Source organism: Amborella trichopoda, chromosome 2 (assembly GCF_054954075.1).
Source record: "Amborella trichopoda isolate Santa Cruz 75 chromosome 2, AtrichopodaSantaCruz75HAP2 v2.0, whole genome shotgun sequence".
NCBI classification, from domain to species: domain Eukaryota; kingdom Viridiplantae; phylum Streptophyta; class Magnoliopsida; order Amborellales; family Amborellaceae; genus Amborella; species Amborella trichopoda.
This window is the reverse complement of record NC_142337.1, coordinates 6,967,330-7,028,277: the sequence shown is the minus strand read 5'-3', so window position 1 is coordinate 7,028,277 and position 60,948 is coordinate 6,967,330. Positions and strand designations below refer to the sequence as shown.

The 60,948-nt window shown below is 36.0% G+C and overlaps 5 protein-coding genes and 1 non-coding gene across 8 annotated transcripts; 3 read left to right on the top strand and 3 right to left on the bottom strand.

Moving 5' to 3' along the window:
* Positions 1-442: 442 nt before the first annotated feature.
* LOC18443186 (alpha/beta-Hydrolases superfamily protein) lies at positions 443-23,606 on the top strand. 3 transcript variants are annotated; one of them, XM_006853378.4, is made up of 12 exons: positions 443-576; positions 2,147-2,509; positions 3,529-3,620; positions 9,793-9,911; positions 10,709-10,844; positions 11,000-11,051; positions 14,572-14,672; positions 15,309-15,491; positions 18,108-18,265; positions 18,556-18,610; positions 22,292-22,345; positions 22,914-23,606. In XM_006853378.4, the coding sequence occupies exons 2-12, from the start codon at positions 2,272-2,274 to the stop codon at positions 23,328-23,330; spliced, it is 1,605 nt and encodes a 534-aa protein (XP_006853440.1). In that variant the 5' UTR covers positions 443-576; positions 2,147-2,271; the 3' UTR covers positions 23,331-23,606. The 3 variants fall into 3 exon arrangements, with proteins under 3 accessions (XP_006853440.1, XP_088713814.1, XP_020528367.1); XM_020672708.2 differs by having other exon boundaries at positions 569-2,063; XM_088857688.1 differs by lacking the exon at positions 18,108-18,265.
* Positions 23,607-24,498: 892 nt separating this feature from the next.
* Positions 24,499-28,461, bottom strand: MEF7 (Tetratricopeptide repeat (TPR)-like superfamily protein). The gene has a single exon (XM_020672714.2). It carries the CDS (start codon positions 28,350-28,352, stop codon positions 25,302-25,304), a length of 3,051 nt encoding a protein of 1,016 aa, XP_020528373.1. The 5' UTR covers positions 28,353-28,461; the 3' UTR covers positions 24,499-25,301.
* A 14,593-nt stretch (positions 28,462-43,054) lies between these two features.
* On the bottom strand, positions 43,055-43,924 carry LOC18443183 (large ribosomal subunit protein eL27x). The gene has a single exon (XM_006853375.4). The coding sequence runs from the start codon at positions 43,866-43,868 to the stop codon at positions 43,461-43,463; it is 408 nt and encodes a 135-aa protein (XP_006853437.1). The 5' UTR covers positions 43,869-43,924; the 3' UTR covers positions 43,055-43,460.
* Positions 43,925-49,880: 5,956 nt separating this feature from the next.
* LOC18443182 (crocetin glucosyltransferase, chloroplastic) lies at positions 49,881-51,429 on the top strand. Its single transcript, XM_006853374.4, has one exon. It carries the CDS (start codon positions 49,946-49,948, stop codon positions 51,296-51,298), a length of 1,353 nt encoding a protein of 450 aa, XP_006853436.1. The 5' UTR covers positions 49,881-49,945; the 3' UTR covers positions 51,299-51,429.
* Positions 49,882-55,808, bottom strand: LOC18443181 (pentatricopeptide repeat-containing protein At2g03880, mitochondrial). The gene has a single exon (XM_011628333.3). It carries the CDS (start codon positions 55,395-55,397, stop codon positions 52,452-52,454), a length of 2,946 nt encoding a protein of 981 aa, XP_011626635.3. The 5' UTR covers positions 55,398-55,808; the 3' UTR covers positions 49,882-52,451.
* A 1,948-nt stretch (positions 55,809-57,756) lies between these two features.
* TRNAF-GAA (transfer RNA phenylalanine (anticodon GAA)) lies at positions 57,757-57,829 on the top strand. Its single transcript has one exon. It is a non-coding gene; the product is annotated as a tRNA-Phe (tRNA).
* Positions 57,830-60,948: the final 3,119 nt, after the last annotated feature.

Sequence of the window (60,948 nt, the reverse complement as noted above, 5' to 3'; positions counted from 1 at the left end):
ACATTGAGATGTATGAATCTAAAAAAAAAAAAAATTGGAAGCTTAAAAATGCTGCATTTTGCAACACATTATCTCTGGTCATTTTTAAGATTTTCATATATTTATATATCTATTTGATTTGAATTATTTTTATGCCATCCTCCTAACAATATTTTACACGAAAATTACATCTTACAACAAAATTTGGAAGTATGCCTTAGTTTGATTTTTTAAAGATTGCAACCGCAAACCACAATAAGATTTAGAATTTTCACTTGCAGAGAAAATTAAAATAAAAAATTTGAGACACTGGAGTTTACTGAAAATTACAAAAGTTAGATTCAAGACGCCGGACTTGAGCATAAAACCAAATATAAAAGGTTTTTTTTTGGTAATAAATGTGATATTTCCGTAAAAGAGAGGGAATTTAGAACCCGTACGTAATGTAAGCTGGACGCTTCTCAGATCTGTAACGTTATCTTTGTCTTTCTCTATGTCTTTCTCTCTCTCTCTCTCTCTCTCTCTCTTCTCTCTCTTATTCGCCACTGCCTCTACGCTCAATTATCCAAGCTCCTCGTTGATTCTTATCAAGTAAAGGTAGAGTTTTCTTAATTGTTGCCCCTTCGTTCTAGAGAATTTTAAATTTTCTTCACAGTATTTGCATTGCGAATTTGTTATATATCTCTCTCCCAGAAATTTTTGGTTTATTCATGAACTTAGGTTTTGATATTTGTATTTTGGCCTAAGATTTTTATTGGTGAATTTCAAATCAGGTTTTTATGTCGCTGAGATGATTGTTGAAACCTAATCAGAAAAGAGTTAGAATGACTGAGAAATTGATCAAAGCATATCACACTTACTCAATTGCATCCATATTTTTTATTTTGTATGTTTTTATTTATTTTTGGTTATGGCTTCAGTTTCTGAATAGTCCAATTCCTGATTGAATTTTACTGAGTATGCATTTTCTTTTTTTGTCTGTCGCTTATACTAGGGCGACATACCAATTTGAATCACGGTTTCCAAAATATGGATTTCAAGCTCAATTTTGTGGAGATTAGTCTGAATTTGGTTGGTTTGGTTTAAATATAAGACAATGAACTGATTTAACTGTGGACTGCAGTCTAGATGCTTATATCTGAATTTGGGAAACCTATGCTGAAATTGCATGTTTTTTTATCTCAGAAGGAATTTGATTCCATTTCAGTCATAATTTATGTAAAAATATTGAATTCCAGAACTATGAAAAAAAATCCTGAAATTTCATCTCGAACTCTTTTTAGTCATTACTCGCTAGACTGCACTCAACATCATCCTGAGAGCCTCTTCCCAACTATTTGTCCTCGGCTAACTCTTTAGACTGTAGTACACAAAAAATTAACATAATATTTAGCCTGTGATTTTGGTTTCAAGACTTGAATTGTAATATGACTAAAGGCTGTTGACTGTTTCGACACTATGTTAAAAACTCGTCTAGAAGCAAAAAATAAAAATGTTGATCTACTATTTGTAAATTTCATTCCAATTGTGGACCAAGGAACAAAAGGCTCTGCAAAATTTTAGAGTTTTTTTGCTCAACCTTAGCATCCATCATCCACGATGCTAATTTACAATTATTTGGATTAGTCACACTTTCAGCAGCCCAGAACACTCTCATTTGGATGAAAATTCTTCAATTTTTGGTTGCACCTTTGCTGTTGATTTAGTAAGCCGGAAGAATTATGAATTGAGTAATTGGATAGTTGTAAATCATTGAAAGTTATGGAATCTTATTCAAGCGTTGATGTTTGAGTTCCAAATAAAAGATTGTGTGATGTTGCTTTATTTGAATCCAGACTGAGGGTTTTATAGTAGCGGTTGTGATCCAGCAAAAATTGACTTTTCAGAACTAAACATGCTTCTTTGTGATTACAAGTATTTGGCAATTGATTGAATTTTTATTATTTTTCTGTATAATTTACTGGAATCCGAATGTCAATGCATGACCACCTGTGTCTTGAGCCCTTTGAAATTTGAAATTGTCATTTTGCCACTATCGACAGTCACACTTAGGTGGGTTCATGAAGATCTAGACTAATTTAAGTGTATGTGAAGATCTACTAGCATTTGATTACATGCCCCAACCATTTCTTTCTTAGGTATAACACCCTTTTTATTAATCTGGTAGGTCTGTAGTGGGATTCAAACCTGGTCCACAGTGCTGCAATTGTCAAAACCATAAAAAGCCTGGCGTGGAAACCCAGTTCAAGAATCATTTCTTTCTTTTGATCTCAACTATCGCTGCTGTGGAAGATGGCAATGATATTGGAGGAGATACTTGAGTCTATTGAGGTTTGGCTGCACGTTATCAAGAAAAAGCAGCAGTATGTTAATCCAAATCTTGATCCTGTTTTGCTGGTGCCTGGTATTGCGGGTTCTATCTTGACAGCGGTGGATGGAAAAGGGCATGAGGAGAGAGTCTGGGTTCGGCTGCTTGCTGCTGATCGCAAGTTTCGGACAAAGATGTGGTCCCGATTTGATCCTTCTTCTGGTGAGATCGTTTTCTTCTATAAATGAGTATCTGTAGGTGATTCTTTTTAATAGTAAATGTGTTTTTAGAATCTTTAAGATGCTTTTTGGATTGGTTGTAACTCTTGGAGGCATAACTTTGATTTTCATAACCCCTAAGACCTTGAAGTATGAAACATTTCTAACGTGGTAAAATGATGTGGCTTCTAACTAGTCCTCGTTTTCATTCCTTGAATATACTTTTATATGTCTTAGAATGTACATGTATATAAACTTCTAATGTGCCTGTAGTCCATACTGAGTTGAACTAGTGAGTAACTAGTGGGCTTTCTGTACTGTTCATGTTTTATACATTCAGTAAATATTCACAATGTCATTCCATTGCTTGCCAAGTTAAGCACAGCGACTACCTTTCGTGGATGCTTGCATAGCAATGTTATTCAGAATTTTCATGAGGCACTATTGTTTCAATGTATAGAGTAGAAGATAGGGTTAGTTTTTGCTTCCACTAAGTTACACTGCAACGTCTATTGATGATTGTCTCAGCGGGACTTCCTATTGAACTCTTCAAATATGCATCCGTCGATTTTCAGAATATCTATTATTGAGAAATTCCTCCTAGAGGAAGAACCATCCTGCTCCTGAAGCTTGGTCATTCGTAGAAGTATCATGGTTAATGAGGCCACCAATCTCAATATAAGCATTATGCCATTCACCTGTTTACTACATGTTTATTTGTTTACTTATTCATTCATTTAAGTATTTTTATTTTTTTATTTTCTGTAATGAATTGCTTACCTATGGCTGACTCTATAGGGTGGGATGTATGCATAAGTTCAAAGAATACGTGTTTGAATAATTGCAAGCAATGATCTGTAATAGAAGTATTCTTACTATTCTATGAAATATGCATTCACATGCTGTGCTGTAATCTAATGTACATTAAGTCTTACACTTTTTTCAATGGCAGTTTTCTGAGAGAGCCTTGAGTAATTCTTAAGAAATATGGATCTAATATTATCTGGATGACCTGTGGAGCAGGTAAAACTTTGTCACTAGATCCAGAAACTAGAGTTGTTGTGCCTGAGGACAGATTTGGACTATATTCATGCGATGTCCTCGACCCTGACATGGTACTTTTGTTTCTTTATTTGTTGCATGATTCTCTTCAGACTAGTTTGTGAATGTTTTGTATGTATCTGTAATGTTTTGTGTGAATTCTAAAGGAAGTATTAGACTTGATTTCTTGAGTTATTCGGGTGCATTGAGCATATATCTACCTATTAGCTGTTTGTCCTTTGGATTTGAGTTTAAGATATGCAAATTTCCTTTTCTAAGAAGGATTCATTTCGCAGCATGCTAAGTGCTAACATCATTATTAATCACTATGACTTATTTTGTTTGAAGGAAGGTGTGATTGCCATCTATCACTCTTGGGAGAAGTGAATTATTGTAGTTGGACCACATTTGTGAAACTGGTGTTGGCAGAACTGAAGCATACATCAAATACAAAAAAGTGTTTGGTTTGGCTTATTTCACATTAGTCTAGTTAGGCTGCTTAAGGCATGAAATTGAAAACCAGAGGATAGGGATTTTTTTTCTTTTTTGGGAAATAAAAAGGAATAGAAAGAATAGAGAAAATTAGGGGAAAAAAATATAGAAAGAGGATATGCTTGAGATCATTGTCCCAACCATGTGAAGAAAATGATTCATTATTGGAAATGAAACGTAGTTCATCCCATATTGCTAGTGATGGGGCTACAGATGGGTTTGTTGCTGTGATCCATTTCTTTGCTGGAGATGGTGATTGAGATGTTTCGTGTTGGGAACAGCACCTTTTGTAATATTTTCCCAAATTCTTCCAGATTTTTGTTGACCTGGAGATACCTGTGAGCAGTTTGTTTTAGAGAATTAGAGCAAAGTAGTGTGGTATCCACCCTTCCAAAAGCCTTGAAGAAGGGTGAAATTTTTCTTTGTACCACCTTGCTAGATGTGCTGGAGGTAATTCTTGCCCAGTATTGATGAGGATCAGAGAGTGTGGTTTTGGTACTTAGATGAATCTTTTTCTCTGCCTTATCTTGTTTCAAAACTTATGAAATGTGAAGTGATACAAACATGTTTATAAAAGGGTAAATACAACACTTGAAAAAGTGTATGTTTCATCCTCTGTGGTGGCATATTGTTTTAATGTTGGCATATTAATGTTATAACCTGGTTGCCATGCTTTGAACATCTCTACCATATACATTTTCATATGATTTTGGTTTTTTTTTCATTGTTTAGTATTTTAATTATTAAAATTAGATGTACAGACGTTCCTGCCATGTTTCTGAATTTGAGGGCTCCATGTCAAGCACTTAAGAAACTTGTCTGAAAATAGACACCTGTTTTGGTGTCTGGGTGACGTTGCCCAGAGTACAGGCATTTGGATTGCTGGGTTGCTTTGAGATCCTCATTATGGATCATTTACAGCGTTTAGGGTGACAAATCGTTCATATCCATACTTGGCATTGAGAAAGTACAGGAAAAGGAGGGATCTTTTCCTTATTAATCAGCTGGTAGCTGTTGCAATGCCTTCTTATATTGTAGTAGCTTTTAGAGTTGAGTGTGGTGCCTAATTTGCTGTACTGGGTTGAGTTTGACCTTAATCCTAGGAATGGATTGGGTATGGAAGCTCTTTACCTTAGGTATTTTATTGCATAATTGGAACGAGAGAGAATTAATAGGACTTTTGTACTGGAGAAGTCAACATTTGAGGTGTTAAGGGTGAGCACATGTGCGTAGGTGATTTCCTGGCATAGGTTCACCCATACTTAATGCCTTACCTTTTTTTGAGTGGATGAAATCTGTGGTCCTCTCTAGCTATTCTATCCAGTTATTTGATGGCACAGCCCATTATTGGAATGTTTAAACTTGATGTTAATGGGTGCTCATGAGGCACTTCATACCCATCAGATATCGGAACATCATATGGGATTCTATGGGGAGGACACTGCTGTCATTCTCTGCCCTCGGGCCGTTTGTGATGTGACTATATCCAAGGAATTCAATATGCGTTGAGACACAGGATCCTCCTTCAGTGAAAGGGACTCCCTCACTACAATCAGATGTGTCTGGAGAGAGCTTCTTTGTTCGGCATGTGGCTTCCTATTTGATGTAGGTTTGGAGCTTTAGTGATCCACTAGCAGTGTCCTTCTGTTTTTTCCTGCTGGAGACAAATGTCGAAGTTGATAGATTGAGGAAGGAGGAAGGGCTTGATTCCTTTGGTGTTTGTTTTCAGTTTTTGTTTGTAATGAGAAAATGTTCACAAACTTTACATGATATTGGGACTATTCCTGTTACCAAACAATATAAATAGGTCAATTGAAAGGAGAAACGTGGATTCTTTCATTCAAGAATTTGGATGACCAATAGGAAAAGGATAGTGAATTTTTTGACTGTTTTGGAATAAGGTTTGATCTTATTTTATCTACATGGATTTTAGATCTGTAAATGATGTCCAAAAAAAAAGAAGAAGAAAGATTTAGAACCATCATAGTTGGACTGCCGTTATACCAGTGCCATGAGAATACTGCATAATATCAAGTTGCATCCAAGAAAAGAAATACTTATCTTCCTTTTTGTCATTTGTTACGTAACTTATCTTCCTTTTCATCATTTGATCTTTATTGGCTTTAACCTAGTTTCCTAGAATAACAGAAGAAAACTAATCTTGCTTTCTCTAGGACTGAATCCAAATCCCTTGATGTGTCTCCACTACCAGTGAGGTGATATTGATTAGAAATATCTTGGATGATATTTGGATATCAGACGCATTTCAGTATTCTGCGACAAGAAACACACTATTCACATTGCAAAGAACCCAATATTTTATGATATCAAGTTTGTTCCCACGTCAGGGAGAAGGAATACTTTATTGCCATTGGTGTCTGCATATTAAAGATAACAATGCGGACATCTTCACTAAAGACACCAGAATGCTGGACTCAATGCTATGGTTTGCTAGCTTGGAAAATTTTACCACAGTCTTGGTTTTGGACTGAAAAGAGCGGGGCCGGGGGGGGTGTGTGTGTGTGTGTGTGTGGGAGGCTGAGATTGGGTTTGAGTTATTTAGTTATTAAGTCTTTTTAGGGCATTCACATCTTTTGTTGTAGAGATTTTAAGGGTATTTTTCTCATGGCTAATGTTTGGCAAGAAGAAAGTGTTAGGGTTTAATAATGATTAGGTTTCTTGAGAGTTAAGCTAGCTATTGTGAAGAAATGATTTTTGGGTCTTGTGAAAAGATCATTTGTGGTGGACTCCCCCTTTGGACCTTCACCTTTGGGGGTGGGGGGGTTGAGCATTTGTTTTGTTTATATATATATAGGATTGTATACAATGAGGCCATTTACCTTTAGTATAGGGACGTCACAATTACTTACAACCATCCGATTTGAAATCTGATAGCTTGGTATGTCACAAAGTTCGAGAAAATTTATTTTGAACTTTGACCTTGGTCAATGAAATAAATGCAGCCACCCAATTTCACATCCAATGATCAAGATTAATTGTGACCACTTTGTATCGAAGTTAAATGGTCTCGTTATATACTCTCTCTCTCTCTCTCTCTCTATATATATATATATATATATATATTTATATATATGGACCCGGTTTCTATGCGACTAAGCCTGCATATGTAGAAATGTGGGCCTCTTAATAAATCTACTTTTTAGATGGATTTTTGGACTTAATTTTAAGGATATGTAGTCTCTAACATGGAGATCATGAATATGAATAAATAAATACATTTTAAAAACTAGAAATAATAATTCTAGTAAGAAAACATTTGGACCGTTAGTTTCCATTATTTTTAGATGGAACTCCTGCTTGCATCCATCTTTAAGATGGATGCTTTACTCTTTTTGGATTGCATATGTAGTCATGCGGTCCAGCCCGCATGAAATAAATTTCCTATATATATATATATATTAGCCTATGTATATGAGAGAGAGGTCTCACATCAAACAATTGGAGGCCATCTTCTTCTTCTATATATAGAGCAAGTGTGTTTGTCTTTGTGTGTGTGTGTGTGTGTGTGCGTGCGAGAGAGATGCCTCCTATTGAACAATTGGAGGGCATCTTAGTTTTCCTCTTCTTCTTATATGTAGAGAGAGAGCACATGGGCCTTGAACAAGAGAAAGGGCCTTGAGCCCTTAACCATTTTTATAGGCTTGAACTATTTTTTTATTTTTTAAGGGTGTTTATCCTTTTTTTTTGTGGGGTGGCACTAGGAGCATAGGGTTTCGGGGCTAGATTGCCCCCCCAAAACCCTTTTCCCCTTCTCAAAGGGGAAAATTACTTTTTGCCTTCGGCCTCGGGCCTTTTTCTGCCCTCGGCCAAGTTGCACCGAGGCACCGCCTAGGCGCCCATGTCGAGGTGACTGCCTAGTTGGGGTCTTGGCCGCCTAGGAGCAAGCACGCCTAGGATGTTGGCCTAGGGCGCTGCTATAAGTTTTGTGGCCGACTTTTTGAACAATGTGCAGACCCAAAGCGAGGGTCAGCTATCTCACCTTATATAATTTTATTTTGGTTTGTTTTATTTTTCGCCACTCTTCCCCATATCAATTGGTATCAAAGCCTTGAGATTGTAGAGCATAACTCCAGAAAAAAAAAAAAAATCCACTGATCCATTTTTGGAGCCCATGAATCAAATAATTGAGACAAGTCCAAATAGATCTGGAAGAAAGACTGGGCATATTGATGCAACAAGTGGTACAAGAACTATTTAGCATATCAATGCAACATGCAGAGATGAGAATATAAAGAGGTGGAAGATAAAAAATCAAAATCTAATCCAAGCATTGATCAAACACCACAGCATGCTGCTGAAGTTGATGTAGTTCTCTGGCGTGAAATAAAGTTGTGGATGGCACAACAAATTTTGGCATTGTATCGACCTCCCAGGATTGCATGTCTTCATTGGCATACCACAATGTTTTGTATTAAGTTCAACGATCAAAAGTTCGATATTAAAAATGTAAGGATTCCTAGTTGGAACAAAGTGGAGAAGACAAGAAAAAGTTTCTGATTTCTTAAGCTCGAGCATGATGTCTCCCAACCTTTGGAGAATGATGTTGTTAGAATTTGCTTCTTTGGCATATCATAACATTTTTAAATGATGTTATGACATGGCTTCATTGGCATATCATAACATTATAAATTATGTTCAATGATCAAAGTTTACCAAGGAAGGTGAAGATTTCTAGTTAGAACAAAGTGGAGAAGACAAGGAAGGAAAATTTTGAATTCCTTAAGCTCATGTACAAGCTTCTCCCAACCTTGAGAGAATGATGCTGGTTGGATTTTCTTCTTTCTTTATTATGTTTTTTAGGAGGTTGACATTGGGTTGGGTTATTTGGTTTTTAAAATTTTTTCGGGGTGTTTGTTTCTTTTGTTGTTGTAGAGATTTTTGGTGTATTTTGTCATAGCTAATGTTTGGCAAGACGAAAGGTTAGAATTTCATAGTGATTAGGTTTTTTGAGATTCAAGTTAGCTATATAGGGTTTTTTCTTTGATATAGGCAATGTGCTAAAAACGTTTAAATGGAGAAGAAGCATTGACTTTTGGGTCTTGTGAAATGGTCTTTTGAAGTGGACTGCCTCGCAGATCTAGAGTGGGTCAAATCTCTCAAACTTTGATGTGGACTTCCCTACAGATTTAGAATGAGGGTATCCCTTACCCTTATTTTAATTTTTTTTTCTTTCTGCTCCTTCTATTCCTTTTCGTTGTTTCTTTGTTTTTTGTTTTTTTTGGTGTTTTTTTTTTGGAGGGGTGGGTGGGGGTTGGTGAGGTGTGGGTGTGTTGTTGACATGAGAACAAGGAACTTTTCTTTTACTCCTATTCATGTACTTAAACCCTCTTTAGGAAACTTCGGAAAAACGCATCAAAAAGAAAGAGAAAAAAGAAAAGAATAGTACTGTGATTGCTTTTTCTTGTGAAAGCTTTAATTCTGGACATGGTTGTCATGCCTGTATGATATCAATTGCTATGAGGTCTATTCCCTTACAACAATCACATTTTCTTTCGGGAATTCTATTCCTCGTGGAAGTCAATTTCTTTTGAGCACTTCATCCTTCGCTTTTGCAACAATTTAGAAGTTACATACACACTGCATTTGCTAGCTTTTATCAGCATTTTTATGACGTCTCAGAAATAGTGGCAGTCAATTTAGTAGTTCTCTATCCATTATACTTCCATGCATGCCCTTCTGTAGCTTCATCATCAATAATTTATTTGCAATTCCTGTTTTGTTTACTTTCTACAGATAATTGGAAAAGATAGTGTTTGCTATTTCCATGATATGATTGAGGAAATGATTAGTTGGGGTTTCCAAGAGGGCGAAACACTCTTTGGATTTGGCTATGATTTTCGTCAGAGCAACAGGTGCATTACCTCATTACCCTTTCCCTACATCTAATCAACCATGCCCACTTATATAAGTGTTAGGTTCTTGCTTCCTTGTAGTAGCTCTAGAGAAATAATGTTACAAGTAGTTTAGAAGAGAAAAATGCATTGTGTGCAAAGTTCAAAAGAGGTTAAAGTTTTTAATTGAAGTATTGATCTTGTTTTTCATGTGTAAGGGCCTATATTTGGAAGTGGATAACTGGAAAAAAGTATTAGCCTGTTAGGCACTTGTACTAATGAGACATTTTGTAGTAATGGCTGTTTCTTTATCTTATTCTGTTGATGTGATTTTGGCAATAAGATACTTTCTAGCGTGGGAAATGAATTGTCTGCTGCATGTCTAGAGGATAGGTGAAATCGGGGTAGGTGGTGAAGGCTCATTTAGACTCATTCTTCCACCGACTCATGATCACCTGTGCATGTCGACAGTTATTCAATTGATGTCCTTTCATTCCCATAACCACATGCACATTCTTGAGATGTCTGTATCCATCAACTTTAACTACTCATTGCGTTGCAAGATGGTTTATCTTGAACCAGCTTAATGTTGATTCTGCCTGAGCAATGAGTACAGAGGTCCTTGATGTCATGATAACTATGCTACTGACTGTACCTACTAAAAAATGGTCGTAATTTATTTGCAGTTTCATATGTAATTTATTTGCAGTTTCATATTTGAGCAGCTTATATGGATGGCCTAATGTTTTATTTTGTTCATATTATTTCTATTAGGAATTGAAAGCGTGTGTGGTCCTCATTATCTGTTCTTCTTGCAGGCTTCAGGAAACATTTGATCGTTTCACTGCCAAATTGGAATCGATTTACAAATGTTCAGAAGGGAAGAAAGTGACTATTATAAGTCACTCCATGGGGGGTTTGCTAGTCAAATGCTTCATGTGTCTACACAAAGATGTATTTTTTTTAGTTTTCTTCTTTGTGTCTTTTTTCAAATATTGGTTTTCTGTTTCATGCTAGTGGATTTCCTTTGACATTCTTTGCCTGTCTGTTCAAGAGCTACGAAATATTGTATGGAGATTGTCCTTTAAGTTGTGCTCTATTTGTTTCAGGTCTTTGAAAAGTATGTCAAAAACTGGATAGCAATTGCTGCACCATTTCAGGGTAAATAATGGCGAGAAATCATGCTAAATCCATATTTATGCTTCTGTAGACTTGTTTGATCATATAGTTGCTTTGCTTCAGTATATGGAACATTTTGTTGATTTCTAGTTTGTCTTAGCAAATGAACTTTACTGAATGAAGGTAGCTCAATTCATTTAGGGCATGTTTGTATGTACTCATTGTGCTGATAATTCACAGTTTCAATAAAATTAATCTTTGTAATGACTTGTATATTGTTTGGCAATGCTTATTAAATAGTTATCTGAGAATCTTATAGGCAAAAGTTTATCTTTTTGAAAAACTGTTTTTATTTTATTCAAAGCAATTTGCTGAAAATTACGTGTTAAGCCATAAATACCTAAAAATAGCATAAAGTCACCAAAAAAGTTAAATAATTAAATAATATTAGATATAGTATAATATATGTACCCAACGGCTAACAGAATAATATTATCTAGGGTATATTAATTTTCATATGAGATAAGTCTATTCCAGATAAAATTAGTTGTTATCTAAACGGACCCTTGTATTACAGGAGTCAAAATCCTTAAAAAAGTATTATGAGCTATTAGTTCGATGTAGTCAGGTTTTTTAGGTTTGCAAAGTTATGAAATCCCAGTGGAATAATTGGTTACCCAGAAAATTGTAGCCATATATACATTGCCTATTCTAATAGTTAAGACTATTTGCCTTTTAGGCAATGTGTATGGGCAAGTTTTTAAGGAAAATAACAGGTTCTATCCATGCGGTTATGGTTGCTTTTATGTTCCATTCTTTCTTGTTGTCCTCAGCTGCCAAACCCCCTGACATGCCATTTGCCAAAGACCTCCATTGATAACTTGATATCTCTTATCATTACGATGCAAGAAAGAATTCCGGCAATCAGATGCTGTACCCTTTACGAAAGACTTCATCCAAATTAGTCTGTCTGTTGAAAAGTTCATTGGGCATCTGCATGCTCAGATCTAATCTCTTAGATGGCTGTCATATCAGTTGCTCTCTTCTTTGTAATGCTTCCTACTTTTAAATTTCATAAACTCTTTTAAGTAAAAGAAAAAAAAAATCTTTTAAACGATTATTTGGCTTCTTAGATTATGGTCAAAAGCTGCAAATGCATGGCAGTATTTTTAGGCACGTTGTTTTGGTGCATGTTGTAGTTTAAGGATGTCCAAATACAGGGTCCTTTGATTTCATATATTGGCCTATTTGAACTCGTGAAGTGACAGGGCCGGTGTGTTCTTGGTAGTTCTTCACATTGGTTTTTTTTTGAGAATGTTCACTTATATTGCATAAAGAAAGATGTACAAAAATGAGGCACCCCAGTTACAGGGCAACCTATACAAAACCCCAAAGGGTCCAAAAATTGTTTTGCAGCAACTAATGAAGGGTACAAGAGGATAGAGCAAGGGAGAAAAAGGGGCAAAAAAAACCTAAGGCCCCATAATGGGGTGTGATTGGGCTCCCTCCTTGGCCAAAGAGTCGGCCGTAGGGTTGGCTTCCCTATAGACGTGATTCCAAGAGACTCTGAGACCCCTGCAAATGTGAGACTCCTTGGCCAAAGAGTCAGGTTTTTTAGGTTTGCAAAGTTATGAAGTCCCAGTGGAATAATTGGTTACCCAGAAATTTGTAGCCATATATACATTGCCTATTCTAATAGTTAAGACTATTTGCCTTTTAGGCAATGTGTATGGGCAAGTTTTTAAGGAAAATAACAGGTTCTATCCATGCGGTTATGGTTGCTTTTAGCGCCCATTCTTTCTTGTTGTCCTCAGCTGCCAAACCCCCTGACATGCCATTTGCCAAAGACCTCCATTGATAACTTGATATCTCTTATCATTACGATGCAAGAAAGAATTCCGGCAATCAGATGCTGCACCCTTTACGAAAGACTTCATCCAAATTAGTCTGTCTGTCGAAAAGTTCATTGGGCATCTGCATGCTCAGATCTAATCTCTTAGATGGCTGTCATATCAGTTGCTCTCTTCTTTGTAATGCTTCCTACTTTTAAATTTCATAAACTCTTTTAAGTAAAAGAAAAAAAAAATCTTTTAAACGATTATTTGGCTTCTTAGATTATGGTCAAAAGCTGCGAATGCATGGCAGTATTTTTAGGCACGTTGTTTTGGTGCATGTTGTAGTTTAAGGATGTCCAAATACAGGGTCCTTTGATTTCATATATTGGCCTATTTGAACTCATGAATTTACAGGGCCGGTGTGTTCTTGGTAGTTCTTCACACTGGTTTTTTTTTAGAATGTTCACTTATATTGCATAAAGAAAGATGTACAAAAATGAGGCGCCCCGGTTACAGGGCAACCTATACAAAAACCCCAAAGGGTCCAAAAATTGTTTTGCAGCAACTAATGAAGGGTACAAGAGGATAGAGCAAGGGAGAAAAAGGGGCAAAAAAAACCTAAGGCCCCATAATGGGGTGTGATTGGGCTCCCTTCTTGGCCAAAGAGTCAGCCGTAGGGTTGGCTTCCCTATAGACGTGATTCCAAGAGACTCTGAGACCCCTGCAAATGTGAGACATCTTATAAAAAATGTGATCGAGCTGCCACGGTTAGGACGTGAGGTTGGAGGCCCATGTGATGGCGTTCTTGGAGTCCCCTTCCACCACAAGTTCCGGGCTCCAATTGGGCTCAAACTTGCGAATGCCTTCCAAGAGGGCAAGGGCCTCAGCAAGAGTGGAGTCTGCAAAACCAATTGGTTGGGAGGAAGACAGCAGCGTACAACCGTTGTGGGTTCTAAAGAGGCCTCCTATGCCAGAGGGCCTACGTTTGCCAAGGGAGCAACCATTGAAATTCAACTTAGCCGAGCCTGGTTCCGGTGGTCTCCAGACTGAGGCCCGTGAGATTCTAGGGGTAGCCAAAAGCAAGATGGCATTCTAATTGCTGTGTTGGTCGAAAAGAGAGAAGTCTTTAAATAACTTGTGATTTCTTGCCCAAAATAAGATGAGGTTCCTGACTTTGTCGATCAAAGGACACAACAGTGGAACGCTCACCCTCTCCAAATCACCCAAATGGTGGCAGCCACTGAGTCTCTCCATAACCTCCCTGACTTGGGCCAGGGACAGGAAAGGAAGGCCTTGAACAGGTGTGGAATTGAACAGGGAGTGACCCACGACTACTGGAAAAGTTGAAGTAGATCAGTCCTTAAGGCTCTGGCCAGGTCACAGTGGAGAAGAAGGTGTGCGTTGGATTCTTCGGCTTCGATGCACATGACGCATCTATTGGGGAGTTCTTCACACTGGTTATTTGGTTTTGACAACTTGAATTAGTTCTTTATGTTGCAGAAATTGAATCACTTGATCTCGATTGTATTATTAGTATTGTATTTTTTAAACTTTTTTTCTTGTGATATGTGTAATTTGAGAATGCTCTTTGACATCTTTACTTGATCTCGATTGTATTATTAGTATTGTGTTTTTTAAACTTGTTTTCTTGTGATATGCGTAATTTGAGACTGCTCTTTGACCTTTTTAAGCATTTAGATTTGACTATTTCTAATTGTCCTTTGTAGGTGCCCCGGGATATATTACAGATACTCTCTTGAATGGAATATCTTTTGTTGAAGGTTGGGAGCAAAGTCTTTTCATTTCAAAATGGAGTATGCATCAGCTGGTGGGATTCCATACTCATTACTTCTTTATAGAAGTTATATCTGCTTAATGCATCTTGCCAAATTGAGTAATTTAGTGAAATTCTTATTCATAGAAATGCAATACTGAATTTTTCGTTAACCATATGTTGACATTGTGAATACATTAGCTGAAAATGTTTAGTGGCATTGGTAGCCATAGCTCCTTTGATTCTTTCAAGATGATGTATAAATTAGAAGTTAAAATATCACGCTGTTGGTGCTGGCCTGCTGAGGCATGCCACCATGTTGAGCAGCAGTTTTCAAAATTGATTCTTCTAGCCATTTGTAATCGGATGCTAGATTCGTACAAAAAATGACTTCATAATCTTTCACATGATCCCTTTCATGCAATCTAGTTCTATATCAAAAGGTCACTTTAGATTCGAGCTTGGCTTGTGAGTGCTTTGACTGTTCTGTCTGCTAATGCCTTTTCCTTGTTAAGTAAGCTTTACATTGCTAAGATCAATCTACTTCAAGAAAACAATTTTATGACAATGAAATTTGGTGCTTGAATTAAAATTGTACTGCACGTGATTTATTTTATAGAATGATCACATGATGAATGTTGTTCATGGTACTGTATTTGATGCATCTCGTTTAAAATATTATTGTTTCAGCTTATTGAATGCCCTTCAATATATGAGTTGATGGGCTGCCCTGATTTTGATTGGTCAACCCCTCCGCTTTTACAAATATGGAGAGAGAGGTCTGATAGCTCCAGCAATTCAGTGGTCAAGTTGGAATCATATGATCTGCGAGAATCAATTTCCATTATAGAGGAAGCTCTTGCAGACAACAAGGTATATTTTTCCTATGGTTAAGAAGTAAATGGTGGTGTTTAAATAGATCCATAATTTCAGAAGTTTGTGTTTTCAGAGATTGTGGACAATGCAAAATCTTTTCCATTATCTATGTTACACAGTAACTGCTGCATACATTATCATGGTCTTCATGGCCATATGTAAGGCTAGACTTAACCTACAAAAGGTTGCTTCTCCATCTCATAATTTTTATCCACTAGAAAAGAAATACAATCTGCTTCTGAGCAGTTTCACCCTCTCTGTTTTTGGATTTTTATCACACTCTGATACTACAGAATGTGTTTTTGGCATGTTAGAAGGAAAATCTCTCCTGTTACAGTATGATATTATCATATCAACATGCTAAAAGGAAAAAAAAAAAAAAAAAAAAAAACAAAGATACTCATATATATATCAATGATATGATATGGGCACTCTGTCTCAATGAAAATATATGAATTGCTATTTTTTTCATTAGGAAAGGGAACCATTGATCCCTCATAGCACTTTTTCTTAACACTGTGCTTTCCCATGAGAAATGTGGGGTTTTTCTTTTAATTTATGTTTTCTTTCTTTTCGTGTGGTTTTTTCTTTTCTCTTCTTCTTTTTTGCTGTTTTTTTTTGGGGGAGGGGGGGGGGGGGGGGGGGGGGGGGTGTTGGTGTGGGAGTTGGGGGTGGGAGCTACCCCATTTGGCAAAGAAAAACAACCCTTTTTTTTTCCTTGTCACATTGTGGGACGCTAGCATCCCATTTGTTCAGTGTGTGTGCATGTGGATCTGATTTTTGATAGGGAATGCACTCCTGAAGTGCCCATATAATTTTGAACTTAAAATTATTTGTTGAACTTAAACACTGTAGTTTATGTGACTTGTGAAGGTTCACTTGTGATGACAAGTGTATCTTGGTTTTCCTTAAGTGCATTTATTGGGGGGGAAGTATGGGATAGACACAATGTTTAATTGCAGTGTCCTCAGGTAGAGCATGTGCCATTTTATCTTGAAGCAGAAAATGGAGATGAACCATAGCGCTGACATCACATTGTAGCCAACTGGCTAATGAACTGTAATTCAGATGTTTAAGGGGGAAGGGTCATCTCCACTCTTTTGAGAACAGACAGGGACACATTATGTGTATCTTATACATATTTGCTGTCATTAAGCTAAAGGATTGATTTTTTAGCCACAACACCCCCATCCGGTCATGGCGAAATAACTTCCACCTGAAAGTGATTTGTGCATGAATTTGGGGGATTCTGAATCTTGAGGATATTTCGGGATTAACAGTATCAAATCTCTATCAAAACTATAGTTAAACATCATATTTGAATATGAATATTTAAAAAGCATGTTATAAATTATGATAAAATTTACATATGAGGAATTCATATAAACTGTAATATATACAACTCGAAAATTTATTTAATAAATTTATAACTTGGGAAACTACTGTCAGCTCCTAGCTATCGGCACTCACACACGCACATATATGCCTTTTTCCTATAATGAGTACTGATTAACAAGATGGAGATTTGCATGATTCATGAACAAATTCTGCATGGAGAGAGTTCTTTCTGGATGACAAGGTGATGGAATATAGTTAACAACACCTAGAATAACCATCCTATTTTGGGGGTGGGTAGTGGGGGGAGAGCCTCCTTGAAGGAAAAATGACTTTGAGTATTTACATTGTTGTTTGTGATGGTTTAAGGATACCTTCATATTGTTACACACTGGAAATTTTGACACTTTGTTGTTTTGCGGCTTGCACGCTTCATTTGGCATCCATTTTGAAGTAGTTGTGAGCTACGAGGTTAATCAATAAAAGTAATATAATGATCCAAGGTTTTTGGTGGCTAGGGTCACGTAGTTGGCAATTTTTCTTTCTGATTTAAGTGATTTAGGTGTCAAGTTTGTTTGTAGCATGGTGTGAGAATTCTCCTTGTGCAGTTTCGTGCCAAGATTTTTTCTTCATGGAAACCTTTCCTGAGATGTGGCTGTGATGGAAGATGAAGTAGCCAAAATGCTTTGTTTCTCTGGGCTTAAATGACAGACAAGAAAGAAACCAGAATGTAAACTAAACCATGATGGATGGCTGTGCCTCACCTGTGGCATGTCCAGGTTTTGGGGTAGTGTATCTGCAGTGGCTTTTACTCTTCATCTCTGTACAATGAGAAATTATGGCAAAGAATGATAATGACTGTTATAACTATAGTTAATTTGGACTTTAAAGTTCTTCATAACCAAGCACACTGATAGAATATTACAGATTATAACTCTATTTTTGGGTTTTTTGTATATTGGTTGTTTTGGATGTGTTGGTGCGATAAGAAACAATTGAACAAGTTGGTGTACATGACATATCATGGGCTGCGACCACGTAGTACGTCCAATGAAAATCTAACAACACAGAATTCAAATCTTTTTTTTTTTTCAATATCTAAACGCATGTCATGCTATTGTTTTTATACCATATAAATCTTTAAAATGTGTTTTGTAAGTTTCTATTATAAGATTAAGGGATATGCACAAATACTAGTAAAATACTATGGATAATGGATGAATGTAGCAACTTAACTCGGAAGATCATGTCATCTGCTAAGCTTTTATTTGTATTCAGATTCAGTATGATGGTGTAGATCTCCATTTACCTTTTAATCGTGAGATATTTAAATGGGCAAACAAAACTCGGGAGATCATGTCATCTGCTAAGCTTCCTTCAACAGTAAAGTTCTACAACATATACGGGACTTGTAATGATACACCTCTTAGTGTCCGGTAAGGTCCTCCTTTCTTGTTGTTTACTGATGTGCACCATGTAATCACTATGTTTACCCTGGTTCTCAAGGTATATTATGGAGTTATTTGACTTTCTTCGACAGTGCATGATGTAATCTTCCACTATGCAGTGTGTCCATATTACAATTTTTTTTTTTCAATTTTTTGTTTTTTTAATGTGTGTCCACATTACTTAGCCTGTCTTATCATCAATTTGAAGGAAGAAGCTTGTAGATGGATACATATGATCAAAGTTCAAATATTTCTAATACAATTTGTTTTGTTTGCAGCTATGGGAGCATGGAAACGCCGATTTCAGACCTAAAGCAACTTGTACCATGCGAGGTTATCCTTTCCCACATGCTTATCTGGAATTTCATTTCAGTTTCCATTTACTCTCTTCTAATTTTACTTTTCTAGTTCTTATTCATGTATGCATCCAATTTCGAGCAGCAAATGCTGAGAATGACCTCTGTTATTGAGTTTGCTGCTGTTATTTTTTTTTTTATCTTTTTGCGCCTAACATTTTGAATAGGCTCGGGGCATATCATCTATAATTTTATGTTCTGCACGATTTTTCAAATGGCAAAAGAAGACTTGGAACTGGTTTGGGGTTTAGTTGTATGACGATCTTTTGTAATTTGCATAAATTCATTAATGTGAAATAAACCCAGGAAATTGAATCCGGCCATCTTTCGATCTAAGAGCAAGCTAATAACTAGCAATGAAGGGGAATAATAATGGCTGTAAAACAAACCAAAAGGAAGAAGAAACACGATTTTCTTCTTTCAATTAAAACTCCTCTCAGAAAAAAAAAACCAAGTCCAAGTCTGCAGGGCTGTTTCCCTCCCAATATAAGTAGAAATAAAGAAAATTAAAAACCATAAATCTCTCTCTCTATCCCACTATCCCCTGTTGTTTTCTCTCTCTCTAACTTGCCTCCCTCCTATTCATGTAAGTCCCTCACATTTAGGAACCCCCCCATCTATCTCATGCGCAAACCATATCTTCTTCCCTTTGTATGTTATATCCTAACTAATCGAGGAAAGAATCACATCAATCTTACACGAAGGAAACTCCCTATCCTACCCAATACAACTCGTCCCCCATAACAATAACTAAAGCCAACCAAATAAAACAGTCCCATCCAAGTCCTAGAGTTCAAAGAAATAAAAAATTAATTAAAAAGAAAACCTAATTAAGTCATCTCCTTAGCTTAATTTGCATCATGCATGGTATGAAGATCTTGAGACATGCCTTGTGATTTACATGAATCAGCTTGGTATCTAGTTAATCATAACCCATTTAATAAATCCAATCTATAAATGGGTCTATCTGAGGCTATGGTAGGTGGTGAGTGAGAATTCCTTGCAGTAATATGAATCTTGTTGCTTGGAAAGATTTCTTGGGATTATAAAATTGGTCATATTCAGATATCAATCAGGAATTATTACTGCGACATTCATTTTTCCGTATTTGTCCATTCAACCTTTCTTGTTTTGGATCAAAACCAGCACAGTATTTTTTATCTAATGGCATTTCTCATCAAACAAATGTTTTGTAGATCAGATAAAATCCTCTTCTTCTGTTAATCTACCACAGAAACCTTCTGCTGGGTAGAGTTCTCACTCTAGAAACTCACACACTGGTGTTCTGGGCTACTTATTTATTTAAGTTCTTTCACCACTTTTTCCCTACATCCACAAGCCCTTCCTTGGTGTCCCTGAAAGGAAGATCTGAATAATTCCCACCTGTTGTGCAGTCCTGCATGGAAAGATATATATATATATATATATATATATATATATATATATATATATATATATATATATATATATATATATATATGGGGGCAATGATTTCATACAACCGTTGTATAGTAATAAGATGCAACAACCTGAAAACACCATCTTATGGCCATTTGTTTGATCCAAATTTTGAAATATACACTCTTTTCATTCTAATGAACAATCACAAAAAAAGAAAAAATTGAAAACACAACCTAGAAAGTATTTTTTTAGCCCAATTAACATAGGCCGTTCATTTTGGTGAGATGCTTAGATCTAAGCCTTAGAAGGAATTTTTTCATTTCCAATGTTTTTGGATGGCTTTATTATCATTAGATGAACAATGCTAAAAAATAAACAAATGATTTTTGAGTTTATAAAGGCTAAGATCTTGAAATTCACAAAATGAATGGTCTAAATTCATTTTTGGAGGGGACTCATTTTGACCATATCTAGGGTTCAAATTAAACTTTTGTTTTTTGGGGGATTGATTATTGAGATAAAGAGAGTGTGTGTGCAAAATTTGGGGTCATATAAATATCACAAACATGATTTTCTTGAAGTGTCGTTGCATTACACTATGATACAACTGTTGCATTGGATCATTGCTTTATATATATATATATATGAAAAAGTCTTCCCAACGCCTATAGGCGAAAATGAACAGTGATTTTGCCTATCCTCATCACCGTCCAAAATTCATCATACAATCACGATTCTCCAGTAGTGTTTCATTTTTCATTTTTTTTTTACAAATCGAAATGATCTGAAATTTGGAGCGTGTGTACATCTTGGTGAGATACACCTAATAAAAATATAAAAAAAAATAATTTGTGAAACTTGTTTTCACCAAAATACCCCCGAAACTTTTTGGGGGTATTTTGGTAATTATTTTTCATGTAAAATATTTTTTTAATATTTTTCGTTGATTCGCCTATTTTTATGAACAAACACTCTAAATTTCAGGTCATTCTGATTTATAGAAAAAAAATGAAAAATGAAACACTATCGGATAATCGTGACCATGCGATGAACTTTGGACGGTGATGAAGGTAGGCGAAATCACTATTCATTGTCGCTTATAGACGTTTTGTAGTATCTTCATATAGATATATATAATAAATAGACACTCATAACTAATATTAGAAATTGCTTAAAGAAAGAGTAACAATGATGAACCTCCCTTTACACACATACATTCTACATAATTATATGGGAATGGGAAATTTATGTAAATACCGATGAGAGATGAACTATTTAACGAACGTTCTACTAATATGGTTTGATTTAGTTCCAAACTACCTATCAAAATACACATGATGATGGGTTGGAATATTTGCAAATAGGTAAAATGTTGGATATTTCATTGCTTATGGGTGTTTTGATAAATTTTCCCTAATTATAGACCCGTATGTGGCACATCTTTTCAACTTTGATCTGGTTGTTGTATGGGGGAAGAAATTACATATGAGAAAGTGAGATAAAACTTATGTTTATCGTGAAAGATTGACCTGCATGCTATTTAATTTACATTGCTCGTCACACTAGAGTTAATCAGTTTTGATAAGATGGATGGCCAAAGTTGGTAGCACTCACGAATGGGCAATTATTGTACATGGCTGATATGGCATAATAATTGCAGTTTACACTTGACATTGATTATCTATGATACTTCTTACTTCCCTATAAACCTGGAAAATGAACGATCTCGTACTACGAAGTTCATCAGAAGATGCATCTTAATAGAACTAGGAAGATTGTTCCTAGTCAAAGTGATACCAAAAGTTCATGCTTTGTGCAATGAACTTCATCTGGTCCATGGATAGTAAGGTGCAGTGGTTCATTTCATGCACGTGAGTGCTGGTAAAGTAAAGTGGTCTCACCAAATGATGGCATGAGTGGTAGCTGAACATCTGAGTCTTAAGTTGACTTGTTAAGTAGAAGATTCTTTTGCTTTTTGAAGAATTTGAAAAAGAATTTTGAAAATGAGATACATACCTGGGGAACTCCTGAGTCTAAAAGTTGCTCACCAATGAGTTGGCGACTTAACCAAGGTTTGGAAAGGATCACACATGAGATTGAAATTTTCTTCTTTTTTTCAGAGTTACATCAAGGACGTGCAAAGATAAGTCTCAGCATTTTGCTAATTTTACCATAAGTTTATCAACTTTTACTTATTGCTTAAACATCATATTTTCACAACCCACTCACACGTCAATGGATTCATTGCTATTTGCAGCCAGACTATATCTGCGTTGATGGTGATGGAACAGTGCCGGTGGAATCAGCCATGGTATGTTTAGCACGTTGTACTAATGTTCTAAGTAAATAGACCATTGATGGGAACTATACTTAAAGTACTTGGCCGTCATGTAATTGATGAAATTAGTGGACATGATTTCAGACAGGAATGCAGTCTATAAAATATGAAGCTCAATAAGAATCCATTGTACTTAGGATTATCACCATCCGATGATATGGATGGTGGTGGAGAGAGCATCGATGGGATCATATCATGTATTTGTGGCTCCCTCTCTCCTTCCATCACTGTCTATTTCAATGGATGGGGATGACTATGGGCTCTAGGTTTTCTACACTCCCCAGGATTATGGTATACTTTCCTGTTACAATAGTTCGGACATGAGATCACTTTAGTGAATGGTTGAAATGATGCTTTTAAGATAATTTTCATTAGTTTTCCTGTAGTAATAGATAATTTGTGGCTGAGCATATTCATCGGTCAATTTCTGTTACGCTGTTACGGTGGTTGTAGTGAGTTCCACGCTTACTAATTTATCATATAATCTAGTATTTGGGGAGAAACGATAAAATCTGACTTGCTCCTGCACTACCTTATGCAGGCAGATGGGTTGAAGGCAGAGGCCAGGATAGCCGTTCCTGGTGATCACAGAGGACTGGTATGTGACCCTCACGTGTTCCGAATTATCAAGCATTATCTGAAGATAGGGTATCCAGACCCTTATTACAACCCTATAAATGATTATGTGATCTTGCCCACATCTACCGAGTATGCAAAGCTCGACGAAGATGGATTACAAATTACTGCTGTTAAAGAACATTGGGAGTTTATCTCAGGAGATGATGAAAATTCCAAGGATGCAACAAATGAAACAAGTATTCATGCTTCAGTTTCTGTCGGCCATGTTGGAAATGACCACTCAAGAGAAGAGGCGCATGCCACTGTCACTGTGCACCCACAAGATTCACAAGGGAAGAAGCATGTTGAAGTTAGAGCAATAGGCATGTCAGTTTGCTGATTAGTTTTAGCCTTTTCCCATTTGTGTTGCTGTATAATTATTTAGTATCACTTGAACTATCAAAGAAAAAAAAAACTGGATTTGTACATACATTTTTATCATGGATGCATGTAAATAACAAGTTCATAGTGAAATAGCCTCCTTAGATTGGATGACAGAGTCGGCCTTTTTCCTCCGTCGTACTTTAATAGCATATGTGCATCCATTTGTATCAGAATAGTCAGAGAACATTTGTTGTCTAGTTTTTTGATTTCTTGATGATACGATCTTTTGAGATATTAAGCTGTCTATTGCTGCTTTTCAAGACGGTCAAATAAACCTGTCCTGCACTTGGGATTGCCCCTGGATTTCTAAAGATGACAAAGTATACTAACTTCAGGTTATATATAGTCCGCACTCTTCCTAACTTCAGCTTATATATAGTCCGCACTCTTCCTACATGGATTCGTTAGGTGACCAGATGATGTTTGGTATTTAGTGTGCAGCGAATGGTACACTATCAACAAACCAAGAATATTTCATATTTTGGTCCATTTTCTTCATTTCCACTGTTTTTATTTCCCATTAATTTTATTCTCTTATTGCCTAGTTTATATATATATATATATAGAAGATGCTATGGTACACCGATTCGTGTACCGCTCCTACAGTATACGTCCAACAACCCAGATCGAATTTGGGTTAATCTGACGATCGCGAATGTTTGGTAGTGTGTGAAATTTTTTTTTTTTTTTTTTTTTAATATAAATCCAAATCACTTGAAATTTTAGACGTGTGTTTTTCAAAAATAGGGTTATCTACGAAAAATATTAAAAAAATATTTTATATGAAATAAATTGATCAAAATACCTTTGAAATGTTTTGGGGCATTTTGATCAATTTTATATTTTCGAATTATTTTTTTATATTTTTATTAGATGCGTCTTGATGAGAAGAGCACACTTGAAATTTCAAGTTATTTTTATTTGTAGAAAAAACATTAAAATTCAAGCACTCTCGAACAATCGTGACCGTCAAATCGGTCCAGATTCGATCTGGGCCCTTGGACGTTTACAGAAGCGGTCTGCACATGGGCATACAATAACTTTTTCCTATATATATATATATATATATATATATATAATCTCAGTTCAAGTCACTCATATAACATCATTGAAAAAGAACAATAGTTGAATCTGGATTATTTCCTATATTGCAATTTAATTTTTGAGACTAGGGGCTCTGATTTTACATGGTCCAACTACAATATAAGTCTGGGGTTATCCATGTGTCCCAGTAGTCGTTACCTGAAGAAACAGAAAGTTCCTAAACTGAAGATGCCCCCATCTTGCGTTCTTGCAAAATCTTTTTATTTAGATCTTTCATCTCTTGCGTCAATTGCTTCACGAGGATAAGGCAAACAACCATCGCACTACCTCTTTTGGACTTTGGAGGAGGATTCTGAAAGTTTATGATTGTTTATTGCACCCTGGTTCATTGAAAAACTGGAAATATACAATCACAAATGATACTGTTCTCTTGTGAAGCTTCTTGCACTATTACAACGAATGAACTTGAAGCAACCCTTGATCAGTGTCTAATTGCTCGACCTTGCAAGGAAGAACTTTTGTAAATTCACTTGCAGACCGAAGCAAAACTTAGATTTCTTGATTTGAGAACAGTTTCCTTGAGGTACATGCGTTGATGGTAGGCTTAAACACTCCACCCTGAATCTACCCCTCTGATCGGAGTCTTGAACAACAAGAATTAACACCAGTTCAAGAACCGTGGTATAGCAAATATTGGATAGCGATTGGCATGTGATTGGGAGTGGAAGTACCCTCCTATGGCTTCTAGGATCTGTTGATTTGTGTTTTATTGGATTTATATCGATGACGAGTGGTGGATGCTCCGGTGGTGCACAATTTATGTACCACCCCAAATGCTATGTATCTCCAAAGAAGTAATCCTGAGTTACATTTCAATCTTCTATCACCAATAATCCCTACATGAACACTTCCCGTCCTCAAAATGATGGAAGCGATTAGAATCCCTTAAGACAATTTGCCTCCCTACAATCTCTGATATGTATTTAAATGCCTTGTGGCAATCACCACAAACTCGAAGGTTTTTTATGATTCTGATAGTCTTTTCCGAAGAACGAGTAAGAACAAAAGCAATCGCCAACTTCTCACTGTGATAGCTTAGCAGCTCTTCCTTGCTCTCCATTTCAAGATCGTATAGTGCAAATTTGGTCTCGGGTACATAGCCAGCGGCCCTCATCTGTCTAGTAAGCATTTTTAGTTTTGCATAGATTTCATCAATATTGGGATGTGACATGTCACCTGATACGAATACGTGGATGCCATCTTTCATCACTACCCAGCTGCAACCAGGCTCCTTCTTTACTTGGTTTCCCCTCATCATGGCCCTAGTTTTTGCGACATCATCCCATCTCTCTCCTGATGCATACATATTGGATGCTAACACGTAGCTTACTGGGTCTTGGGGTTCCAATTCAATGAGCTTATTTGCAGCTTGGTTTCCTAGTATCGTATCACCATGAACCCTGCAAGCCCCTAGAAATGTCCTCCAAACCAGACTGCTAGGCTCCATGGGCATGCTCTTGATGAAGCCCTCTGCCTTTCTAAGCTCGCCCGCCCGACCAAAGAGATCCACCATGCATGCATAGTGCTCCACTCTAGGAGTTAACCCATATTTCTCTCTCATCAAATTGAAATACTCAAACCCCTGTTCGAGCAACCCACCATGGCTGCAAGCTGATAAGACCCCAACAAATGTGACATGATCAGGGCTTCTTCCAGGCTCTTGCTCAAACTTTTTGAACAGCTCTAATGCTTGTTCACCATGCCCATGTCGAGCATAGCCTGATATCATGGAATTCCATGAGAATTCATTCCGTAAAGACATCAGGTTGAACGCTTTCGAAGCATAGTCAATCCTTCCACACTTGGCATACATATCAAGGACCGAGCTTTCGACAACAACATCAAACCCTAGAGACGCCCTAATACAACTGGCATGAATTTGCATCCCTTGTTCTAATGCTGCAATTAATGCACAAGCACTTAGAGTTGAAGCATAGGTGAAGTGATCCATTCTTATTCCCTTCTGAATCATGGTCTGCAAAACCTCCATGGCCTTATCCACATGGCCGTTTTGCACATAGCCTACAATCATTGAATTCCATGATACCTCATCCCTAATGGACATCTCAGTAAAGAGATGCTCAGAGTCCTCCATTGCTCCGCTCTTTGAATAGGAAGAGAGAAGGGCATTCTCAATGGCATTATCCCCTTCCAAACCACATTTGATTACTAGTGCATGAACCTGGCTTTTGAGTTCGAGATTCGATAAAGATAGAGCAGTGAGAAGGTTTAGAACTGTAATCCTGTTCAAGAGACCACAGCCAGATTGCATCATTGAGCAGAAAAGTTGGAGTGCTTCTTTTGCATGCCCAGCATCTGCATATGCTCCAATCATAGCATTCCATGAAACTTGATCATGCTCAGTCATTGTGGCAAAAACCTTTTGAGAACCCTCTAGGTTTCCTGACCTTGCATACATGGTGAGAAGTGAGTTTGACACTGAAACATCCTCTTCTAAACCTAATTTAATAACATTGCAATGGATCTGTTCTCCTTGCTCAATAGAACCTAAGCTAGCACACGAGCTCAACGTGCTTACTACTGTGATATTTGATGGGTTCGCTCCCATTTTCTGCATCAAATAAATGGTCTTGAGAGCTTGTTCGTGGCACCCATTTTGGTCGAGCCCTGAAATCATGGCATTCCACGAAACCGCATCCTTCTCTTCCATGAGGTCAAAAACCCTCATGGCACGGTCAATCGCACCATGCTTGGCATACATATTTATAAGCCCATTCCAAGTGGAGATATCATAGTCCCAACCCATTCGGATAACATGGCAGTGAACCTCTTTCCCTTGTTTCATCCCTCCATCTATACAAGCACATGCACTAATGAGAATGAGAATTGAGTCAAGGTTCATGCGATTTTCAGCAGCCCTCATGACACAATAAAGCTTGATGGCTTCTCGGCCATGGTCACATTGGACGTAGCCCACCATCAACCCATTCACTGAGACAACATTCCTCTCTTCCATTTCTTCAAAAAGCTTCTTGGCTTCATACAGCATCCCACCCTTAGCATATGTATTAACCATGGCACTCCCCACATATACATTACCCATATAACCCGATTTTAGGACATGGGTCATTATTTGTTTGCTATGAGAAGGACACCCAGCTATTAAACTGGTAAATGTGTATTGGTTTGGTTCCATACCAAACTTCTTCATCTCTGAAAAAAGCTCAATCAAAGAACCATAATCTGAAGATCGTGAATATATTGAGATCATAGTGTTCCAAGAAATCAAATTTCTCAGCAACATCTCATCAAACACTTTACGAGATAGGTCGATCTGATTGCAGCCGGCATACATACCCATAAGAACATTGCATACCACTATGTCATGGAACCACGGCGACCCTGCAATGAGCCCATGAACTTGTCTACCCATTTGAATGTTAAGCGAGTCCTCGCAAGCTCTTAATGTAATACCAAACGTGAATTTGGTGGGTTCGAAGCCTTCTCTTATCATTCTTCGAAAGAGACCTATGGCTTCATAGGATAGGCCATAGCGAACGTGCCCTGTGATTATGGAACTCCATGATACAGAATTCCTGAAGGGCATGTTCTCGAATATTTGTTGAGCCTGTTGGAGTCCACCATTGTTTATATATGTGTTGATGATGGTGTTGCAGAGGAAGATGTCTTGAGAGAAGCCACTCGTGATGGCTTGGAGATGGGAGAGATGGGCATATCTTAGTGTGGTGCATGAGGTGAGGTTGTTGACAAGGGAGCTGTATAAGTGATTGTCATTGTCTTGGGCTGAGGATGAAGGCCTATGAAAAGTGTTTATGGGTTGCAGTTGCAGTTGCACCTTCACCTTCAGCTTCAGCTTGGGTTTGGCTGCGTTGTTAATGAAGCACCGTATCATAACAGGAGGGGTTGGTGGGGGAAGAGAAGAGAAGAGAAGAGAGTAGCCCGATCCAGAACGGATGCTACTAACCCAAACACTTTCTCTTTATATTTTAATCAAAATTTCAGGCCAAGCAAACCAACATCTCAAATATTAATTAAAATAATTTTAAGCTTTTTATTTTTTATTTTTTATTTTTTATTTTTATAATATAGTTTATATATAAATATCTAGTTTATTTATATAAAGTCCAAAACCTTCCCCCAAACCTTCTTAAACACCAAATTGTTTTACTTTTTCTCACCAAATCAAAAGCGAATCTAACAAATAAATATTATTAAAACAAATGAGGCCATCCAAAAAATGATAGAATGGAGTTAGGTGGCATTAATGTCTAACTCTTTAGCGTTCAACTTGAGTGGACTTTGATCTATAAATTAAACTGTCTACTTACTCCAAATCTCTCCTATAAACAAAAGCTTCAAGCAAAGTTCGCAGACAACTAAAATAGCATCTCTTTCTTCAAAGAATGTTTCTCAAGTGATGGAAAGTGGGTTGAGAAAAGCCTCTCACTCTGGTGATTTTTAAGTTGAAGATCTTAACATCCTAAAATTTGGTGTAATAAACAAGGAACCATTAAGGTTTAACCCAAGGGAGCCATGTAACCTTTATTTTTTTCTTTTTAAGTTATCCCTAATTTGAAGAGTTTGAACTTTAAATTTTGAGGGGAAAAAAAGAAAAACGCTTTTAAGTTGTAATAGTATAAAAGTTTCCTTCTATAGCATGTCCAATTAGATAATTAAATTTTCAAAATTTGTGATTTCAAATTTACATTTATTTAAGAAACCTTGTAATAATCCAATATATTAAGCTCCCATAAGATGCCAATACATTCCTGGTGCAAATAGATAAATTACCAAGACAATAGTAAGAGGATAAAAGTTATTATCATGAAGATTTAAAGCAAAAGGAAAATTTATCGAACTAAACCCAATATTTGACCTATTTAACTTCCTACCCATAGTTTTCGATTTAATTTCAAATAGCTTATCCTTATTTTGGCCAAATTTCGAATTGCCCCTCAAGTGACACATCAAAATGGCCTTTGAAATTTATCAAATTGGACCAAGAGTAAAATATTTAATAGTTCAACTTTTAGTTGTATTTAGATAAATTCCCCAAAATTAAAAGATACGATTATGCTCAAAATGAGAGAGGACAACAGTATAGGAGGATGTGGCTTGAGATCAATGAAGTTACTAATAGTACACTATAATCTCGGGGGTTCAAAATACTCTTGGTTTATTCAACACATTTATATTAAGGACACGGTTTCATGATTCCATGTAGAAATGAGTCGCCCCTTAAAAATCTATTTTTGAGATGGATTTTTTGACCTAATTTTTAAGGACAAGTAATTTCATGGAGATCATGAATATAGAAAAATAATTAAAAATTAAAAATTAAAAATTAAAAATAATAATTCTATTAAGAAAATATTTGGACTATTAATTTCAATGGTTTTTAGATGGACCACCCCACCTATTTGTATCCATATTTAAGATTTGTGCTTTATACCACAGGTACCTCAATGTGATCCCCGCCGCATGAAACAATTTTCCTTATCTTATTTTTTCTTAAAAATAAAAGTTTCATAGTCATTGTTTCGATTTTATATTGTAAAAGAACTGTAATCCCCAATATTTTGCTTTAGAGTTTCCCATTTAATTGGATTTCTGTTTTTTATTTATTTCTAAGTTTCCTCTATTGGATAAAAATGAGTGTTTATCTCATTTTCGTTGCCTCAGAAGTTTATATGTCATCATCACCATTTTCGCCTTGTCCCAATTAATTGAGGACCTCATAAATATATATAAAATCGAAAAAAATTCTTTTCATTATTTAAGGACCATCACAACAAATTTAAATCTACTTTCTTTAGAACATCAAGATGTGACCATGAATGTGGAGGGGAGCACATAGAAATCCCAGAAAGGAAAAAACAATTGTCCATCTTCCTTTGGGTTCTCATTTTCCTTTTCTTGTCCCAGATCATTAGATTCTTAGTAACAGTTGCTGGTATACAAGTGAATGCTCTTAATGCAAGAGGACATACACCATCTGATGTCTTTGATGAAGACTCAAGGACTCCATACGATCGAGAAATACTAGAGGTGCTGACAAATGCAGGATGTAAAAGAAGGCAAGAATTACAACAATCAATGACTCCCTCACAAGAAACAATTCGGCTGCTAACCAGTAGGTCATCACCACGAAGGAGATTAGAATCAGTGAGAATAAGAGACTTGGAAGTTCACAAGAGTGTGATCATAGAGTTATCGGTGCTAACTGCGAATATCACATTCCAAGCTGGGCTTAATGCTTATAGCAACCTTGGGCATGATACTAGTTCTTCTGGTTCCAAAAGATTACTGGTTAATTATTATCAGTTGAATCATCTCTTCATAGTTTGCAATACAGTATTCATCCCATGGCTGCTAACGACTGTGAGATGCAAACTTCTTATGAGAGTGATGGAAGGTGTAACTTGGCTTTCTATATCCTTCATTGCCATGTCTGTCTTCATTGGCATTTCCGTCCTTATCAAAACATAGACCGAAAGTCGGTCTCACTCCCAAGGGTTAGGATCAAGGGCTGGTCAAGCTAGCTCTCGCTTCCTCCCCCTACAGGTCTCAAAAGCAAGGGACAAGGGCCTGCTAAAAAGAGACATCCGTTACGTTTTTGTGATACCTGAATGTGATAGTCTTGTCAATAATTTTTCCCTTAATAACTTACTTGAGTTTCGATTATTTACTTTTGGATCAGCCAAGGGGGAAGGAGCTCTTATTCTGGTCTGAATTCCAATTTAGAAAGCTATTGAAAACTATCAATCATGTCTAATTTCCTCATGTAATGTAAGAGTGTCTTTGTGTTCCATATCTCAATCCTTCTCTATTGTGATGTTTTACTGTCAACTGTGTATCATAAATTTAACAGTCAGGAAAATTGTCTGGTGCGGCCAAGCCCGCACGTGTTATTATGCGGACCGGAGATCTATACCATCCACCAAAACCGGGTCCCTTATGTAATAGTCCTCCAAAGAAAAAATACAATCAACGGTTCAGATATTTTCTCCAAAAAAAATACCATTTCTAGTTTTAAAAATTTATTTATTTTTACAGATTAATAGTCTCCATGTTTTAAAATTATATATTCTATAAAAATTAGGATCAAATTCTATTTCAAAAATAAATCATTAAGGGGCAGATTTCCTACTTGTCAGCCCATGGCCTACGTGCTAACCGCGTCTTAATTGTTATGGTACATCGTGCTTCGATCAGTTGTTCTTGTCGCTTGGTCCCCTTGTCAAATAGTCACGACCAGTGTAGGAAAAATTAGGCGGTTTAAATTCGTTTCGTCGCCTTGTCAAATATTCACGACCAGTGTTGGAAAAATTGGGCGGTTCAAATTCTAACCGCTAGGTTAGATCGGAATCGGCCATTGGCCGGTTCAAGTTTCCGCTAGTTTTGGTGAACCGACCATATATTATTTAAAAAAATAAAAATATATATAAATTCTCAAAAAATAAAGTATTCTGTTTGTAAAATTTTACCACTATAGTTTGATTTATTTCATAATATTCATCAAAAGAAACGTGATTATGAGTTGAAATAGTTGTAAATGTATAAGATGCTAAATGGTACATCTTTCATGCGTATTTTAATAAACTTTCGTAGTTTCTTGAGGAAGGATATCTTCAAGATATTAGTCCACATAATTGAAAATACGGCTGCTGTTTCATTATTTTCAATTTTAAGTTTGTTTTATGAAAAAAATTGACGCTCGTTATCCTGGGCATGGAACCATTCTATAACAGCTGTTCTAGGAAGAAAATACTTGTTCTATTTTTTTCCCCTTTTTTATTTTTGTTTTTTTCTCAAGTTCTTGAAAATTGACATTCTTTTTTAATCTCAACTTCCTATTTTGAATTTAAATGAACCACATGGCTGAGTGGAGTCAAAGACCATTCAAAATCAATTTGGCTTTGGCCCAATGGCTTAACACCATGTTTGAGGTCTATTTTCAACCTTTTAATTTCACTCCATATGCAAGTCTTGCCTTCCTTTATTGTTGGACAAAAAGTACAGTTTCATGGCTAATTCTAACCAAAAATCATCATGGAGATCACTCTCACTCTTGATTAAAGAGTAACTTCGTTAAATTTATCTGATATGTATATGATTTTTTTGTTATTTTTCGTTCAAGGAGATCACTCTCTCTTGACCATTAGATTTAAAATTAAGTGCCTAGGGGTGAACATTTACTGGATCGAAGTCCCAAAAAGAGTTTCCCATTTGCACACGTCAAATTTATCAAATATGATGTCCAACAGGTAAAACCACTTATTACCACTCAGCACTAGTACTATAGAATTGCAATATAACATACAACTCGAAAAAAAAAAGATTATGGTTAGGGCAATGGACTCGACCAGATGTAGGACCCAATGGGTAGACCCGACCTTAAGTCAGAGTTGGGTTCAAATTTTGGACATGAAAGGTTGGATCTGGGTCTAAAACCTGGACTCAAGTACTATTTGTTTCCAATACATTTGTTTCTTAAGAATTTTCAGTTATTACCTTGAACAATACAGAATATGGGTGTATGTGGGTATACATAAATGTTGTACAATACTGTAAATTTGTTGCCAATAACATGGGTATATGATGCTAAAAGAAAGACAAAAAAAAAGAAGTTCATAATCATAGGGTGGCAATCGACCCGACCATACCCGATAACCGATAGGTAGACCCAACCTCACATATATAGGTCCAAATTTTACACCCGAAAGGTTCGGGTCTACTCAGGTTCGGGTCTGGGTCCAACCGGACTCGACCTGTTGCCATCCCTAATAATGTTCTCCATATTTTGTCATTTCCCAGTGATTTCTTGACAAGAGAGAATGTGTTTCGGCGGGGGAGTGGGAGATTATTGTAGTCAATAATGAAGGACATAATTGGACGTGTTTCTTTGGGTGCGAATGGTGTGTGGAGTAATGCACTTTCTTGGGAGAAAATGCCAAGAAATTGCGACTGGTGTGTGGAGTAATGGACTTTCTTGGGAGAAAATGCCTCTCAATTTCTTGCCGCTTTATCTTCTTTTTGAAGCTCCAGTCCCTATATGTGTGAGAACTCATCTTCATGTGATAATTTTGCGATAACAAATAGAAGTGGGTTTATGCTTCTACTATGTAACAACTAAACATCATATGTCATGGTGAAGAATAGAAAATAATATTGTGAAGAAAAAAAACTAAAAATTGAAATACTACGGAATAACTGTGACCGTGAGATGAAGTTTGGATGGTGATGAGGGTTGTGAAATCACTTTTCATTTTCGTCTATAGGCGTTCGGAAGAGTTTCGATATATATATATATATATAGGTGCAGTTTGTACATAGCTTAGCTCTAAACAATCAAATTAGAGCATACTTTCAAATAGTATCGAGAAATATGATTTTACGATTGGAAATCTTTGTGATAGCCTTAAAATATATTCTCATATTTATTTATAAAGTTTAAAGCTTTAAAAACAGTATAGATCAACAGATCTATGAAAACTTGAAAATCTTAAAAATTGATGGTCCAAAAATGTGTTACAAAATACACTATTTTCAAAACTTGAAATCTATTTTTTCTCATGTCCATGCATATTGATGTCGAGATGATCGATTTGAAAATATTTGGGCATCAAAACAACCTCTTCTAGTGAAATTTTTGATGTAGGCTCAAGTTTGATTGTTTAGAGCCTCGACTCTATATAAACTTTTTCCTATATATATATAGGAAAATATATGGTGTGCAACTTAGTGTAGATAAGCTAAATGCGCCAACGGTCCAAACACCACGAGGCTAGAGATTCCGTGCCTGGTTGCGGGTTTCGTTTTCGTGCTCTATACGCTTGTGGGGCTAGCCTGGTCTGAGTCTAGGTCATGGTCAAGAGTGTTGTACGAGCAAAGTATGTTGCACTTGGTATCAGACCAGGAATATCTTCAAACATTGGGTTTACGCATAGAATGCCCAGAATCTAGGACGATTTGACGATCATGGATATCCGATATTGTTTGAATTTTATTTTTTTCTATAAATTGGAATAGCCTGAAATTTGGAGCGTATCTTCATAAAAAACAGGTGAATCTACAAAAAATATTAAAAAATTATTTTACAAGAAGAACATTGACCAAAATACCCCTGAAATGTTCTGGGGGTATTTTATTCAATGTTTTTCATGTAAAATATTTTTTAAATATTTTTCGTAAATTCACCTATTTTTTATGAACACACGCTCCAAATTTCAGGTCATTCTAATTTGTAGAAAAAAATTAAAATTCAAACACTACTGGATACTATCGAACATCCGTGATCGTTAAATCGGCCCAGATTCAATCTGGGCCATTGGCGCATTTAGCTTATCTACACTAGGTTGTACACCACATCTTTTTTCATATATATATATATATATATATATATATATATATATATATATATATATATATATATATATATATATATATATAAGAACTAAGATTAGCCCACTAGCTCATATGAACATATGAGCCCAACGGCCCAGATTGAATTGGGCCGTTCTAATGTTCACGACTTTATTTCGTGTTTTAATTTTAATTTTTTTTCTACAAATTCAAATCACTTGAAATTTTAGGCGTTTGTTTCTTCTCATCAAGGCGCACCTAATAAAAATATAAAAAAAAAAATTCGAGAAAAAAGTGACCAAAATACCTCTGAAACTTTTCGGGTCAATTTATTTCATGTAAAATACTTTTTTGATATTTTTTGAAGATTAAAATATTTTTTATGAACACACTCCTAAAATTTCAAATGGTTTGGATTTGTAGAAAAAAAAATTAAAATTCAAACACTACCGAACATCTGTGATCGTCAAATCGGTCTATATTCAATCTTAACAGTTGGGATCATATGTTTATATAATTTACGTGATTTTTTTTAAAAAAAAAAAGAGCTTGACTTGGCCGAGGAAATCAGACTCGGCGTAATAAATTGCCTTGTCCAAGGCCCAAGTACCTTGGTCGAGTCGATGTTTTGAACCATGGAAAAAACCTTGTTTTTCCTTCTACAGTTTGGAATTGTTTGAAACGGTTATGCTCTCAAAGACAATGGTAAAAGGTAAAATAATTCATTTTCGCTTTTGACTACTGTTGTGGAGTAAAGCCCCGATTATGGTCACGGTAAAGCCTTCAACCGTTGGAATCTACGTTCATATATTTATTTACCCTCTGCCACCTACGTCATTGTTTATAAGACTTGATCAGATACAGGATATAGACACCCAAAGCTAGAATTGAATCAAGATATATTTTTTCTTTTAAGCATTTAGAGAGAGACTGTTTCTGCATATTTCAATGTGGTCACTGAAACTTTTACACTAATTTTTTGGAGACTGTTTCTGCAAATTTCGCCTGCGGTTACTGAAACTCCATGGTTTCACACTAATTTTTCAACCATTTTTATCGAAACTGAGTGTTCGAAATTGAGACCTAAACCTCTAACCAAGCAAAAAGCAAATCCCCATGCATTAAGTTTATCAAAGAGTGCAACTCTGAAAGACTTCAATTGCTTCTCCATTTCCAGTTATGTACAAAAGTTACACTCGTTTAGGTTCGATTGTATATTGAAGTTACTAACTCGAGGGCTCCTAATACCCCTGAAGACTGAGTAGAATATCAAGCAATAGGGTCAAAATTGAAGCATGATCAATAGTGGGAATCAAAATTGAAGCATGATCAATAGTGGGAAAAAATCATATCAGTCCTCTGGCTGATGAAATAGTGTAAGCTCAAAGGCCCATATTAAATATAGATCGATCTTATAGTCATGATTGTACTTCATATTTGAATTTTAATCTTTTTTCTATAAATCCAAATCATTTAAAATTTAGAGCATTCACTATTTTCATTAAAACGCATCTAATAAAAATATTAAAATAATTATTTACAAAAAATAAATTAACCAAAATAATAGTATTCAGAGGTATTATGGTTAATTTATATTTTAAAAATTATTTTCAAAATATTTTTATTAGATTCGCCTATTTTTCAAGAGTAAATGTTAAAAATTTCAAGTGAATTGAATGTGTAAAAAAAAATTAAAATTTAAATACAAAATACAATCATGATCATTAGGTTGACCCAGATTCAATCAAGCCATTAGGATATATTGCAACTGTCAGCTAGCCGCTAGCTGACATCAGATTTGAAAAGCCTTCTTATTTGTCAGTTTCTATTTGGAGAGAAGTTGTGCTATTACTTGTTAGTGTTGTGGTTCATTCTTCCTATATGAATGAATTTTGCAATAGGTGAATTATACAAATTTTGCAATAGGTGAATTAAAATACTGAGCTGTTGCACTGTTTGTGATTAAGAAAGTCATTGCTCACCGCCCTTGAGACAAAATTCAACTCTCAAGCAGTCGAGGGATTACAATGATCTATGGAAAAGCAAGAAACTTGGCTCTGTGAATAATGACATCATAAACATAGCAAAATTTGGAGCTCAAAAGGTTTTGCTCACTCGTTTTGGCAGCAACTAACCTAAGACTTCTCTATCAGTTGTAACAATCGCTCTATTTTCCAAGGTTTCACTAGAAAATCGTCTTTGATTACAGTAAATTAAGTCTCATTGTGGCCGCCTTGATTTGAAGAACTTTCTCATTTTAACAACCTTTAAACTAAGGGTCGCTATTGGGTTTGGTTGACCAAACCGCATCCCAGTCCGGGTCCTAAGTGTTAGACCCAGCCAGTCGCATCCGGGTCCAAGTGACTTGGACCCAACCCAAATCGAGTCTGGCTTGGATCCAATAAAGATTGTCTACAAAAAGACTATTTATTTTCTATAAATCACAATCATTTGTCTTTTTAAATTTCAAAATGTATGGTCGAAACAGTGTCATTGAATAGACGGTTCTAAAAGGTAATTCTCAATACACCCCAAGTGGTTTATATAAGATTGTAACCTTAAACAATCCAATTATGACGCACCTCCAAATTTTATCATAACATATAATTTAAGTATAAAAATTTCTCAAGTTAATCTGAAAATCTATTCTCATATCAAATTATAAAATTTTGAACTCCAGAAAATGATAAAATCAAGAAGATCTATAAACATATGAAAATCTTGAAAATGGACGGTCTAAATAATATTTTACAAGGTGCACTATTTTTAAGACTCAAAATTCTTTTTTTTTTTTTTAATTCATACATCTCAATGTTGAGATGATTGATCAAAGGATTTTTCAACATTAAAACAATATTTTCCGATAGATTTTTAAGGTGCATCTCTAATTCTAAAAGGTTGCAACCTTTTAAAAACTTTTTCTAAAGATCCCATCAATAAATAATATGACTAAGATTTTTGCCTAGAAACGCTCATGTCAAAAGCCAAAAGACTCATAACACATGACTAAATGCCAATTTCTTGTCAAATAGCCATGATAATAGAAAGGGACTAAAAACAAACGGACAGAGCAAACAAAGATGCCCTCAGGCACACGAATAACAGTTTCAGAATGTCTCAGTTACAAAAATAAATAACAGAAATCCCGAAATCCCATGCCCTAATTGAAGCAAGCAACAAAATCTTCCCATTCCAACCAACAAACACTGAAGGCCTAGGGGAAAATATAATAGGTTCAGATAACTAAACTAAGAATCACAAAAACAACCCCTAAAACATCCAATCACAACAATAGCAAAAGGCTTGTTTTAATGTTGAAAAGCCCTCTAATTATCTCTAATTATGAATATGAAAAAAAAAAATATTTTGAGTTTAAAAAATAGTGCATCTTGCAACACATTATATTTTTTAGATTTTCATATGTTATAGATCTACTCGATTTTAATTATTTTTAGAGTTTAAAATTTTATAATTAAATATGAAAATAGATTTTCAGATAATCTTACGAACTTTTAACACAAAAAATACATATTATGATAAAATTTGGAGGTGCTGCAACCTTATAGAAAACCCACCTTTTATTTATATATATATAGGATTTGCGTAAGGTTGCGACCTTAATCAAATTAAAGCACACCTCTAAATTTTATCATGAGTCAAAATTCTGAAGATATCTTACGAATATATTTTTATTTCTAATTATAAAAATTTTTAACTCCAATAATAATTCAAAACAAGTAAATCTATAAACACACAAATTTTGAAAAAATGGACGATCCAAATAATGTGTTGCAAGTGCACTATTGTTGGGACTCAATATCTTTTTTTTCTTTTAAACATTCTCGACGTCAAGATGGTCAATTGAAGGGTTTTTCAACATCAAAACGGTATTTTCTAATGGATTTTGTGCACCTTTTTCTGAGAGAAATTTTAAGGTGCACCTTAATTCTACATTTTAAACATAGAAAAGGGGGCCGTGCATTTCCAACCGAGTAGCATACCTCCCTTGTGCAAAACCAAGCTGCGCTACCAACAAAACTAACTTCAAATATAACACATAAGAATCATGAAAGAGAAAGAGTACCGTGTAAAAATTGCAATAGGATTTAATTCTCCGGTTTTCATAATCACAATGAGATATTGCTCATACTTTACCCTGGTCGAATATAATTCTCTAGTTTCATAATAGCAATAACTTATTGCTCCCTAGAGATATTCTGCCTCCAATTCCATGATTATAGAAGGCACTGAGCCCTTCAAAAGCTTCTACTCAAATTTTTACCAAGCACAAGAAATGATCAAGCTCTTTCCTAGCATTGGGCTCCAAATAAACATTTATCTATGGTTGGTCGTCACCATCATCAGCGTAGCCTTTTTCCAACTATTTGGGGTCGGCTACATAAATGATGGTTGACCATTGTGCTCTATCATAGGCCATACCCTCAGTGTGGCCAAAAGTCCCCATATCTTTGACTGGTATTTCCAGTTTATATATAAATGTCTCGTGACATTTTAGTTTCATAGCCTGAATACCAACTACAATGACGCTTCAGATTTTTAAATGAACTGGCACATTAATATATTTATCGTACTGAAATTCAATCAAATCCAAATCTAGGTTGAATTCATCTAAACATACTTCACTGACAGCCAGGAGTCCGGAATCATGCAATAAATACACATTTTGAGAATGATAAACTAATTTCTATCATGATGCATGTCAACCATAAAAAGAAAGAGGGCCATGCTAATGCAGTGTCAATGTTTATATCATTTAGCATCCTCCTGTCAGATTCAACAATAAAAATTACGAAAAACTACAGAGCAGTGTTCAATAGGAAGGTCACAATGCACTTACAAACATCAAGATGCATATCATTCACTATGGGGACATATGCTGGTGATGATAAGTGTCAATAGGTTTCCATCTCAAGGGAATAGAAAACTCAGTATTGGGTATTGCCAAAACAACATCAAAACAATTTCCAGTTTCACTCACGACTCAACAAACAACATCAAAACAATTCCCAGTTTCACTCATGACCAAACAAATCTCAAGCGCCATGGATCCTATCCTCGCAAGGAATATAGCAGAATCACATGGGCCGCATTAAACTTCCATAAGGATCCCATTCTCTTTTGCTAAAACAATATGACAACAAAACATTTGAAGCAGTAGGAATGGGAAAGCCAGGCCCTGGGCCACAAAATGTGACCCAAGGAAGAGGCTGGGCCAGACCCAGCCCGATACTTCGTATTAATTTCCTTTTTCTTTCCTTTGAAACTATTAGACCCAGCCTAGGCAAAGGCCAGGCCAGCAGGCCTCTTCAGTCCATGTCTGGCCCAGCCCAGGCCAGGCCTGTTTCCAACCCTTCACGTTGGCTTTGTCAATAGGATTTAGACTTGGCAATAACTTGCACATCACGAATAAAATGCTTAAAGGAAGAGAACCAATCACAATTGGGTAGTCTAGGTGAGACGGGTGATGACTCCTAGAGGAGATTTCAAACTGTGATGAGAGGGAGGAGCATGCAATGTTGATATAGAAGAAGGCCAATAAGGACAAAGGAACTCATCTTAGTATCTTTCATAGCAAAGCTCCACTTAAAACCCATTTCATTTATTAAAAAACATTTTCAAAAGTATGAATTTTGAAGCAACTTATAGAACTCGATATTCCTGAAAAAATGAAACATAGCCAGAATATATCATCTAAAAAACATTTCCAAAAATCTCTAAAACTTACCTTGTAACTTTCTTGAGGCACCCAGAAGGTATTAAGATTAGTTTGTTATTTGATGAATTTAACACAATGGACTGAATTTTTTTAATGTTTTAATCAAAAGTTCATACATTTGATTTACACGCTATCATCACATAAATATACCAGTTTAGATTCCAAATTTTGAATCAAATTCAAACAAATGACTTTTCCCCACAAAAAATTCCATGGCACTTTTTTTTTTTGAACCATTTCTTTGACTCAATTATTTTTGGGACATTGCTGACTTTTGTATACTGATTTATTGCAGTACCATGTGTAGCACTACCATGACTTCATTAGGCAAGAGGAGGTTAGCTGGTACCAGATTCAGGTAGTTCATGGAGGGTCAAAGAAACATTCGCATTCTCTTTGATAAGACAGGAATGCAAAAAGAAGTTAAGTGAACTGCATATTTAAGGTAACCAGTAAGAAGTTCAAAATTTGTTGCGTAGAGGTATGATGAGTGAGAGATTGAGGTGGTGAGTGGTGAGTGATTGATGTTAAGTGAGAAAAATAGGAGAGTGTGGTTAAGTGTAGAAAGAGAGAGGAGAGTGGGTGACATGAGAGTGAAGAGAGTGCAGTAAGAGAGAGAAAATGTGATTAAAAAGCGTGTAATGAGTGATAAATATGATTGTGTACAAAATATAGTTTTTTATGAGATTCTTTCTCTATCTAGTTTGCGAGAGTGTGTTTATATTGCAGAAATTCTGGCATGTAATAGACTGCAAAAAATTCCTACAGTTGGTATCAGAGCTTCCACGTACTTTCTACAAGTGGTTTTAGAGCTCTAGGAAATTCTTACAATAAATTGCCACAAGGGCGCCATGCTCTAAGAGACCAGACTACGTCAAACTGAGAATTAAGAAACACCCTTTAATGCTTTAGCTGCCGAGAATTAGATTAAGTGAAGCAAATCCTTTAATGTTTTACACTCAATCTGCTGATGAATATTGTTGGTTTAGGTCCTAAACTTGAACACTAGAAAATCAAATGAGGCTTGTTGGAATATGCACATGTTCCCTAGAACGTATCATTTCATTTGTTCCCAAGTAAACCAAAGAAAAACCATGGGATCAAGTCCTAAAAAGATGAAAGGAGTCTAGTTCTATGAAAAAACATTCTTATCCTTTTCAAAAATGAAACTCTTATAAAGAGGACTCAACAACATTCTAGTATATCTTCCAAATGCTTTCAAATGTGACCATAATAATGGAGAGATTGCTTTGGCAAGTCCGTGGTGACGAGTAGTAACATGGGAAAGGGGTATGAGACTTGAGGAGGGTCAAGGATAAGACAAGCTAGACTGATCAACTGAGCAAAATTAGGAAAGTGAAACAGAGTTTTGACAAAAGTGCAATAATCCTTAGAAATAGTCATGAAACATAAAACTGATTGAAAGAGGGAGACATGGAGGCACAGCGAGTCAGGAAGAATCTAGGATATCAGGGGCACAAAAGGCAACAAGCACAATGAGTATAGAGTTTTTGAAAGAGATTAGACAGGCAGAAATAGATCTGCATACGAAGTTATACCTAATCAGACACTAACCATTATAACACCAGGTAACAAAGAGATCTGCCTATGAAGTTATAACTAATCAGACACTAAACATAAGAACACGAAGTTACAATGAACTGCAAAGTTTTAGGGTGAGTTTTAATCATATTAGAGATCACCAAGACTCACATTTTCCAAATCATACAATGGATATAATGTTTTCAAACCAAACATAAGAAAATAAAGAGGAGGAAGAACTGTAACAACATGTGAAAAAACTTATTGAGCCAAACATTCCACTGTCCACTTCCATCATAAATAACCGCAACAATGGATCCATTTTTTTATGATTAAACAATTCCATTAAAGGAATTATATTTCTCTCATCAAAATAGTATTCAAGCATGAACAATGCATCAATGTCCTACATGAGTTTCTTGTGTCCTTTAATATCCCCAACTACTACTTCTAACTAATATAGACCCCACTGTTTTGGCGTTGTCCCTGAATGTATAACATCTAAAGAAGCTATATGTTTCCAAGAGATGCTTTAGCATATTTATCTAAACAGTAAATTATAATTCACTCAAGTCACCATTTCTGTGTAGGAAACTATAATCCTCTAATAATTCAACAAATGCAATCATATATTTTCAAGAGCTGGTTTACCAATTTATCGAAACAGTAAACCATAATTCACTCATGTCACCAATTCTAGGTTGAATTCAGGAAACTATAATCTTCATGTAATTCAACAAATGCAATTATATATCTTCAACAGTTGTTTTAACACACACATCTAAACAGTAAACTATACTTCACTCAAATCGCCAATCCTAGGTTGAATTCAAGAAAATATAATTCCTCAAATAATTCAATAACTGCAAACATATGGAAAAAGACTCATTTCTCTAATAAAGGTTATTAACAATACAAAAGAGTTGCTAATGCAGTAATTATAAATTGGATTTCGCACATTCTTATCAGATTCATATCCCTTCCAAATAACACATAAAAGATGACAATTCATTACTCAGTTTAAAAGAGAAAATGGGAAGTTAAAGGAAATTAAAAGCATAACTGTCTGTATTCCTGCCAAAATCTATAGGAAAAAAAAAAACAGCCTCATCTAAATCCACACTTGAGATCCTCAATCTCCATATTAACTCTCAAGGGCACTAGTTAAGCTACAAATATGAAATCCTTCAGTAGCTCATGCTCAAGAGAGAGAGAAAAGATCCTAGAGAGAGAATAACTAAATGAACGAGAATATCCAGTTTACCGGGGTCTCATTGGCTAAAACACTTAATCCATAACCAAAACATGACAAAGAGAAAATTCCACAAACCACAAAAAGGAGATCAAATGACTTCTTCAGAAGCGGAGCTTAGTGAAGAACCACCTGTTCTTCCCAGTCTTGAACCTCTCCTCAAATCGAGCCTTAGCGTCTTTAGCAACAGTGACCTTCTTATCATGAGATTGCAGAGCCTCGAGTGTGATTATATCTTTGAGATCGACATCAAGAGTGTATCGAGTAGGCATGATGTGGTTGTAGTTTACCAGTTTGACGAAGACCTTAACCCTAGATTTCTTTGCAGTCTTCTTTGCTGAATCCTTCCTGATAACCTTTTTAGGATATTTCGCGATCCCTGCAACAAGGCAATGGCCATATGGGCGATCTCTCGTCCCTTCATCAAAGGCACGAATAATCACGGCTTTGCGACCAGCAAATCGACCTTGAAGGAGGATCACGGCCTTGTTAGGCTTCAAAAACTTCACCATCTTTGCTTCTTCTGATGCCTCCTCTCTCTCGCTCTCTCTCTCTCTCTCTCTCTGTAAGCGAAACGCAAGGTTTGTAGAAATAGGGTTTTTAAGGACAATGAAACCCTAGAATTGGTATTGGCGAATGTGGGAGATCGCATAAAAGCCCTTGTTTTTATTTGAAATGACAATAGAAAGCAAAAGGGGAAGATCACAGAAAGCCCTTGTCTTTGTTTGAATGACACGAATAGGACCTCACGGGTCGTGTTGGGCATAGTTTTGGAGGCCATTATGCAAAGCACACGGTTTATATAAGTCCCCGGACTCATAATTACAAATGCGCCCCGTTCTTAATAATCTATTTTGGAAAGAATTTTGGCCTTCATTTTTAAGAAACATATAATCTCTAAGATGGAGATCAGTTATATGTAAATAAATAAATTTTAAAGACTGAAAATAAATAATTTTTTAATGATATATTTATTGGTTTTTGATTTTTTTGGTTTTCGATTTTTTTTTTTTTTTTTAAAGGACAGCCTTTTACATTCATATTTAAGATGGATATTTATGCGACAGGAATGCATCCCCACGCAAATAATAATTTTCCTGCCTAATGATCATGTTTCATCTCCAATCCAAATTCATAGGCTCAAATGAGGGACTTTAGCGCAATATATTTAGAGTATATTTGGAAAAAGGTTCATATAGGGGTGAGGCCCTAAACAATATTCAAAAATTCATTATAACGAGAGGGGGGGGTCCTTTATGACCTCTCTTTCAAATGAAAACTATCAAATAAAAAATTAAATTAAAAAGAATAAAAATAAATATGAGGCAAGTCAGTCTCTGACAAAACCGGGGAACCGTCACTAACATAACCGAAGAACTGGCCGGCTCCGGCCAGTTCATAAGGGAACCAACCGATCGGTTCCCAGCATATGGTTGGAAGTCATAACAACCAAAATATTGCATAGTCCTAACAATTTTACACCATAAAAATACAGTGCTTGTTTAAAACATTGCACCAATTTACAAACTTCATAAGTTATGTCCTTTTTCAAATTTGACAAAGGATAATTATATCTAGAAATAGTAACATTTTGAAGGAGTACTTGCATTCATAATTTGTGAAATAAGAGACTTTCTCATAAGGGTGCAATTTGTATAGAGCCGAGGCTCTAAACAATCAAAATTGAGCCCACCTTCAAATAGTGTTGGGAAAAACGGTTCCGTGCGGGAAAATTTTGTGATAGCCTTAAATTATATTTTCATCTTTAGTTATAAATTTAAAGTTTCAAAAATAGTGTAGATCGATCAGATCTATGAAAACTTGAAAATCTTAAAAAATGACAGTCGAAAAATGCGTTACAAGATGCACCATTTCCAAAACTTGAAATTTATTTTTTTCTCATGTCCATGCATCTTGATGTCGAGATGATCAATTTGATGATATTCGGGTATCAAAACAACCTCTTCTAGTTAATGCTTTGAAGTAGGCTCTAATTTGATTGTTTAGCGCATGGGCTCTATATAAACTTTTCCCTTCTTAAAAATAGAAATAAGAGGGAGATTCTTGCGATAAATCCTATCCTCCATATGCTAAACTCTCTCTGCCTGTTTTTAAAAGATCACCTACCTATGTTACCTCTGGCAAATAGGGTCCCCATATATTCTAACAAAAACGTATCAAACCTGCTATTGAATATATCCACAATAGACAAACACTAGTTCAATGCGTCACTAAAATAAGAACATATGATGAAACTCTTATGGAAAGAGTTTATATAGAGCCGAGGCACTAACCAATCAAATTAGAGTACACAAAAATTTCACTATAAGAGGTTGTTTTCATGCTCAAATTGATCATCCCGACATTAAGATGCATGGACATGAGAAAAAAAAAATGGATTTTAAGTTTTGAAAATAGGGAATCTTGTAATGCAATTTTGGACTGTCAATTTTCAAGATTTTCAAGTTTTTATAGATTTGCTTGTTCTATACTATTTTTGAAGCTTTAAATTTTATAATTAAAAATGAAAATATATTTTAGAGAAAATATCTCCATAAACTCTATTTTTAAGTTTCATTTCTCCGTAAACCCAAGGTTTTAAAACCTATCTAGCTGTATAAATATTCTATTTATTATATTTTTAAACCCTCTAAACCAACTTTATCTTATTATTTAGCCCAAACAAATTTCACAAAGACATTATTTTTAAACCCCTCTCTCTATGTTTTTCTCATTCTCTCCAATCTCCCAAACCCCTCCCTTTCTCTATTCCTCCAACTCTCTCTCCCTCCCCCGGTGTCTCTCACCCTATTCCCCCAACTCTCTCTCTCTCTCTCTCTTGAAAGAAGTACATGAAGATAGAGAAAGAAGAGAGAAAGCTAGGTTTTTTTTGAGATGTCTTTTTCAAATTTGTTTTGACTTAAATATTAAGGTAAAAATGGATAAATATAGTTTAGGTGGTAGAAGATATAAAAGATGAAATCTCTATGTTGTAAGATAGGTTTGAAAAGTTTGAGTCCATCGAAAAATGAAATTTAAAAATTGGGTCTATAGAGATATTTTCCCTATATTTTAAAATTATCATAAAAAATTTCAATATTAAAACTTCATTTCTCCATACGATTTGAAGGGGCTCTAATTTGATTATTTAGAACCTTGGGTCTATACAAACTGCATCCAATTCATATTAACCCTTGTGAACAACTGAAACCGTAGGTCTCTTGTTTATGGAAAATATGGCCTCGATTTTCATCTCGCAAAAGGTCCTAATTATTAAGGCTCAGAATTTACCAGGTTAGGATCCGAAACCCAAATTTTGGATCCTATCCAAATCTAAAATTTGGATACGATGGATTGGATCCGGATAGAATTTGGGTACAAATGGATCCGATCTGGATCCAACCCAGTTATTAATATATTATATGCATATATGTTATAAACCGTTTTGTTATATATAATTTTATGGTATAAAATAATATATAAAATACATTTCTTTTAATACGATTGGATCCGGATCTGGATCGAGATCCAGATTCAAATCTAAATTGAGATCCAGATCGAGATCCGGATCCAAATTTGAATCTTCTGGATCCGATCGCATCGGAATCCAAATCCGTATCCCATGTATACTTTTCATATATGAATCCAGATCTTTCCGGACCCGATCCGACCCATCGCAGCCTATTAGTTATCCCTCATATGCGAAATTGGACGGCAAAGGTGTGCCAATTTTTGCATCCGAAACAACATTTTTGGAACTTTCTTACACCTCCAGTGTCACACCTCAAGAATTTACAATACTGTTATTCCTGAGATGTGACAGACAAAACATATATACATCTATTGATAGGACAAATTTACAGTGGCGAGGTCTTACAAAGTAAATAAAGAAAGCTAGCACAACAACATTATCTTCCAAGGTTGATCTTGACTAGCACTCAAAATGAATCCGCAGTTATCCTGATAAAATATTTACCATAGTTTGATGAGTTTGGCTACTCAGTAAGTGATCATCATAATCCTAAAAAATATTTATGATTGAAAGATATCAATATTTTCAAAAAGAAGATCTATTAACATAAATGCATCAACAGTTTCACTTTCAATAAATGCATAATTAAGTATAACCCGAATAATTGAAATGCACATAACACTTTAACGCGTCAATGCATAATTCAAAGGATTTCACAAAATACCCTACTGGCGTCCCTAGTAGGTCACCTATATACCCCATCAGTGTCCTGATAGGTCCACTTAATCCCTATCGGCGTCCCAGATAGGTCCACTTAATCCCTGCAGGTCCACTTACACCTCACCGGCGTACCGGATGAGTCCACTTAATCCCTACCGGCGTCCCGGATAAGTCCACTTATACCTCACCGGCGAACCGGATGAGTCCACTTGCATACTTAAATTATTTCAAAATCTCTTTAAACATTTGAAAGCAGCAAATATCATGTACTCAACATATCACTGAAATCACTAATATAAATTTCACTGACACCACTAATAACAGTCACTTTCAATAACATTTCAACCAATCAAATATTTTGGGCTCAAATTTAGAAAGGTAACAATTTATAAAGACATTCTAGCATAATTGCCAATCTAATATGTATAGGAAAACTCTTATAGAAATTCAAGAATACGAAATTATCACAATTTATGGGATGTTAATTTGCAAATAAACATTTCACAACAATGCTATAATCAAATGCAAAAATATCAATTTTCAGATAATAAGGCAGTCATTCGCATATGAAATTTACAATGTCTAAATATTTAAAAACAGTAGAAAGAAATCTCACAATTTTACTAAAAGCAGAAATATCACATTTATTTCTAATAATTTGATAGTATCTAAAATTTTCTAACAATAGCCAAGAAAAATAAATAAATTTATTTTTCTAAGAATTTACAGCATTTAAAATTTCTAACATAGATAAAATATCACAATTTTTATTAAAAAGATTATTTTTCAAGATAATGAGGTCATGTGCGCATAAAATTTATCGCACCTAAAATTCATGATAATAAACAGAAATCTTTATTTCATTTTATTTTTAAAAAGAATGGATTATTTTTCGAGACAATGAGGTCACTTACACACAAAACTGATAAAATAAAGATCTTAGACGAAAATATCACTATTTATTAAAAATAGACTATTTTTCAAAAAGACGATATCACTTACCTAAAATATTTGAGAGGAACTTCGATAAAATTCGGCTAGAGAGAGATAGGCGGTGAGAGCACCATGGATAAAGTCCTTCGAAGAAGTAAAGCCGAAAGGCTTTTCAGTGACACTTTTTAGACCAAAGGATAATTTCTTTTATAAAACATACATGGCTTAACACGCATGATGCAAAACGTCACGCATCATTTAAGTGTGTCAATAGAGGGTTAACTGCAACTGCCACCACACAATATTACAATTAAGCAGCATCTTATGGAGGCACGTCAACTTTACTTACGCTGGCAAGAAGAAAAGTTTTGGACGCTTGCATACAATTATGATAAAAGAGCTGATGGACCAAAAGTCCACCTTAAAGGAATGGACTAGCAGAAAAAAACTATTTGAAAAATAGTAACTTTGAATTATTAATCAAATATCCAAGAAACCTGAGTCCATATTTAAATTGAGGAGTATTCTTTTTTTTTGCATAAGAGAAAGATGGTCCCCGTTGTGCATTTTGCCACCATGAATTATCGTTCTAAATATTTCATTATATATTTTATTTTATTTGATTTATTTATTTATTTTTATTGTATTTATTCTATTAAAACTATTATTATTATTTTTTTTTTAAAAAAAAAATTTCAAGATTATTACATCCAGACACTCAATTTCACATCTTGGCCGATTCAAGCACGATTGTGTTTTAGTCAATGCTTAACAAAAGCTCTCTTAGCTTTAGTGGTAAGAGGTATATTAGGGTATAAGTGGCCAAGTAAACGTTACCAAATAACTCAAATTAAGCACTACAAGTGATCTAAGACCATTGTTAGAAAAACCGGGCGTCGAAAAACCAGGCGATCTAACCGGTAACCGCTTGGTTAGATCGGAACCGGCTCCTTGCCGGATCCAGTTTTGGTGATTGACCAGTATTTTAAAAATAATAAATAAATAAATAAATATATATCTATATATATATATATATTTATATATATCGCCTGATTTACCAATTAAGCCGGTTAAACCACTCCCAGCCCCATATCTGGTGAACAGTGTCTAAGACTGAATAAATAGAACACTTGATCCATACTTGGGCTTGACCAGTTGAGGCTACCCGAACTATGCAGAATGAAAATAGCATACTAGAAAGTCCAAAATGGTAGGCTCCTGTCAATATTTATGTCATCACTTGCACCTAACTTAAAATAAGGCCATGGAAGATGATTGGCTTCAAATAGACCACAAGTGGAGTCAATAATGAGAACTGGTCTTAGCTTTCCCTTGCCTAACTTACACTGTTGTTCTTCTAATCCTCCTCAAGAATGAAGGATTCTTCAAACCTTCTCTTCACATTGAGATGCATAGAGAAAAAAGAGTGACAAGTTCCATGTATGCACACTGATAATCTTGGCCATGGCTCATCATGTTTTGATGGTTTGCTCCCCTGCACAAGGTCACATCAACCCCGCTCTTGAACTCGCTAAGCGGCTCGTCAAGAAGGATTTGCGTGTCACCTTTGCCACCACAGCGCACGGTCTTAGCCGCATCCATCAAGCCATCGACATTGTCTCCTTTGCCTCCTACTCTGATGGTTTCGACCAAGGATTCGACAATTCTATTGCTTTTGCAGACTATGTATCCCAATTCAAGCGCTTGGGCTCCGAAACATTGGCAGCTCTAATTCGCAACTTGGCTAGCCAAGGTTGTCCTGTAACCTTTATCATATACAATTCTGTGGTCCCTTGGTCAGCTGATGTCGCCGATGAGCTCGGAATCCCCTCTGCCCTCCATTGGATACAATCCGCGACTGTATTCGTGATTTACTGGAACCACTTTCGCGGCAGCAAAAGTAGCAGTTACCTCATTTCAACTACCAATGTTAGAGTTACAGGCATGCCATTACTTAACATAGAGGACCTCCCCTCCTTCCTCCAACCATCAAATACTAATAATATTGCAGTCGAATCGCTTGTAGAGCTGTTTGAGATGCTGGATAGCAGAAGGATTGATTGGGTGATAGCTAGTACTTTTGATGCATTAGAGAAGGATTTGATATCGGCTATGGAGAAGGAAAATATGACACTCTTAAGCATAGGGCCATTGGTCCCATCAGCATTTATCGATGGAAAAAATCCTGAAGATACAACTTTTGGGGGTGACATGTGGGAGAAGTCCAAGGACTACATGGAGTGGCTTGGCTCCAAGCCTGTTGGATCTGTGGTCTACGTCTCTTTTGGTAGCTTGAGAGTTCTCTCACCAATGCAAGCTAGGAACATAGCCCGAGCATTGTCAGAAAGCAGGCATTCTTACCTGTGGGTTGTTGGATCATCAGAAAAGGCTCTACAAAACATAGAAATTGAAGATAGTGAGAGGGGTCTGGTGGTGGGTTGGTGCAACCAAGTGGAGCTGTTGGCACACCCTTCAATTGGGTGCTTCGTGATGCATGGCGGATGGAACTCGACAATCGAGAGCTTGGTGGCAGGAGTGCCAATGGTGGTTTTACCAGAATGGAGTGACCAAACCACAAATGCATGGCTGGTAGAGAGGGTGTGGAAGTGTGGTGTGAGAGCGAAGGTCAGGGAAGATGGGGTCTTGGAGGAGGCGGAGCTGAAGAGGTGCATTGAGCTTGTAATGGGTGGTGGTGAAGAGGGAGCAGAGATGAAGAAGAAGGCAAGGGAATTGAGTTGGTTGGCAAAGGACGCATGGAAAGAAGGGGGGTCATCAGAAATCAATCTTGATCGACTTTTAGAGAAGATTGTAGCATAGAGCTGATCAGCTTTTAGAGTAGATTGTAACATACAGTTGGCGTGATTTATGTCCTATATGTGTTTGTTTTTTTGAATGAATGTGTACATGTTTATGGTTTGGTTTAGTTAATGGAAGAATTATTCATGTTTTCTCAGTGTCATCAAATTTACTCGTGTAAACAATCTAAGCATGCATTTTTTGGGATATAGACGTTCAAACCACCAAAAATTTTGACAAAAATGGAGTTTTGTGTTTACCTAATTAAATTCCGCTTTCTTCTAAAAAAAATTAGTGCTAATGGCTTGTAAATATTTTTCAAATCAATGGTTAATTCAGCCATTATTATCTCTTTAAAGATGTCATTAGTGTCAGTTTTCTATCCGCTTGGGTATTCCACTACAGTTGTCTCCTTGTTCCGTCTCCCTGGTCTTGAAGTATTTTCCGAGTCCTCCATGGATCTCCTAGTGGAAGAAGGTACTCATTGTGACTAAGCGAAATCCACTTCATTTGCCATTCCTGTGGACAACGACAGTCATGGAGGAGATCATAGGCATCACCAAAAGAGACATTCCATGTTTCTAGATATGCTAATATGAAACTCACCTTTAATAGTGGGGGTTGATATGGCAGTACTCTATTATTACAGACCCTCTTTTTCTTTAACAATTTCCTCTCAGTACCCATATAATCTGTGCCTGGTATTATTGTATACTTTTCTAAATCAACGAATTGGTTAAATAAGAATATCCCTTTGAATGTTGAATTAGTCATAATTTAATCCTCTATGATTAATCACTTCACAGTTTGGGAACCCATGGTTCATAAGGAGCCCCTAACCAGCTGGTTTCTTTCTTACCTTCTTCTTCTCCCAGAAAAGTCATTTATATACTCTGTGTCTACTATCCGCATTCTCCAAGTAACATATAAAACCAAGCCCATGTGGCGCTTTTACTGAAAGCCAGTAGAGATGAATGAATGTGAGGCATCCTTGGTAGTTTGAAATGGAACTTAAAAGCCTGAGAATAACATATGGGTAAGATATTTGACCCATAAACAGCACAAGTACCTTGACACCTCAAACAAAGGACCTTCATTCCTCATATTTCCTAGTGTGCAAGATTCAAATAATGTTGGCTAGGAATTAACAAATATGAATGAGGAGAAGTGTGGACTACCAATAGTCCAGACAAGAACATTTTCCACCTTTGAAATGGTGAAAGCGGTAAGGATCCCTCAATGTGATCTCCCTCCAAGTGATTCCACTCACAAACTTGTATACCGTATGACAATCTCCACAAACACGAAGGTTTTTCATAACCATTAAACTAGATTCTTCAGGGGTGTTCATCAACCCAAAAGCTAGTGCGAGCTTTTCACTGTGGTTCCAAAGGTTATGCTCCTTCTGTTCTTCATCAGTATCATGCAAAACAAAGCTTGTATCAGCAACATAACCAGCCTCTTTGATCATCTCTATAATCTCCATCAATTTATCATAAATCTCTTCAATTTGTGGGTGAGTTCGGTCCCCCATGCCAAATGAACTCACTTTGTTCTTCACCTTAATCCAGCTACAACCAGGATGCTTCCTTACTTGAATTGAGTTCATACTCCCTCTCACCTTCTCCACATCCTTCCACTTTCCCTTTGCAGCATATATATTAGAAAGAAGAACATAAGCAGAATCATCTTGTGGATTTAAGACAAGAAGTTCCTTAGCTGCTCGCTTACCCATCTCTAAATTCCCATGGGTTCTACATGCTGCAAGCAAGCTTCTCCAAACAAGGCCATTCGGGGAAATTGGCATCTCCATGATAAACGTCTCTGCCTCAATAAGTCTTCCTGAACGACCAAGCAGATCAACCATACACACACAATGTTCTATACCAGGTGGGACCCCAAAATTTGAAGTCATCAAAGAGAAGTAAGAGAGACCCTCATCAACTAAACCCACATGGTTGCATGCAGAAAGAAGAGCAACAAAGGTTACATGATCAGGTTTCAAACCCACTTTAAGCATTCTTTGGAAAGCTTCTCTAGCTTTCTCAAAGTACCCATGCCTTGCATACCCGGATATCAAAGTGTTCCATAAAGCTCGCCCTTTATCAGAACTAGTTTCAGAGAATATCCTTTCTGCATCACCCAATTTTCCCCCTTTTCCATACATATCAGTTATTGCAGTTAACACATGTGCATTAGCTTCGAACCCCTGCTTAACAATCAATGCATGAACCTGCTGACCCTCTTCTATGACTGCTAAACTAGCACAGGCGGCGAGGCAACCAGAGAGACTGAAGTGGTCGATCTCATATCCAGCCTGTAGCATTTGCATGAACAATTTAAGAGATTCTTCGCCACGACCATGATGGGCATTTGCAGCTATCATGGCATTCCATGAGACATTGCTCTTGTTAGAGAGGTTATTGAAGATCTCAGCACTTGAATCGAGATCACCACACTTTGCGTACATCATGAGAAGGGAATTCCTCACATATTCATCGGACCCAAATCCATATACAATTACACGTGCATGTAATGGCATGCCATGAACCATTAAGTCCTCTGAAGTTGAACAAGAAGCAAGTATGTTAACCATGGTGATGTAGTTCATATCAGAGCATCCTTGTCTCATCAGATTGAAGACCTTGAAAGCCTCTTCTGTCTCTTCATTATCAGCATGCCCACCAACCATGGCATTCCAAGTCACAACATCTGGTTTGGCAATTACACCAAAAACACGTACTGCTTCTTCCATTGCATCACACTTGGCATACATGGTCACCAATGTATTCATTATCAGCACATTTTCTTGGAGCCCCCCATGAACTACATGAGTATGGAGCATTTTTCCCTTTCCCAGGGAGTCAGGACTCAAACATGCTGAAAGTGCATTTGTCAAAGTCACATGATTGATTTCATCACCATTCCAAAGCATTTGTGATAAGAGATCAAATGCATATTGGCATTGGTTATTATGTGCATAGCATCCTATCATGGAATTCCATGTTATGATATCTTTTTTGGGCATTGAATGAAATACAAGCTCTGAATGGCCTGAGCAACCAGAGTAGGTATACATGTGAATAAGTGTGTTGCAAATCGGAATAACAGAGTCGAGCCCAATTTTCATGGCATACCCATGAATTCCCTTCCCCCATTTTAGATTCTCCACAGAGCAACAAGCTGTTATTAAACTAGAGAGAGTGTTAGAATCGGGCCACATATTAGCATTTAGCATTTCCTTAAAACATTCAAAACTAAAATCAAACAACCCATCATGTACGAACACAGAAATCATCGAAGTCCAAGAGATTGTGTCTAGTTCGGGCATCCATTTAAAGACCCTCTCAGCATCTTCTATGCATCCAAAATTCCCAAACATGGTAACCAGTGCATTTCCAACTGATACATTGTCTTCGTATCCAGTCTTCACAACATGGCCAATCACCTGGGCCCCCAAAAATTCATTTCCTAAAGCCCAACAAGAGCTGATCACAGATGCGAAAGTGTTCTGATTTGCTTCGCATCCTTTTCTTCTCATTTGACAGTAGAGCTCAATTGCTTCCTCCGGTCTACCAAAGTTCATGTAACCCACTATCATTGCAGTCCAAGAAACCACATTTCTCTCAATCATCTCTTCAAATACTTTTCTTGCACATAAGATAGAGCCATGGCTTCCATATAAGTGTAAAAGAGCAGTGGAAACAAAGACATCAGCCAATAATCCACCTCTTACTATGCAACCATGAACCATTTCACCATGTTTCCCTTGAGAAGACCTTGCACAAGCTGTGAGGACACTTGCTAGAGCAAACCCATTAATGAGCTTCACACCATCTCTCTTCATCTCAGAGAACAAATCCATGGCTTCATGGTAACGACCCAATTGCACATAGCCTGAGATGATGGTGTTCCATGATGCCTCATTTCTCACAGGCATTGCTCTGAGCACATGGTAGGCTTCTTCAAATTTCCCAAATTTCGCATACATGGAGATCAAGGTGTTATTTTGAAACAGGCTGAGTTTGAAAGACTTTCTCATTGAAACACCATGGATTGCTTTTCCATGATTCAGAGTACTGATTTCCGAGAAACCACGACGGAGATCGAGACCACCCATTTGCGAAACTATGGAGAGTCGGGAGATATTCAGGGTGCCATGGCTTGTGGGTCTGGTTTGATAGGAGAAGAAGGAATTGGGTTTCTTTTGTTGTTGAAGAAGAAGAGCATTCTGGGAAGAAAAATTAATGGTGAATTTGTGCCTGAAAATTGAAGATGGCTTAGAATGCAAAGCCAGCTTTCTAAATTCAAATACCAGTGTTTTTCTCTCTCTCCATAGACGGGCAACGGCTATGACAGAAGAACATGACCGCGTCCAACTTTTTTTGAAATATTTCGCGAAATATCGCGGGATTTTCGTTCATTCAATTAGATTACCATAAAAACGATTTCTGTGGAAGGCGGGCCCAACAAAAGAATGTAATCCCGAGATCTGTAGTTTTGTTTTAAGAACTTTGCACTTCTCTCTTGTTTTTAATGATATTTAACAAACTTTGGTTGATTTTGAAAATTAATTTCATGGAAGATGGTTGATCTTTTGGTTATACTTTAAGTAGTCCAAATTTTTGCTAGAATCACGTTGAGTTGTATAATAAATATATTTTTTTTACCGTTCTAATAATAGATGGGGTTTTGGTGGGTGAGCTAGTATTCCAAAAAATCCACAATCCAGGTTGGGAGCTGTCAATCTATGTCGGGAATTGGTGGGGACCGATTCCGAACGGGGAATCGGTCCAATTCTGATAAATTCATCAACTTTCGTTAGGAAACTAAGCGAGTCTGTCACCAAACCAGGCGATCAAAATCGACTGAATTGCCTAGTCTTCCTACCCATTCCAATTTTCACTATTTTATTTTCAAAATTTTAATTTTTAAATTTACAATTATTGTTTACGTTTTTTAGACAATTCTAGCATGGGAGAATTTGTCCAATACTGATCCATCCAAAGGGTGACCGATCTGGGTTTTAAAACATTGGGTCAGCCAATGCAAGATTATTTCAGAATCCAACTTAGAGATGATTTTGGACTCGAAAAATTTTCAAGCCGATGATGTCCGCACTATGATATGGATGACAATGAAAAATAGATTTAGACCTTCAGTTTTTTTTTCCCAAAATGTTTATCACAGGTCACTTTAATTCTTTGCATATCATCATATATACAATATTTTTTATGAATCTAGAGTGAGTCAAGGGGTACAGCATGTCGGGTCTAGCAGGACCCTGACCCAGACTTAAACCCAAACTTAACTGAACCCGACTAGACCCAATCAGACCTTGGTCGGGTCTACCTGTCGGGTTGTTCCCCATATGCAACATATTTTATTTTTGCTCTTCTTTAGCACACATGTCGCACGGTGTTAGTGAGCTAATATCAGCTATCATCACCAAAAAATGAAAAAAAAAAGTATATAATGATACCATTTACTTTTAGTACAAGGTGGTCACAATTAATCTTGACCATTTGATGTAAAATAGGTTGACTGCATTTATTTTATTGCCCAAACTCAATATTAAAAAAAAAAATTTCAAACTTTGTGACACATCCAAGCTATTAGATTTCATATGGTATGAATATAAGTAATTGTGACATCCTTATACTAAAAGTAAATAATCTCACTGTATATACTTCCTTTTGGAAATGGTCACCCTGAAAATTTTAACCAAGCTAAATTTATCCGAGAATTAGAAAGTAAGTCATGTTTACAAATTTATCGGAGGGTAAATCAACAAGAATTAAATGTTCCCAACCATTTATATTACCAAATACAATAAGGTATTTTCGACATTACCTCAAGTAATATTTAGAGTTTTAGCTTTTTATTCATGTTGACATGTGTCAACAATTTGACATGTATACAATATTAGACACTTTGTTCGTATATGTCAAGCTAGTTAAGTGGCATATTTGAAGTATCGATGCTATGTAGCTATTTAAACTTTAATGATTAAATATAGGTACACTACGTAATTAAGAGAACTATGCATAACAAAATATTTTAAGCAGCATTTTATTTGTTTATTATTAATTAGACACTTTTAAATTTCATACATTTAGTTAAACTTGATAACTAAAATTTTTAAAGTTTTTATTTTTATTTTTATTAATTAAGTTAGGATTTGCAAGCCCGCCACATTATGATAAGAAAATAAATAATAACTAATAGAGAATGAAAATTCAATCATAAACATTCCAATTAGCTACAATAGTGATCATTATGTTTTTTGAAAAAATAAGGAATAAGAGATAAAAAGAGATTATTGATATATATTTATCTTATTTTGGCTGTTAGAGAATACAATGAAGTGTCTCTTAAACACGACAACCATGTTGGTATTATTGTAATACTGCAAATTTTCATGTATTAACATAGATTTGTGAAGGACACAATTGCACCATCTTCATAATTTTGTGGAGGCGGGGATAGCTCAGTTGGGAGAGCGTCAGACTGAAGATCTGAAGGTCGCGTGTTCGATCCACGCTCACCGCATTTGTTTTTTATTGGCCGATTTATTCTAAATTTTATTTTGGGAAATTAGGTAAATACTTTATTATGAAAATACCTAATAGGTTCCTTTTTTCATTGGCCGACTTATTCTAAATTTTATTTTTTAGATTTATTTTTTTAAAAAAAAGAAACTATCCATTTTCGGTTAAATTTTATTTTTTAGATTTATTTATTTTAACAATGGTATGGGTTTAAAGCCTGAACTGTCTTCTCTAAGCATATTCTTTTGTTCTCTTTGGGTGATCTAAATGGGGTTTGATTTTGATTTTAAGGACGAGGAGATTGCGATGGTTCCACCGTCATGGCTGAAACCTCTTTTAGGAACGAGCTTCTTTCACCAATGCAAGTCACATGGCGATTCAAACAAGAGTGAATGCAGCATGTTATGTTTTAACTGAATAATTGGCACTCTCTACTCCTCTGGTTTCCTTGTCCACCGCCATCATCGCATGATTCAGGTTCCCTTTCTTGTGAGAGAGGTAAGAGATGTAGATTGGGATTTCTTGTGAGAGGTAAGAGTGAGAGAGAAGAAAAAATGCAGAGGAGAGAGAGGATACCGAGTTCAAGAGCGCTGGTTATGTTTGGACTGAATCATTGGCACCCTCTACTCCTCCTGTCTCCTTGTCCACAGAAGAAAAAATGCAGAGGAGAGAGAGAGAAGACTAAAGTTCCAGAGCGCAGTGAGAGACCGAAAGGTGTTAAAAAAGACACTGCTTAATTTCCGCTTTTGAGGTTATAAAATTGACATGGCTCAATTTTGGTTTTTCAAAAATCGAAATAGGCCAATCGAAAATGGATAAAACCATATTTTTTTTATAAAAAAAAATTTATATGAAGTTGAAAAATGAACATATCTATAATAACATAAGTTATTAGGTATTTTCATAATAACATAAAATAAAATGGATACTTACGTAATTTTTCCTTTTATTTTTAATACAGATTCGATTCGGACCCGACTATGGGTCCCGTGTAATTCCCCATTGTTGTCGCATGCATAAAGCCCTGATATAAGTTATCTGAGGAATATTAAGTAAAGGGTGCGGTTTGTATAAAGTCAATGCTCTAAACAATCAAAGTAAAACACACCTTCATATAATGTCGAGAAATGTGGTTTCAATACTAGAAATCTTTGTGATTGCTTTAAAATATATTTCCATTTCTAATTTTATAATTGAAAGCTTCAAAAATAGTGTAGATGGAGCAGATTTATGAAAGCTTGAAAATCTTGAAAATTGACGGTCCAAAAATGTATTACAAGATGCACTATTTTCAAATCTTGAAATCCATTTTTTTTCTCATGTCCATGGGTCTTGATGTCGAGATGATCAATTTGAGGATTTTGGGCATCAAAACATCCTCTTCTAATGAAATTTTTGAGGTGCACCTTAATTTGATTGTTTTGAGCCTTGTACTTATATAAACCTTTTCTTTTAGTAAAATAACGCATATAACATGCTCCCTGTTGACCACCCCTTGAATTTTAGCTAGAACGATTCTCATAGGGTCCGCACTATAATAAAAAAATAAAACCCTAGGGTCCACACTAGTTCAAGTAACCATAGTACACACCAAAAGTGTAGTCCACACCCCAAATCATAGTCAAACCTTAGGAACATCCCCATAATAATCCTAAATATTCAAAATAACCAATTTTAGTATCATATCCCCTCAAAATAGGCATTCAAAACCCCCTAGGAAAGAAAATTAACAAAAATCCAGTCAAAACCTCCCAAAATTGGGAGTTGCACTACAATTTTCGAGGAGCAGGTGGCAACCATATCTTAGTTAACACGTTGTGGATTCTATTCCCCACTAACACCACCCCATTAACATCATAAAAAAACCAACTTTCAAATTATTTAAAAAAACAGATAGGGGTCTATCGTCCCACTTAATTACCAAAAAAAAATAAAAATAAATTAAATGTCCAGGACTTAATCTAGGCCATCACTTTTTAATTATAGGGGTCTTGCCTTATATATAGGACACTTCCGATCAATTCTGGAACACTTAGAGAAGAAAACAAAGAGCCTAAATTCTGGACTCTCCCATGACTTAAAAAAAGCCTAATGCTCGCTTTCTTGCCTTCCCAGGCAAAGTCTAGAGGTCTTTCTAGCCAACTCGAGATCAAAATCAGACTTGAAATAAAAACCCTGGAGAACAATCATATGCACAAATTTTCTCTCGGATCCATCAACCTTGAAAGTGAAAGGAGCAAGGACTGACCCCTTCCATCAACCTTGTAGGTGAAAGGAGCAAGGACTCACCCCTTCCCGTCATGGATCTCCACTCTTAGTGTCAGGCCATTTCCTATTTTATTCCCTTTATTCTAATGTTGTTCGATTCGTTTCGGAGTCTTTTTCGGTTTGGTGAGAAAAATGAAGTAATTCTGTGCTTCGGTTGATTCGGAAACGACTTCGGATTTTTTTTTAATTTAGTATAAATAAATTAAATATTTATATATATAATATATACAAATAATAAAAAAATAAAAACAATAAAATTTTTAAAAATATATTTATACAGCTACTTACTTCTTTGCTGACCGAAGCAAACTCCAAGCAGTCCGAATTTGACTGAAGCGACAACACCAGGCTTCTCTTCTCTTCCATTTATACCTAAAATCCGAAAGCTTCGGCCGAAGTGAAAGACAACATTGCTTTATTCCATTCGCCTACTTCAAAAGTCTTCTAAACGTCATCCTCCTGTTTTTACACGATTTATGGGTTTACACAATTGAGCCAGCCATTGGCTGACCATTACAAGTGAGGTCTATTTGGAGGTTGATCTCTCAAAGATTGAAATTTATTGAAACCCACTTTTACAGACTTAAATTAACAATTTTGCGCATAGATCAGGAGGGTGAATTTATGGAGTCTATTTCGTCCTACATTTTGCTTGTAAATACTCCTACCCGACCATAATTTACACTGACGTCCTTGGGTAAAAGAGCTACTTTCCAGGATCTTTTTCGGTTTAAAATTTTGAGATCCATCTACGAATCACCATGTGATTGCTTAACAAATAATAATTAAATTTTGAGTTCTTTTCAACGACACCTCTTCAACCTTTGGATCTTATCATTTTTAAGGATACAA

Bases quoted from the DNA above. Each gene is read 5' to 3' on its own strand.
- LOC18443186 (XM_006853378.4), top strand. From the start codon at position 2,272: ATGGCAATGATATTGGAGGAGATACTTGAGTCTATTGAGGTTTGGCTG. The intron at 2,510-3,528 runs GTGAGATCGTTT...CCTGTGGAGCAG, and splicing joins CCGATTTGATCCTTCTTCTG to GTAAAACTTTGTCACTAGAT. The intron at 3,621-9,792 runs GTACTTTTGTTT...TACTTTCTACAG, and splicing joins ATGTCCTCGACCCTGACATG to ATAATTGGAAAAGATAGTGT.
- MEF7 (XM_020672714.2), bottom strand. From the start codon at position 28,352: ATGATACGGTGCTTCATTAACAACGCAGCCAAACCCAAGCTGAAGCTG.
- LOC18443183 (XM_006853375.4), bottom strand. From the start codon at position 43,868: ATGGTGAAGTTTTTGAAGCCTAACAAGGCCGTGATCCTCCTTCAAGGT.
- LOC18443182 (XM_006853374.4), top strand. From the start codon at position 49,946: ATGGCTCATCATGTTTTGATGGTTTGCTCCCCTGCACAAGGTCACATC.
- LOC18443181 (XM_011628333.3), bottom strand. From the start codon at position 55,397: ATGGGTGGTCTCGATCTCCGTCGTGGTTTCTCGGAAATCAGTACTCTG.